We start from the raw sequence: 55,145 nt of genomic DNA on the forward strand, positions 1-55,145 counted from the left end.
ATTCAAAAACATTTAACCTACTGACGTCTCAATTAATTGTACTGTTATTGGTATCTATTTTTATTTTTGAAATTTACCAGTAGCTGCTGCATTTTCCACCCTAGGCTTATAAGTGAGTCAATAAGTTTTCCCAGTTTTTTGTAGCAAAATTAGGGGGGTCGGCTTATACACCTGTCGGCTTACACACAAGTATATACGGTATTTACATTGCTGGGTATATATGTATTGGCCCTCCTCCTAGGGGGTTTAAAAATCTGTGATACTTGTGTCCAAAACCTTTTCTGTTTATAGGAAGCATTTTTTCACTGTGCACTTTATCTATTTATCCAACTATTTTTCAGTTACATTGCTGCCAAACTATTTATGATTACATATGTGTATTTATTTATGTTGGTTAACCTCCCCCTGTGATTAGAGGTCCCTTTTTTTAATTATTTTATTACTTTTAAATAATTTATCAATAAAAATATCTTTTTAAGGCCGGAGTCACACTAGCGAGAAAAACGGACGAGTGCTATGCGATAAAAATCGCATTGCACTCGTCCCAATGTTAATCTATGGGGCAGCTCCCATTATCCGATTTTTTTTCTCGCCCGTTTTAATTTGGGCGGAGAAAATTGCAGCATGCTGCGATTGTCACCGATTCTCGGCCAAGACTCGTCAATGCAAGTCTATGGGTGCGAGAAAACATGAGATTACACATGGACCACAAGTGTGACTTGTGAGAAATACGCACCGGTGTCCTTTAACAAAAGCCAGCAATTCATTATGCGATATAGTAAAATCACACTGACATATTTAATAAAGAATAGAAAGAATAGCTAAGGACACATAGTGTGTGTATATATATATATATATATATATATATATATAGGTATATATAGGTATATATACATACATGTTGTCAATGAGACCATATGTATATTTATATTTCATAGTGTTCTACATAGCAGAACAGCCGCTAAATCAAATGCCGGCTTTGTAAAATCAATACAAAACCCGACATGAAATGACACATGGTTTACATACAGGGAACCATTTCATTTCATTTAGTTTTTTATATGTCTTTGACTAATAATTAGATTAGGGTATGTGTAAAATTTGGGACATGTAGGTGTTAAATTAAGGGGTAATTTCTCCACCAGAGAGTGAGGGCACATTTTAATAGCCTAGAGAGGGACCATTGTTTTTGCCCCACCCCAGCTAAAAATCTGCCCCCAGCCACCCCAGAAAAGGCACATCTATAAGATGCACCTTTTCTGGCACTTAGCCTCTCTATTCCCATTGCCTTTAGTGGTGGCTAATTGGTTAATAATAATGGGTAAAGGTCACCTTGCTATTGAAAGGTGACATTAAGCCAGGTTAATGGAGGAGAGCATGGTCAGTCGTCCTTTTGGTGAGGATACGGAAGTATTGACTGTTAGAAGTCTTGCACGCATGACTGAGTTTAGGTTACGCTACCTTTCCCGTCATCCTCGCGTTCTCAAAATTTTGGGTGACGGGCAAAACTGATTGGTGACACTTCTAGACCCACGCTACAAGGAGAACTTTATATCTCTTATTCCAGAGGCAGACAGGTGTACTAAAATGTTGGAGGACCAGAGGGCCCTTCTTGTAGAATTATTAAAAAAAATTCCCATATGAAAACGCTGGCAGCAGAGGTCACAGTTCATTGGCCAAGCAAGGAGTACAGGTGAGAGAAATGTCTCCAATCCAGCAGAGGCAGTGGCGCGGAGGACTCTCACAAGGAGTGCAAAGTTTGGGAAAATGCTGAGGGAGTACCTTGCTGACCGTACCAACGTCCTCTGTGCCTTATAATTATTGGTTATTCACGCTGAACACGTTGCATGAACTGTCTCCTCTCTACTGCGCACGTGCACTGTACTCACAGGGGACTCTCACAAGGAGTGCAAAGTTTGGGAAAATGCTGAAGGAGTCCTTGCTGACAGTACCAACATCCTGTCATCCCTCTGTGCCTTATAATTATTGGTTATACACATTGCATGAACTGGCTCTCTACTGCGCACATGCGCTGTACTCACGGTCAAGGAGCGCACAGCGCCTCGCTCTCTGGCGGTCACTGGGCACACGGCGCCTCACTAAATGGCAGTAGCGCTTTTAGTGGCGGGAGCCAACGGGAACAGTCCTTTGCAGCGCCAGTGCTCTAAGGACAAAGCACGCTGCTCAGCCTCCTATGCGCTGCTTGTCCACGCCTAAAATCTTGGCTGTCGTGCCTGCTTTCTCTTAAGCTGGCCCCCTGCCTCTAGGTCACCGGGTCTGTCTGCTGCAGTTTGCTGCAGCGTTGGTGCTTTGGGTGCGTAGTGCATTGCCCCCTTGCTGCTCACAGCTGGGGACTCACTCCTGCTTTGCGTTTTTTTCCGTCAGCTTCCGGCCAGGTTCCGTCTAAACACGCCCCTCTTCCTGTGTAATGCGGCCTGTCCGTTCCCCTATTCCTTGATGCAGCATTGACAGTTCAGGAAGCTGCGAAGCACAGGTACCTGCAGCCCGATCATCCTGACTCCCTACATATCTGGCCAATCAGTTCTTTAATGCAAGCATCATAGAAGGCATGTCCTTCCAATTTTTAAGAGAAAATTGTACATTACATCCAGAACAGTTTCACTGTGAAGGACTTTGTGGCTCATATCAATCCACAAGAAGACATTAGTCTCATACTTCAAAATTTTGGTGGAAAAGCATTTCACCACTGATAGGTTGTGTTTGTTCTGACTTATGTAACATCATTTGGGTGATAATTATTCATACCTGTTTGTTTTACAATATATTCATCTTTTTCTTCAAGGCTTCAGAATATAATGTTGTTAAAGTGAAAGCAAGTTGGTGAAGTGTTTTACCTCAAATGTGAAACTAATTGTCATCTTTACTATTTCTCCATACCGTGTGCGGTACCACCTCATTGATCTTATTGAGTTTCCTTGGCAAGAAAACAACAGCTCCATCAATACCATGTGCTTTTCCTATTATTTCATCATGCTGGTAAAGTAGAGGTCAGATTAGGGATCTAGATAACATCTGTGGACTGTAGTTAACATGACACTGTGCCAACACCCACTGGGGTCTAGCTACCAATTTGACTTAGTTTGTGCAGAGTGGAACAGAGTTGTCAGAAAAAAGATTTTGATTCAATAACATGTTGGATGGATTGTCTAGTGGAAACACCCATATAGTATTATTTATTTATATAGCGCCATTAATTCCCTGGTGCTGTACATGACAAGGGGTTACATACAAAGTAATAGATATCGTTTAGAGCGAACAGAATTACAATGACAGACTGGTACAGAGGGGAGAGGACCTTGTCCTTGCGGACTTACATTCTACGGGATAATGGGGAAGAGACAGAAGGTCAGGGGTGCGGCACCTCGGGTGGTGGTGTAGAAGTCACATCTACGACCACTACGATCTCCAATTGACATCTCTTGAAATGCAGCTGAAATGTCAAAATCTCTAGCTTCTGTTATAGAAAATGCAGGGTGCTCCTTTTTGACGTCATCATCCAACCAATTCAGTATTAGTAGGTGATGGCTTGTCAGAATCCAGCCCAGGAACCCCAGGCTTCAGTAATTGCGAGTCTTTGCCCCGTGCTCTTCCACATGCTCTTGCTCTTCCAGTCATGATTTAATCTAGAAGATTTTGCCTTCGCAATCCAGAGACAGAGTACAACACTGCCCAAGCGTTCACCCTCTGCTCCTCAGACTTTCTATCTGCGCAGTGACTGCCCCTAGGCAGAAGATGATGATGGTGGTGGTAGTAGTTGGAGCATATAAGACAGTCATGAAGCAGCCCTAACAACTTGAAACAAAAGTATTTTTACCGAGATACCACACTGTTCAATATGTGGCCTTTATTTTTACCCCTAAATAGTGTAGAGAACTAGAGTAACAGACAGCAAATACAGTGGAATGTAGTCCTAAATTGTAGGCTACAAATCCATCAGATGTCTAACAGCGATACCAGACTGTTCAATATGTGGCCTGTTTTTTATATTTTTTAAAAAGTCTTTAAAAAAATAACCAGACTTGGGAAGACCTAATAGTTGGACTGGCAAGTTCCATCATGTTGGTGTTATGGGGAATACGTGCCCGCCTTCTGTCTGCAAAAAACACACGGCTTCTTCCAGCCTGAAGGGGTGCTATGCCTCCCTCTCCGTGTGTTGCTGTCCTCGCTCTGCATGTCCTCCTGCAAGGTTGGGTCAGTTACTATATCATCCACCACCTCATCTTCCACTTCCGCACCCTGGTCCTCCTCCTGACTTTCTGGAAAACGTGTCTCATCGTTGTCCACCTCTTGGGACCGTGGCTGCTGAAATATTTTGGCATCGCTACATGGAATCTCATCTTGCCCCGCTTCCAGTGGACCGGCCGAGAGGCCCAAATCTATAAATGGAAAAGTGAACAGCTCTGAGTGTCCGAGTGTGGGATCAGTTTTCTCAGGGAACTCAGCATACTGGGAGGAAGGAGGATCAGGGTGAGGTCCAGATTAACGGCTATTCAGACTTGACCGTAAGATAGGGTGGTGGTGGTGGCGGCGGCCGCCATGTAACTGGAAGTATTATTCGCTATCCAACCAGCAACTTTTTCACACTGCTCTTTCTTCAATAGTGCTGTCTTGCTGCAGTCCCCTAAGACTTCAGACACTAAGGTCCAGCGAGATGTGGGTGTTTTCTGTGGCCCAATTTCAGCTTGCCCACGGCCTCGGCCTGCACCATCACCTCCACTTCCCCATCCCTTGCCATGCACCTTGACAATTGTAAATGGACTAGAATATTTTACACGTTAACTGCAAATGACTTAATTTAGAGCGAACTTGTATGTGATACGTGTGCGAGAAAACCACACTAAACTATCTGGACTGTAGTTAACCAAAAATAAATTTTTATCAAATTGGTGTCAATGAGTACCGTGACAGCAAAAACATTAGAATATGTAGGCTTAAAATGCCCAAATTTTTATCACAAAAAATGTAACAGTGCTGTATATAACTTGAGTAACAGACAGGAAAACACTGGCATACCGGCCTAAAATGGTCAAACTTGAAGCAGCACACAGATATATGAGGCTTGGCACGAAGATACCACACACTGCCAAATATGTGGCCTGTTTTTTTTTTTTTTAAAGAAAAATGCAAAATAGTGCTGTATTTAGCTAGAGTGACAGACAGCAAAAAAAATGGAATACCGCCTAAAATGCCCAAACTTAGAGCAGGTAGATAGATGAGGCCTGGCACAGAGATACCACACTGCCAAATACATGGCATGTTTTTTTTTAATGCAAAATAGTGCTGGATGTAACTGGAGTGACAGACTGCAAAAAAAAAAAAAAAGGAATTTAGGCCTATAATGCTCACATTTTTTGCACATGGATGTATGAGGCGGGTCACAGATATACCACACTGTAAAATGTTTTCTGTATGTATTTTTTTGGGGGGTTCAGCAAAATGGTGTCAAGAAATTGTGTAAGGCTACATTCACACTTGCGTTTTTTTGCTGTGCGTTTTTTGCGCACACAAACATGAAAAAACGCATCATTCGATTGTGTGCTTTTTCTGTGGGTTTTGGTGCGTTTTTTTAAAAAAACACTTTTTGCGCATACGTGCGCATTACAATGCGCACCCATAGACTATAATGGGTGTTTTGCTGTAAATAAAACGCATTGCGTGCGCATGCGTTTTTTGAGGGCAAGTAAAAAAAACCGCATGCGCATACAAACGCGTACAAGCGCATGTGTATGCGCACCCATGTAAAATATAGGGGAAAAAACGCATGCTTTTTTTGCGCTAAAAAAACGCAAAAAAACGCAAGTGTGAAATCAGCCTAATACACTCAAAAAAACTTATACTCTACCGTACCACATAAAAATGAAAGATTTCTCTGCGCACTCAGTGATTTTTGGGACCCCTTTAAAATTGCTGGATTTTCAGGCTGTGCTAGTATCTGGTTGTATTGTGCAGTGTCAAAAAGCAAATGGAGGAAAAAAAAAAGGGCTCTGGCATGCTTTGCAATAAAATAATCTCTATTAACCTGGCAAAAAAAGGTTTCCTAGCCAATTAGACCTGGAGCTAGGTATATACGGTCAATATATTCTATAGGTAGCAGCAGCAGACAGTAATGGACCCTCTTAATGTATGCAATGAGATCTATATACACACATACAGTGCCTGCAGGCCTTGCACTGATATGTATAGAGCGACGGTACACTACCCTGCCTACCTAACACTGCAACCTATATACTCCGGAATTAGTCGTTAGAAGGACTGTTGGTTTAGCTGGATTTGAGTACTTTAGGATGGTAGACCCCACAACTGACTAATAAATACCCAAATCTGACCCGATCTTGGCAGCAGCTCTCCCTACACCATCTAAATCTGGAGCTGAATGTGCCAAGCAGGGCGGCATCTGGTCTCTTATACCCCTGATGATGCTTTGCGCCTAGCCAATCACTGCACGACCACAACTAAGAAGGCTGCGGCGTTACAGTGCCTGGCAGACAATCCCTGCATGGTGATTGGGTCTCTAAAGACCGACATAAATGCTGGGTGGAGACCCGAGTAATCCCAGAAATGCTCGGTGCTCGCCGAGTACCGTGATACTCTGGCAAGTAACAAGTAGTGGCAAACACATTCGCTTATCACTAGTCTACACCTATCCCAAGTGGCCATCCTGTCTGTACAGGCTGAACCTGTCCCAGTGGACATCCTGCCCTGTGTAGGAATCTGCATTAATGTCTGAGACCCTTTTGGTCAACTGCTACTGCCGGACACCACCCTGGAGTGGAATCTGGCAGCTACCTGCTGCACAAGCCTGACCTCACCACTAGAGGCTTCAGTGAAAACCAAGTGAGCTGCTTAGTTACACCCCTCCAGGGTAGGTGCAGTCTGTGGCACAATGGGTCCACGAATCACATACGCCACCTGCGAGCGCAACACGTTGTAGTGCAACATGGCCGTGACATAGGCAGAAACGGTCCATATAAAGGAAACAGGGATTTTATTTTCAGCCAAAATGCAGCAGACAATAAAGTAACTGAAAAACAACAAAGACTTGCCCAGCTAGGCGCTAACCAATACACCATACCTCTGACTAGCGTTACCAGGGATGTGTGTGGGGCTTGACACTCCAGCAACTCAGCATTTAGCACATTTAACCGCTGTGCATATCCTTCTCCGAAATACACCATATCAGTCCGGAGGCTGTGTCTCTCTCTGAAACTTTTCCTTCAGTTTTTTTTCGGTGTCTGTAATGAGGCGACCTCTCAGCTGAGCTGCCTAAGCCTCCAGTACTACCTGGCCTGGATCGGGAGTGACAAGTCCCACTACCAAATCCTACTCATCATTCCAATAAAAACTGGCCCAGAACTACCATGAATAAACTGCTGCACCTATCATTTCTACCGGGTTTTAATATCTCACCCAGCTTAATTTTCTGGGAGAGATATACACTCCATCCAGTATCCTCTGTTGGCTGCCTACAACAGATATTACAGCAGGAGATCACAACTGATTCTTTCCTTGAAGTAAAACACTTCATTAAAAACAGGCAGTGAAATGTTTTACCTCACAGAAACCAGCAGCTGTGATCCCCTACTGTCCTGTCTTTATACTCTTGCTTCCTCCCCTGCCCAGGAACTGTGGTGTGATCCGACCATGTTCCTGACCGGTCATTCACAGCCATTGCACAGTACACAGCAAAGGAACATTTACAAGATTATCTCAGCACATTAATTAATATGTACTTTGTTCGTGGAACAACCCCTTTAATGCTGTAGTCCTGAGCTAAACTTTTTTTTCTTGATAGTTCTAAGGTATGCGGTCATGGCATGCTGGAGAAGACTGGGGAAAAGAGGCATTAGGCTACATTCCCACAATGAGAATTCCCAGAGTTTTTGATGTTGAAAAATTGCTTGCTGATTTTCTGTATACAATGCAATTCTATGGGGAAAGTCCACAAATAAACTGTGTACTCACAAAAGAAATCAACATGTTGCGATTTTAAAACACGCACTGCAAGTTAGTTATTGCTGAGTAAAATAAAAGCTCAGTGGACGTAAGATTTCTATAAATCCCATCCACTTTGCTACAACTTCATGACACTGCACATTTTGTACAGCGTAAAAATACAGCACCAAAAATGCATTGTGGGAACGTAGCCTTAGTTTCACAAGTAATCCAGTTCCTTGAACGTCTCCATAACAGCACAGAAACATTTCGTCTTATTTTTTATTGTCTAATACTTATTAACCAATTTAGTCTGACCTGATGTTTTGTTGTAACCTACTGGAGTGGTGGAATGAGGGGGCTTTAACCCACTCTGCATTGCTCTCATTTCACAGGGAAAATAATCACAATGTCAAGTATGCAGTCATTGAGACTTCCTGGAATCCAGGTTAATGGAAAAACCAATACCTATTTTTTATATTTAAAAAAAAAAAAAAAAAATATTGAGAATGCTTCTTTAACCTCTTAGGCCTCTTTCACACTTCCGTTTTTGACAATCAGTCAAGATCCGTCAATTTTGAAAAAAAACGGATCCGCCATTTTTCTTTGCGGATCCGTTTTTTTCCCCATTGACTCATTATTGGCGGATCCTGACTGATTGCCGTCCGTTGCATCCGTTTTTATGAGGATCCGCCACAATGTTAGTGTCCGTCAACATCCTCAAAGATTTCCAAACGGAGCTTGCAACGTTTTTTTTGGCCGGCGGATCCCCCAGACACTGAATTAACCCCAAATTCTGTCTGGGTGCCGGACAAAAAAAAAAAAAATCTCTCTCTCGGCCAGCGGTTCCTTTAAATTTCCTCATTTTCAGGATCCGTCTAAAAACGGATCCTGTGCCATCCGTTCACATCAGTTTAGAACTGATCCGCTTGTCTGCGTTTTTGGCGGATTTTAACTGATGCAAATAACTGAAGTGTGAAAGAGGCCTTACCGACCGCTGACGGGATAGTACGTCAGTGGTCAGTATCCCCTGCTTTGAGGTGGGCTCCGGCGGTGAACCCACCTGATAGCCGACATGTCAGCTGTTATAGACAGCTGACATTTGTCCACAATAGGCTTGGGCGGAATCGCGATCCGACCGCGCCTGTTAGTTAAATCCTGCTGTCAAACGCTGACAGCGGGCATTTAACTAGAGCTTCCTACGCCCGGCCGGAAATGAGCGTATTGCCGACCCCCGTCACGTGATCGGGGGGGGGGGGGGGGGGTCAGCGACGCGTTGCCATGACAACCAGAGGTCTCAGAGACCTCTATGGTTGTTGCCGGCAGATTGCTATGAGCGCCACCCTGTGGTTGATGCTCATAGCAATGCTGTATTTCTGCTACATATAGGCGATCTGAGCATTGCCTATATGTAGCAGAGCAGATCAAGTATGGGATGCTTCTAGACGTCCGCCTTTTCAGCCCCGGAGGATGCCATGTCCCGCGTTGAACGGGCTCTCACTCCCTCCGGCAGGGTTTCCCCTTTTGATGAATAAGCTAGGCATATTGCGTCTCTTATCCAGCGGGCGATAGTACTTTTTGTGACACTCGAGCACTTTTTCGGGCCCTGAAAGGAGACAAACAGAGCCCTACTCTGCCTTCAAGACTGAGTCCTCTTTAAGTACTCTAGTACAGCTCTTCTGACATCTAGAGTATGGAACCTTCGTTCCTCCACTGTAGCGGGACTATCAAAGTAGAATGGTAAATAAATCTCTTGGCTCCTATGAAACTTAGAAGCGACTTTTGGTAAATAAGATAGTTCTGAAACCCGACCCAGCTTAGCTTGATAAATCATCAAAAATGGATTATCTATTGATAGTGCCTGAATATCAGTGACTCGTCTTGCAGTAGTTAAGGTCACTAATAAAGCTGTCTTGAGAGTTAGAACCCTAACAGAGACAGAGTCTAAAGGCCCTTTTACATTTAGCGATGCACCAGCGATCCGACCCGGTCAGGATCGCTGGTGCATCGCTAAATGATCGCTAGTGAGCTTTCACACAGAAAGATCTCACAGCGATGCAGCAACGCAGCGCACGACTCACCTTTCACACACAGCGATCCAGACGTCCTCCCGCCCGCCTCCACGCGTCGCTCGTCTCACACAGCAGGAAGCCCAGCATGAAGCTGACGACGAGAAATGGAGCCGCCCAATCTCGCGCGATCAGCGATGGACAGCGGGGGAGCCGGTCGGAGGCAAGTATCACACATAGCGATATCGCTATAACGTCACAAAACCAGTGACGTTTTAGCGATATTGCTAGCTATATTGCTTAGTGTAAAACCCCCTTAAGGGTTCGAAGGGAGGACCTGTTAATGCGTCTAGCACAAGGTTTAAATCCCACGAAGGTAATCTAGGAATACGCACTGGATCACTGCCTTCACAGGCTTTTATGAATCTAGTGATTCATAAAAGCCTTGCTACATTATAGTTATACAGGGCGCCCAAAACAGAGACCTGTACTCTAAGGATGTTAACAGATAACCCCAACTCTCAGCCATTCTGCAAAAATTCCAGAATTGGAACATGGTCAGACAGGGGGCTGAGTGGAATAACAAAAACCTTCTCCAGGTCTTAAAATAAATTGTGGTGACGTCCTTCCTATTCCTTAGTAAAAGGTGGTAACTAGGGCTTCTGAAAACCCTCTACGCCTCAATAGCTCCCTCTCAAATTTCATGCCATTAAGTGGAGACCGTCCATCTGTGGTTGATGGAACGATCCTTGAGAGAGAAGTCCCGGACTCTGTAGCACCCAGGGGTCGGTCACGGACATTGCCCTTAGCCAAGAAAACCAAGGCCTCTTGGGCCAAAAGGGGAAATCAGAATTACTCTCGCTCCCTCCTCTGATCTTTCTTAGCACTATAGGAATCAGACACATCGGAAATGCGTAGGCCAGAGTATAATCCCACCGGACCTGAAGGAAGTCTACTACCGCTGACTGATCTGATGTCCGTAGCGACACAAACCTCCTGACCTGCCCTGTTGCTCCTTGTGGCGAAAAGGTCTATGTCCGGAAGGCCCCATAACAATATGATCCGTCTGAAAATGTCGGTCTAGGGACCATTCCCCCTGGCACAGGGAGTGTCCACTGAGATAGTCTGCCTGAACATTGCACTCCCCTCTGATGTGAAGTGCCGATAGGGAGAGGTGACTCTCGGCCAAGGAGAATATGTTGTCTGCGGTGGACATTAGCGATTGTGATCTCATCCCCCTTCATGATTCAAGTAGGCCACCACCGTAGTGTTGTCAGTGTATATCCGCACGTGGGTGTCCCGCAGAATCGGTAGAAACTCGAGAAGTGCATACTTCACTGCCCGTAATTTTTTCAGGTTTGAGGAATCCTGTGATTCCCTGATTGTCCACTTTCCCTGGGCTAGTCTGTCTCCCACGTGAGCTCCCACCCCAAGGGACTGGCATCTGTTAGCTATACGGTCGGGTTTTATCCTCCGCAGCACCTCTTTGGACAGATGTAGCGGGTTTAGCCACCATGATAAACTGCTCACAGTGGCGACTGACAAATCGCATTCTCCCATCGAGGTAGCCTCGCATCCTCCTGTCTGCCTTGAGCACCTCATTCTGTAGCACCCTGGTGTGAAATTGGGCCCACTCTACAGCCGGCATTCAAGACGTCAGAGAACCCAGTAAGGACATTGCATCTCTCAAAGACAGATCTGGATTGTCTATTATCTTCCCGACTTTGCAGACGATGCCTAGCTTTTTGTCCTCTGGAAGAAAGCAATGTTGAGCTACCGAATTCAAGAAGAGGCCGAGGAATCTTTGAAGGGTCGAGAAAACTAGTCTTGATTTCTTCAGATTGACTAACCAACCGAGACCCTGTAGGGACGATGATATATGGTTCAGCCGGGTACTGCACTGGACGGCCGACCTCCCCACTATAAGGAAATCGTCCAAGAACGGAATAACTAGGGTATCTCGTTCCCTCAAATGTGCCATCACCTCCGCAATCATCTTGGTGAACATAAGTGGTGCCATGGACAAACCTAACAGCATGGCGGCAAACTGAAAGTGTCTAACCTGATCGCCCAGCCGTACAGCCACTGAGATATTGCTGGTGGTCCTGGTATATAGGCTGGTGGTAATAGGCGTGTTTTAGGTCCAGGACCGTCATGAAAAACCTTGGAAACAGAAGTTTGGTTGCAGACTTGATGGGTTCCATTTTAAAGGTATGAGACTGCAGGAATGAATTCAGCTTCCGCAAATAAAAAAGGGTTCTGAAGGAACCATCTGATTTGGAGATCAAGAACAGAGGTTAATAAAACCCCCTTCCCTCTTGGTCCTTAGGAATCTCAATTAGGACCCGTTTCTGCATTAACTGCAGAATTTCCAATTCCAGGGCCTGTTGGCGATCGGGGGAGTCTCCTAAGGTTGTTAATAGGAAGGAGTCTGGAGGATTACTCCGGAACTCTAATTTCAGCCCGGAAGATAGTACATCGAGGATCCAGGTGCTGGACGTTATACGGACCCATTGACTATAAAATTATTTTAATCTACTGCCCACCGGGAGATCAGGGCTAGTGATACTTGTGCCTATACTTGCAGGATGAGGCCCCACCGGAGTAGGCACCTTTTCTTTTCGATTCTGCTGGCGAAAGATGACCGTCTCCTTAAGGTGTTCCTGAAAGTAGGGGTAAATAGTTTAGGGAACACTTTTTCCTGTCACTTGCCTTTGTGAGGATTTCATCCAGCACGGGACCAAACAAGTACTCACCCCGGCATGGAATAGCACACAACTTGGTCTTAGCATGCGCATCCCCCTTCCAGCTCTTTAACCAGAGGGCTCAGCGAGCAACATTTGACAGACCAGCAGACCTGGCAGCTAAACGCAACAAATCGACTGAAGCATCCACCAGATAGGCTGCCTCTCCACGGATCTGTGGAAAGGAGTCCAGTATCTTGTCCCTAGGTGTTCCAGACTGTATCTGGTCTTCCAACTGCTCCAGTCAGACCATCACAGCTAAAGAGCTGGCCACGCCCCTGTCACTGCCAGAGCGCACACACGTGGAAGCCGACCGGAAATGGCCCACACGCGGCGCAGAGCGATGAATGCCACCGTCCCGGATGAACACAGGGAGCCTCACTTCCACCTGCGCCGTGTCCACGCGACCCAGGCAGCACCACCAGTACCCTGGGATTGCGACATCCACGCCAGATGAGGAGGGGTCTGAACAGGCAGAGCACCCCCGACACTGCTTCTGGGATCCCAGCTCTGCCGTTCTGGCAGAGACCGCGCACAGAGGCTGATTGGACACAGGTAAGATTCTTGTCCGTAGGTTCCCATCAGGACAGGAACCCAACTGAGGAGACAAGAGGGACTGCCCCCTCTTTTAACCTGTAGGTTCCTGTCCTGGTGGGCGGATCCCCTCGCTCAGTAGGGTGCTGTTGTGGCGATAGCGGTGTGGCCGTTTTCGAGATGCACAATATAGAGGCAAAAAATAGGCTGCATGGTCAAATCACCATAAGAAAGCCATTACTGCGCAAATGACACAAAGTATCTTGCCTTCTATATGCAAAACAGCACAGAGACAAGCCTCAAAATTTCTGGAACAAGGTAATTTGGAGTGATGAGACCAAAATTAAATTTTTGGGCCACAACCATAAACGTTACTTATGGAGAGAGGTCAACAAGGCATACGATGAAAAAAAACACCGTTCCTACTGTAAAGCACAGAGGTGGATCGCTGATGTTTTGGGGATGTGTGAGATACAAAGGCGCAGGAAACTGTCAAAGTTGAAGGAAAGATTAATGCAGCACATTATCAGCAAATACTGGAGGCAAATTTTCAATCATCTGCCTGGAAGCTGAGCATGTGACGTACTTGGACGTTCCACCATGACAACGATCCAAAACACAAGGCCAAGATGACCTGTCATTGGCTACAGCAGAACAAAGTGAAGGTTCTGGAGTGGCCATCTCAGTCTCCTGACCTCAATATCATTGAGCCACTCTGGGGAGATCTCAAGCATACAGTTCATGCTAGACAGCCCAGGAATTTACAGGAACTGGAGGCCTTTTGCCATGAGGAGTGGGCAGCTTTACCATCTGAGAAAATAAAGAACCTCATTACACCATTGTATCTCTGCTGCTAGTCTATGGACTTGGACTAATATTTAGTGTTACATTTTCATTCATTTCTGCATTACGTGCCCATCATTTTTCCTTATTATTGTATTCAAAAAAATATTACACTAAGCTGGTAGAGTTTATTTGAAACAAATTCACCAGAATAAGTAGACAGGAAATTAAGATTTACAACACTGAGCAGTCAGGAGCACTAGTTATCAGGGAAAGCCTTAGGTGTATCATCAATAAGGGTCTTGTCCAAAGTCGGAAACTGATACCATGGACCATCTCCGTTCTGTCTCATAGAGCGGCGTGCTGCAGTCTCATACAGCCTGCAAGAAGAATCAAATCATAATTGAGTTATGGTCATTAAAAGATTACAAATAGATATGAGACTATCAGTGAACATTGAAGGCACCACAACACCATGTGAGAAACTAATCCCAGAGCATTGGGGCCCATCTACAGGTACACAGAGATGGCCGGACACCTGGCTGTGTAGGAGCTCTATGATCACAGCCAAAAGTCAGATCTCATCAGAGGAAAGCCTCCCATCCTGAACAGACAACAATTCCAAAGATGTAATCATCATCTCAAAATCCTCTTTCACTTCCCCTCAGTAAGTTGGCAAATGGCCCCTGTTTTGCACTGTAATGCATTCCCAGACTCTTAAAAGGAAATTACCATTAAGAAAAAACATACAGTATTTATCTGCAGCCATAGTGCCAATCTGTAGGTAAATACATTTTAAAAATTGGTCTAACAATGTTTGATTGTAGAGAAGCTAATGTAATATTTCCCTTGCAGCCGCTCACTTCTAGACAAGCAGCGGCACTGGGTGATGTGCAAACTCAGCACTCTAATAACTCTCCTAATGCTGTGAGCGACTTCCTGCACTTCACACATACTACGAGCAAATGTCATTAAATCAACAGGGAAAGTGCCCGACTTGCGCCCTGCCGCCAGAGCCTGCCAACTTGACTTGAAGCGAGTGGTTACAGGAAAAATGTAACCGGTTTCTCATCCAGTCGGACATAACAATGTATAGAATGTAGTTGCGTGCAGTCTACGACTACGGCTACTGTTAAATTCCGTTGAGTTTTTTTTCCTTTATCAGTTCCATTTTAGCCTTCTGACAAATGTATGTACAGGCAGAAAAAACACTGCAAGCTACAAACCTGAGCATACGTTTCTCGTTTTCAACATGAAGGACACACAAAGTTTGTTCATATGCCGCCTGATAATCTTTATATACGTGGTGGACAAGAAAACGGGTAATCGGATGCTGAAAGAGAAACATCACAAGTCTCATGAGCTGTTCTCACAGGTAAATATACATGCCACAATAGTGTGACCTAACCACAGTGAAATCAGCAATCCCAGTAATAGTGGTCAGTCCTTGTTCCTATGGGAGGTACGCAAATAGCTGAAAGAATGTCATTAAATGATAGCACTATTATGATCGTACAAGTAACCTGTAAGTGGACTATTCTGTATGGAAAAATACCAGCTTTAGGGGCTTGCTCACACTTAGGCATAAAACAGGATTGCACTTGAACCAAAGTTACTCAAAATTGCAGCAGCCTGCGAAATCGGACAGTGCGAGACTAATAAAAAATGTCATGCCATACAGCCCATCAGTTTAACATCAGACTTTTATGGATATATCACAATTCTGTAACATAGAAAACTGATAATGGTCCTGTAAAAGATTAATAGCTGCTGAGTAAAAAAATGGATTGTATACAAATGACAATTGAGAAAAAAAATTGTCCCACTCTTCTGGATGTCAATGGACTGATTATATGTAAATGTGAGTGAATCCTTAAAGAAATCACCATTACGAGTTCTCATACTAGTGTTATCTCTAAGGCTAAAAGAGCACTACGTCCATGCACATAGCATATACAGTGGGGAAAAAAAGTATTTAGTCAGTCAGCAATAGTGCAAGTTCCACCACTTAAAAAGATGAGAGGCATCTGTAATTTACATCATAGGTAGACCTCAACTATGGGAGACAAACTGAGAAAAAAAAATCCAGAAAATCACATTGTCTGTTTTTTTTTTCATTTTATTTGCATATTATGGTGGAAAATAAGTATTTGGTCAGAAACAAGCAATCAAGATTTCTGGCTCTCACAGACCTGTAACTTCTTCTTTAAGAGTCTCCTCTTTCCTCCACTCATTACCTGTAGTAATGGCACCTGTTTAAACTTGTTATCAGTATAAAAAGACACCTGTGCACACCCTCAAACAGTCTGACTCCAAACTCCACTATGGTGAAGACCAAAGAGCTGTCAAAGGACACCAGAAACAAAATTGTAGCCCTGCACCAGGCTGGGAAGACTGAATCTGCAATAGCCAACCAGCTTGGAGTGAAGAAATCAACTGTGGGAGCAATAATTAGAAAATGGAAGACATACAAGACCACTGAGAATCTCCCTCGATCTGGTGCTCCACGCAAAATCCCACCCCGTGGGGTCAGAATGATCACAAGAACGGTGAGCAAAAATCCCAGAACCACGCGGGGGGACCTAGTGAATGAACTGCAGAGAGCTGGGACCAATGTAACAAGGCCTACCATAAGTAACACACTACGCCACCATGGACTCAGATCCTGCAGTGCCAGACGTGTCCCACTGCTTAAGCCTGTACATGTCCGGGCCCGTCTGAAGTTTGCTAGAGAGCATTTGGATGATCCAGAGGAGTTTTGGGAGAATGTCCTATGGTCTGATGAAACCAAACTGGAACTGTTTGGTAGAAACACAACTTGTCGTGTTTGGAGGAAAAAGAATACTGAGTTGCATCCATCAAACACCATACCTACTGTAAAGCATGGTGGTGGAAACATCATGCTTTGGGGCTGTTTCTCTGCAAAGGGGCCAGGACGACTGATCCGGGTACATGAAAGAATGAATGGGGCCATGTATCGTGAGATTTTGAGTGCAAACCTCCTTCCATCAGCAAGGGCATTGAAGATGAAACGTGGCTGGTCTTTCAACATGACAATGATCCAAAGCACACCGCCAGGGCAACGAAGGAGTGGCTTCGTAAGAAGCATTTCAAGGTCCTGGAGTGGCCTAGCCAGTCTCCAGATCTCAACCCTATAGAAAACCTTTGGAGGGAGTTGAAAGTCCGTGTTGCCAAGCGAAAAGCCAAAAACATCACTGCTCTAGAGGAGATCCGCATGTAGGAATGGGCCAACATACCAACAACAGTGTGTGGCAACCTTGTGAAGACTTACAGAAAACGTTTGACCTCTGTCATTGCCAACAAAGGATATATCACAAAGTATTGAGGTGAAATTTTGTTTCTGACCAAATACTTATTTTCCACCATAATATGCAAATAAAATGAAAAAAAAACAGACTGTGATTTTCTGGATTTTTTTTTCTCAGTTTGTCTCCCATAGTTGAGGTCTACCTATGATGTAAATTACAGACGCCTCTCATCTTTTTAAGTGGTGGAACTTGCACTATTGCTGACTGACTAAATACTTTTTTTCCCCACTGTACATTAAAGTTCCCTTAAATCCCCATACACCAGAGGCCAAAACATTGTTCTATTGGCCTCTGTCTGGTCATTTATACATCTGCATACCATTTATCTACCAGTGTAGGAAAAAGCAGCAGACTGCGCTGTCCTGTACAGAGAGCCATCATAAAAAAGTACATTATTTGCAATGAGTCCTAATGCTGGATAGAGGACTGTGCCTGCCATTTGATGTATGGTAAGAACACGCAGTATGCATTTAGCGTTAGTGACCATTTTGGGCAATCTATTCATTTTCCAATACATACCCGGTGGTATTCCCATGGTTCAGGGACATAATCCTCTGGAGTTTCCACTAATTCTGCAGGTCCTAATAAAAATAAACATCATGACTTAATATTTTTCAGCAGCAATGATCAGTCAGTAGATATTACAGAATATAGCTTTCCAAGAAAAATTATTTATTATATCTACCGTAATTACTACACATGGCAACTCCATGGAAAAGGCTGTTTTCAGGTTCCTCATGACTGGGTTCACCCCATACTTGTACACACTTGGCATGATGATATTACATTATTATTATAGTGCCATTTATTACATGGCGCTTTACTTGTGATCATTTTCATATATGGTTTATCAGATCTCTCTAAAAGGCTACTCATCATTAAAGGGAATCTGTCACCTATTTTTTGGCATATAAGATGCAGCCACCGTCATGAGGGGCTTATCCACAGCATTCTGTAATGCTGTAGATAAGCCCCCGATGTAACCTGAAAGATAAGAAAAACGAGTTAGATTATACTTAGCGGGGGGGACGGTCTGGGTCCGATGGGTGTCACGGTCCATGTCCTCCCATCTTCTTGCGATGACGTCCTCTTCTTTGCTTTCCGTCGCGGCGACGGGAAGCAAAGAAGAGGACATCATCGCTAGAAGATGGGAGGCGCCGGACCGCGACACCCATCGGACCCGGACGGGACCTTTAAAAAGGGGTTGTCCCACAAACAAAAGTTTGATTAAGTGACTAGATGTTGGAAGATAAAGCATTTTCACAATTGGATGTGTTTTAAAAAATATTGCTGTTCAGAGAACCTATAATGCTGCCCCTGCCTTATCCTGTGTAAGGCTTGTACCCGACCAGGTAGGGAGGGAAAATAAGTGAATATTCTGTACTGATGGCCATGGCAGGGTCTACTCCTGAGTTATGTTACTCTGCCCTGTCTGTTTGCTTCATCTAAATAACAATGGTCTGCAGTATACCAGAGGACATTTTGGCCTCCCTTAGCCCCTGTCCTTGCTTTCATCTTCCTAACCAGGCCAATTTTTTAAATGCTGACCACTGTCACTTTATGAGGTCATAGCTGAGAAACGCTTTAACCCCTTCATGACCCAGCCTATTTTGACCTTAATGACCTGGCCATTTTTTGCAATTCTGACCAATGTCCCTTTATGAGGTAACTCAGGAATGCTTCAACGCATCCTAGCGATTCCGAGACTGTTTTTTCGTGACATATTGGGCTTCATGTTAGTGGTAAATTTAGGTCGATAATTTTTGCGTTTATTTGTGAAAAAAATGAAAATTTGGCGAAAATTTTGAAAATTTTGCAATTTTCAAATTTTGAATTTTTATTCTGTTAAACCAGAGAGTTATGTGACACAAAATAGTTAATAAATAACATTTCCCACATGTCTACTTTACATCAGCACAATTTTGGAAACAACATTTTTTTTTGTTAGGAAGTTATAAGGGTTAAAAGTTGACCAGCAATTTCTCATTTTTACAACAAAATTTACAAAACCATTTTTTTTAGTGACCACCTCACATTTGAAGTCACTAAGGGGTCTATATGGCAGAAAATACCCAAAAGTGTCACCATTTCTAAAAACTGCACCCCTCAAGCTACTCAAAACTACATTCAAGAAGATTATTAACCCTTCAGGTGCTTCACAGGAACTAAAGCAACATGGAATGAAAAAATGGACATTTTAATTTTTCCAACCAAAATTTTCTTTTAGCATCAGTTTTTTCATTTTCACATGGGCAACAGGATAAAATGGATCCTAAAATTTGTTGGGCAATTTCTCCTGAGTACATCAATATCTCATATGTGGTCATAAACCACTGTTTGGGCGCACCGCAGGGCCCGGAAGGGAAGGAGTGCCATGTGACTTTTTGATTGGAAAATTAGCTCCAATTGTTAGCGGACACCATGTCGCATTTGGAGAGCCCCTGTGTGCCTAAACATTGGAGCTCCCCCACAAGTGACCCCATTTTGGAAACTAGACCCCCGAAGGAACTTATCTAGATGTGTGGTGAGCACTTTGAACCCCCAAGTGCTTCACAGAAGTTTATAACGCAGAGCAGTGAAAATAAAAAATAATTTTTTTTTGCTCAAAAATGATTTTTTATCCCGCTATTTTTTATTTTCACAAGGCTAACAGGAGAAATTGAACCACAAAAGTTGTTGTGCAATTTGTCCTGAGTACACTGATACCCCATATGTGGGGGGAACCACTGTTTGGGAGCACGGGAGAGCTCAGAAGGCAAGGAGCGCCATTTTGGAATGCAGACTTTGATGGAATGTTCTGCGGGCGTCATGTTGCGTTTGCAGAGCCCCTGTGTGTCTAAACAGTAGAAACCCCCACAAGTGACCCCATTTTGGAAACTAGAACCCCCAAGGAGCTTATCTAGATGTGTAGTGAGCACTAGGGTGACCGGATCTCATATGGGGGGAAAAAATGTCAGAATCTTGTTCGTCTGGACCCCACAAAACGATTCCCCTTTCCAGATATTGAGAGAGCCAAAATTTGAGCTCGATCAAACGACGTTAACCCATGCCGCTCGTCGCTCAAAGTTTGAAAAAATCCAAATTGAGGTATTTTAAGATTTAGGTATTTTGCATAGTCTGTTAGACTATAAAGAATGTGACAACAACATTGCAGAAATAGCCCTGACCAAATTTTCGAAACATTTGTGGTATTTGAATGCAGAGTTGGTGGGATTATCGTTTTTTGATCCCACCATTACAGACAATGAAAAGTTGTTAATGGCTAATAAATTGCTCAGTAGCACAGATGAACCATCAGAGCACGCTAACCTACATGAGTTGATAATTTTACATAGTTATCTAATCTATTCTAGAGCTTTTGTTAAAGTAGTTTTTGAAACGTCAGAATATAATGCTCGGCATTTGCTTACAACTTGCAGGACATATTGCTTTTGTTCTTCATCTTTTGTCAGAAGGTCGTTAAAGTCGGTTACTTCCTACCTCTTTTAATTTTTCTTTCCTAACTTTTGGATTTACAACCCTAGCGTGCTCTGATGGTTCATCTGTGCTACTGAGCAATTTATTAGCCATTAACAACTTTTCATTGTCTGTAATGGTGGGATCAAAAAACGATAATCCCACCAACTCTGCATTCAAATACCACAAATGGTTCGAAAATTTGGTCAGGGCTATTTCTGCAATGTTGTTGTCACATTCTTTATAGTCTAACAGACTATGCAAAATACCTAAATCTTAAAATACCTCAATTTGGATTTTTTCAAACTTTGAGCGACGAGCGGCACGGGTTAACGTCGTTTGATCGAGCTCAAATTTTGGCTCTCTCAATATCTGGAAAGGGGAATCGTTTTGTGGGGTCCAGACGGACAAAATTCCGACATCGATTTTTTGCGGTCACCCTAGTGAGCACTCTGAATCCCCAAGTGCTTCACAGAAGTTTATAAATGCAGAGCCATGAAAATAAAAAATATTTCTTTTTACTCAAAAATGATTTTTTAGCCCGCTATTTTTTATTTTCCCAAGGGTAACAGGATAAATTGGACCCCAAAAGTTGTTGTCCAGTTTGACCCGAGTACACTGGTACCCCATATGTGGGAGGAAACCACTGTTTGAGCGCACGGCATGGCTCAGAAGGGAAGGAGCGTCATTTGACTTTTTGAATGGAATGGAATTAGCTCCAATCGTTAGCGGACACCATGTCGTGTTTGCAGAGCCCCTGTGTGCGTAAACTTTGGAGCTCCCCCACAAATGACCCCATTTTGGAAACTAGACCCCCTAAGGAACTTATCTAGATGCATAGTGAGCACTTTGAACCCCCAGGTGTTACACAGAAGTTTATAACGCAGAGCCGTTAAAATAAAAATATTTTTTTTCCCTCAAAAAATAAATTTTTAGCCTGCTATTTTTTATTTTCACAAAGGTAACAGGATAAATTGGACCCCAAAATTTGTTGTCCAGTTTGTCCTGAGTACGCTGGTACCCCATATGTGGGGAGGGACCACTGTTCGGGGACACGTTGGGGCTCGGAAGGGAAGTAGTGACGCTTTGAAATGAAGACTTGATGGAATGGTCTGTGAGCGTCATGCTACGTTTGCAGAGCCCCTGATGTACCTAAACAGTGCAAACCCCCCACAAATGACCCCATTTTGGAAACTATATCACCTAAGGAACTAATCTAGATGTGAGGTGAGCACTTTGAACCCCCAAGTGCTTCACAGAAGTTTATAACGCAGAGCTGTGAAAATAAAATAATATTTTTTTCCCTCAAAAAATGATTTTTAGCCCACTATTTTTTTATTTTCACAAGGGTAATAGGATAAATTGGACCCCAAAAGTTGTTGTCCAGTTTGTCCTGAGTACGCTGGTACCCCATATATGGGGGGGACCACTGTTCGGGGACACGTTGGGGCTCGGAATGGAAGTAGTGACGTTTTGAAATGCCGACTTGATGGAATGGTCTGTGGGCGTCATGTTACGTTTGCAGAGCCCCTGATGTACCTAAACAGTGGAAACCCCCCACAAGTGACCCCATTTTGGAAACTAGACCCCCCAAGGAACTTATCTAGATGTGTGGTGAGCACGTTGAACCCCCAAGTGCTTCACAGAAGTTTATAACGCAGAACCGTGAAAATAAAAAATCTTTTTTTTTTTGTCCACAAAAATAATTATTTTAGCCCCCATTTTTTTTTATTTTCCCAAGGGTAACAGGAGAAATTAGACCCCCAAAGTTGTTGTGCAATTTTTCCTGAGTACCCTGATACCCCATAAGTGGGGGTACACCACTGTTTGGGCACACGTCGGGGCTCGAAATGGAGGGAGCACCGTTTGACTTTTTGAAAGCAAAATTGGCTGGAATAAATGGTGGCTCCATGTCGCGTTTGGAGACCCCGTGATGTGCCTAAACAGTGGAAACCCCTCAATTCTATCTCCAACCCTAACCCCAACACACCCCTAACCCTAATCCCAACCCTAATCATAACCCTAACCACAACCCTAATCCCAACACACCCCTAACGAAATCCCAACTCTAACCCTAACCACAAGCCTAACCGTAATTCCAACCCTAACCCTTAGTCCAACCCTAACCCTTAGTCCAACCCTAACCCTTAGTCCAACCCTAACCCTTAGTCCAACCCTAACCCTATTTCTAACCCTAACCCTAATTCCAACCCTAGCCCTAACCCTAATGGAAAAAAGGAAAATGGAAAGTTTATCATAGTGATCAAAATAAATGACTGAATCTGCAGCGTTGCAGATTCGATGCACTGCGCATGCGCCCGCCATCTTCCAAGATGGCGGCGCCCATGACGCTGGACGGCGGGACACCGGGACGGATAGCGGGAGGTCGGAGGCACAAAGGAGGGTGAGAGTGGGTGATCGGAGGGCTGGGGGGGGCGGAGGGAAGGCGGGGGGGGGCAGATTATGACGGCGGCTGCCGATCGGTGCCATCAGACGGTGGCGGCAGCCGATCGGTGCCGTCAGTCGGTGTGGGGGGGTCGGGTCTCGGTGTCCAGACATGTCCGATGCTATTTCAGCATCGGCCATGGCTGGATTGTAATATTTCACCAATTTTCATTGGTGAAATATTACAATCGCTCTGATTGGCAGTTTCACTTTTAACAGCCAATCAGAGCGATCGTAGGCACGTGGGGGCTAAGCCACACCCCAAGGTGTTAACTCTGAAGGGTCCTTTGTGTGCGGGTCGGGTGACCCTTCAGTGACCCCGGTCATCCGACCCGCAGGGGGGCTATTTATAGCATGACGCCTCCGTAGGCGTCATAGGTCGTTTGGGCACTGCTTTTCAAGACGCCTACGTAGGCGTCATAGGTCGTGAAGGGGTTAATAGATCCCACTGATTCTGAGACATATTGTACTTCATAATAGTGGTAAAATTTCTCCCATATGACCTTTGACTTTCAAACTTCTAATTTTTATGATTAATATGCAGAGAACCAGGGGCACTAGCGTGATTAGGATACTCGCTGCAAATAAGACAATACCACACTTTTGTCCAAATAGATCAAGATTGGAGTATTTAAATATAATTTGCGCTATGTATCCTAAAATGCCAAAAAATGGCATTAGTAAAAACATGACTCTTAGGTAGTAATAAACATGAAAACATGCAAAGCTGCGTGTGCTAATATAGAGTCTGATAAATCAATGGAGCCACATTTTTACATAAGTAGTTTTTACCTTTTTGAAGGCGAGTGCGTCCAATGAATGAATAGTGTCCACTTTAAACGGTCCTTCCAAGGAAAAGGGGCACTGTCCCGGCCAGTGACAGACATCCATGCAGCGGCCAGGGTTATCCATCTGGCTAATCGGTACTCGGATGCGTCCGCTCTTCGCCAATCGTTACACTGGCTGCCCACTCATTATAGGATCCAATTCAAAGTACTTGTTCTCACCCACAAAGCTCTCCACAGTGCGGCACCCCTCTACATATCCTCCCTCATTTCTGTCTATCGGCCTAACAGACCACTGCGCTCTGCAAACGACTTTCGACTAACCTCTGCACTAATCCGCACCTTCCACTCCCGACTCCCAAGATTTCTCCCGCGCTGCGCCAATCCTCTGGAATGCTCTACCCCAAGAAATTAGGACTATCCACAATTTGCACAGTTTTAGGCACTCCCTCAAAACGCATTTGTTCAGAGCGGCCTATCACGTTCACTAATCAAAGTCATTTTGTGTGTAAGTGTGCGTGTGTAGCCCATTCACTATCTCCATCTATCCCCCACTCCCTCAAGATGGCTGGACCATCATTGTAAATACACACCTGTACTTTGTATCTCCCCCATCTCATTGTAGATTGTAAGCTCTCAAGAGCAGGGTTGTCTTATTTTGCTTTAATTATTGTATTGTTAATGTTGTTACTTATGACTTGTGTTTTGAAACTGTTAAACTGTAAAGCGCTGCGGAATATGTTGGCGCTATATAAAGATTATTTTCATCATCATCATCCCTCAATGTGTATATCGCGCTTTTGCGTGTAAGTGAAGTGTCCTCGATAGAAGCCAGCAAGGTACTACAGAACTGCAGGACCTTGCGTGACGTCACGGTCACGTGATAGATCACGTGACTGGCTACGGAGCGCGATCTAGACCAACAATACAACGTGTTTCGAAATTCTCTGATTCCCTCATCAGGGATGGTCCAGTGGGTGTCCTGAGAGCCTTTATAACTATAGTGCATAACATGTGACCATAAATTATGTATTAAAAGCAAACAACTCAATCTCACTGTTGAGGCCCATTGGTATGAAAGTGTCCAATTCAAAGATTCACCTGCTCTCCTCTCAGGACATTTGATGAATATAATTGCCTTTCCGCCAACTTTTTTTTTTTTTTTTTTTAACTATTTGGAGGCCAGTGATTACAGTGCCTTTAACTGAACCTCCATGGTGAGTCAGAAAATAGATAGTGGAGGACCAGTGAATTTCTTATTGATATTACGCAAATGTTCACTTATTCTGACATGCAATGGGTATTTAGTACGCCCTACATATAATTTGCCGCAAGGGCACTGAATGAAGGCCTTGATCCCAAATTCAATAGAGCCATTAGAGATAAATTGTTTTTTAGTGTCTAGTTTTTTTACATGGTTGACATTTCCGGCATGGAAGAAAAACGGATTGGACTTGTTGATGGTGAGAAACAGATAACGCTATGGGTTTAGAGATCATAGGGGCTATTATGTTACCCAGATTGCTCGCTTTTCTATAAATGAATCTAGGACGATCAGGTAATTTCTCCCCAATAATTGTATACTCTTTGAGGATGCCCCAATGTCTGTTTATGATTTTCCTAAGAATATGGGTATTAGCATTAAATTGATTTATGATGGGGACCTCGTCAGCTAATGTATAAATAATATTTTTAACCTTATTATGGAGTAACCGTGTGCTTGGAAGTTTTTCCACTGACTGTTTTGTTTGTATCAAGAGTTCACATTTGTAACAAAAAATTTTTGTCAAATAAATTGGCCTCCAAATTAAAATCATGTGCCTTAGAGCATTTTCTGTGTGCCATTATGAGTTGGCTCTTAGGGACATTTATAAGCCAGTTCGGGAGGTGGCAGCTGTCCAATGAAATGTAACTATTTGAGTCCGTGGGCTTATTGGATGTCTGAGTCTGAATTGTACCTTCTTCTATAAAAATATTTAAATCTAAAAAACTTTATTGACTCAGTACTTGGTGGTTGCAGTAAAATTTAAAAAGTATTCATTTTTATTTAATTCAGTAATAAGCTCTTATCCGAAGCTATTCAATCAACCCTAGTAAAAATATGATTCTTTCTTCACCACCCAATGAGAAAAAATTCTGAGAGGCACATGTGGTGTCAATATGATCACTGCACCCCAAAATGAATTATTTGGGGGTGGTTTGTAAAATAGGGTCACTTATGGAGGGGTTCTACTGTTCAGGCATCTCAGAGCCTCTGCCAATGTGACTTCCCACCCTCAAACCATTACAGCAAAATCTGAAGTCCAGTATGGCACTTCTTCCCTTCTGAGCTTTCCACTGTGCCGCAAAAGTAGTTCTCAACCACATAAAGGGTATTGGCGCAATACAAATTGCGTAACAAAATTGTGACGGGAGTATTCTCCAGAGCAAGGAGGGACAACAGGCCTGGGAATAATCCAACAGATTTATTGACCAAAAAACAGGAACAACACGAAGGTAATTTGCAGAGTCCCAAAATAAGTCCACAGGAAACTGATTCGGGGGCACCTCCCGACAATCCTTGTGCCAGATCACAAAACCATAGTCCTTTAAGAGTCCCAGAAATCCACCACGATCACACAGAGGCCGAAGCTTCCTCAGACAGCCTCATCCTTCTCTTTTTGCATCCAACTCACAACTGATCTTAAAGCAAGAATGTATTGTCAGGGCTCCTGGGATCAGTCCATCTGAAGGGGGGTAGGGGTCACACCTACTATTCAATAGTTTGGTCCATCAGAAGATTCTAGAAATGTAAGGGCTCCACTTAGTCTACAGGATGTGTATTGTAGGTTATCTTCTGCTTAGGAAAACAATAGCCAAAGTTCCACTAGCTGTTGACACAAGCCTAAATTAGATTATGGTCCAGGTACATCACAAGACATTGCAAAGTATTGGGGGAAGGAGACATGGTTAATTTACAGCAAATGAACCAGAGGAAAGTTAAATGACATATTATACAAAATACAGGACAGGGCAAGACTACAAATCATGACAATCCCTTCCCCTCCTAATTTGTGTACGTACTAGGGACCTCTACAGGTCACTGGTTAAGTACACACAGGCATGGCGTAACTTACATGTGGCTTCATGCAGCCACGAATTGGCATCGTAGCTTTCCCACATCATTGCCCAGGAGAACAGCTGCAGGCAGACCACCCATCACCCCAACCAAACATCGCCTGACCCCAAAACCAAAGTTCAGATCCACAGTGGCTGTGGGAATAGTCCTCCATTGTCCACCAGCCAGTTCAATGACAATTCCAGGTCCTCTATGGATTGCCTCAGGCCGAACCACTCGGGGATCAGCCAGCGTGAGGAAAGCCCCTGAGTCACAAAATCCAACAAGTCTTTGTCCATCCAGCACGACCTCCTGCAAGTGCTTACCTCGATGAGCTGAAGTCGTCATAGCTGCGGGTCGCACACCATAAACTCCTAGTGGTGCAACATGGGTGGGTGAGGCACTAGGCCAGTCCTCACTTAGTGGTGACACGTCTTCCTCCATGGCACTTGGCTGTACATAATTAATAATATGATTGGGTACAGGATCAATCCTCATTTGAACAGCTGGGCAGGAGGCTTGCAGATGCCCAGGCTGCCCACATCTATAGCATCTGTGCTGTGTCTCACTCCATCCAATGCGTCCTCTTGGGCGAGGAGTAAGGGAACCTGCCGGTCGGCTCCCACCTGAAGGTGCTGTAGGGGTTTGAGGACGATTCCTCCATGAGCTGGCTGGACATGAGGCCTGCAGATGCCCCGGATGCCCACAACCATAACACCTGCGCTCTGCTACTTCCTCTCCTCGTCGTATTCCAGAAAACGCAGTGGAAGCAACAGGAGGCACATTAACACAGGTATCAACACGAGGTGGTGGCTCAGAGGAACGGGGAACAATGGGGACAGAAGAACTGGGGGCCACCGGTGTTGTGGAGCTGGTAGGCCTCTCTCCATCCTCCAACAGAACTCTCCACCGAGGCTTGATGGTGAGAGCCTCATCAGCGAGAGATGCAGCTTCTTCCACTGTAGCAGGTTTCCTTTCACGCACCCATTCCCTGATCTCAGCGGGGCACTGGGCAAAAAATTGTTCTTTTAGGATAACCTGGAGACAGGTGTTCCAGGTTAAGGCCTCCTCTGCCTCCAGCCAGCGATTACATATTTGTTTGAGTCTGTGGGCATACATCTTGAAAGACACTTCCTCATTACAGGCTAAAGTACGAAACTGGGTCCTGTAAGTGTCTGGGGTCACAGCATAATGTTCTAGAACAGTCCGTTTAATCTCTGCATACTCACAGTTCCACCGAGGGTCCATAGCTCTATAGGCTGCGGCAGCTCCACCCTCTAAGAGCCCCACAAGATGTCGGACGCGCTCCCTTTCCGGGACTTCCATTAATCGACACTGATGCTCAAAGTCCAGGAAGAAGCCCTCAATGTCACCGGAAGCCTCATTAAACGGCTTGAAGTCTTTGCGGGACACTCTGGGGAGTTCCCTCATGGGGGATGCTGTGGGTACAGTCTGTCTGGAGCTTCTCGCTGCCTCCAAAGCGATCTCCCTCTCCAGCATTGCCCTCTCCTCCATCCTGCGCTGCCTCTCCTTGGCTGTGCGCATGACCTCCCTCTTATCTTCTATGGTAGCCTCTTCTCCCAGTAAGGCCATCTCCTCCTCGTACCACACAACCCACTGACTTTTTTGGGTATTTACCTCCGACTGCCGCCTTTCCTCTCTTTGCTGTGAGGATCCTTCCTCAGCATCATCTTGCAGGCGAACTGCTTCCAAAGCTTCAATCAGCTGCTCCTTGGAGAGTCCCTTGCAGCTGACTCCCAGTTCACGGGCCTTTGTTTGTAGGTTCTTTGCAGTCCAGTTCTTGTACTCTGAGGCTCTGGTTCCAGAAGTTGATGGGCCGTTGTCCTCCATTTCTTCTGCTCTGATCCCACCGCTGCCAACCAGTTTGTGACGGGAGTATTCTCCAGAGCAAGGAGGGACAACAGGCCTGGGAATAATCCAACAGATTTATTGACCAAAAAACAGGAACAACACGAAGGTAATTTGCAGAGTCCCAAAATAAGTCCACAGGAAACTGATTCGGGGGCACCTCCCGACAATCCTTGTGCCAGATCACAAAACCATAGTCCTTTAAGAGTCCCAGAAATCCACCACGATCACACAGAGGCCGAAGCTTCCTCAGACAGCCTCATCCTTCTCTTTTTGCATCCAACTCACAACTGATCTTAAAGCAAGAATGTATTGTCAGGGCTCCTGGGATCAGTCCATCTGAAGGGGGGTAGGGGTCACACCTACTATTCAATAGTTTGGTCCATCAGAAGATTCTAGAAATGTAAGGGCTCCACTTAGTCTACAGGATGTGTATTGTAGGTTATCTTCTGCTTAGGAAAACAATAGCCAAAGTTCCACTAGCTGTTGACACAAGCCTAAATTAGATTATGGTCCAGGTACATCACAAGACATTGCAAAGTATTGGGGGAAGGAGACATGGTTAATTTACAGCAAATGAACCAGAGGAAAGTTAAATGACATATTATACAAAATACAGGACAGGGCAAGACTACAAATCATGACAAAAATGAATAGTTCATTTTGGCTTATTACCCTTTTTGAAAATTGTAAACTTAGATCCAAAGTAACATTTTAGTGGAGGAAAAAAAAAATGATAATTTTACATTGACTTCCAATGTTATACAATTCTGTGAATAGCTTGAGAGTTAAAAATGCTCACTACACCACTAGTTGAATTCATCAAGAGCTGTCGTTTCCAAAACTTGTGGGGGTTTCTGTGGTTTGGTACCTCAGATGCTCTTCAAACGTGACATGGCATCTGCAATCTATTTCAGCCAAAATTGCACTCCAGAATTCATTTGGCGCTCCATCCTTTCCGGGCCCTGCCATGCATCACATATGGGATATTGTTGTACATAGGAGAAATTGCACAACAAATTGGATGGTCCATTTACTTCTGTTACCCTTGTGAAAATTCAAAATTTGGGACTGAAGCAACATTTTTGCAGGAAAAATTAAAATGTTTCTTTTTTCCTTCCACATTACTTAAATTCCTGAGAAGTAATTAAAGCGTTACAAAATGTCTTTAATGCTGTTTTGAGCACTTTGAGGGGTGCAGTTTTTAAAGTGGCGTCACTTTTGGTATTTTCTGTCACATAGGCTGCTCAAAGTCACTTCAAACGTGATGTGGTCCCTAAAAAAATAGTTTTGTAAATTTTGAAGAAAAAATTATAAATTGCTGATAAACTTTTAACCCCTCTAGCAAAAGAAATGATGTCTCTAAAATAATGCTGATGTGAAGTAGACATATAAGAAATGTCGATATGGTGTCCGCTAATGATTGGAGCTAATTTTCCATTCAAAAAGTCAAATGGCACTCCTTCCCTTCCGGGCCCTGCCGTGTGCCCAAACAGTGGTTTATGACCACATATGAGGCATCGGTGTACTCAGGAGAAATTGCCCAACAAATTTTAGGATCCATTTTATCCTGTTACCCATGTGAAAATGAAAAAATTGATGCTAAAAAAAAATAATTATTTTTTGGAAAAATAAAATGTCCATTTTTTCCATCCCCGTTGCTTTAGTTCCTGTGAAGCACCTGAAGGGTTAATAGTCTTCTTGAATGTAGTTTTGAGTAGCTTGAGGGGTGCAGTTTTTAGAATGGTGTCACTTTTGGGTATTTTCAGCCATATAGACCCGTCAAAGTGACTTCAAATGTGAGGTGGTCCCTAAAAAAAAATGGTTTTGTAAATTTTGTTGTAAAAATGAGAAATCGTTGGTCAGCTTTTAACCCTTATAACTTCCTAACCAAAAAAAAAATGTTTCCAAAATTGTGCTGATGTAAAGTAGACATGTGGGAAATGTTATTTGTTAACTATTTTGTGTCACATAACTTTCTGGTTTAACAGAATAAAAATTCAAAATTTGAAAATTGCGAAATTTTCGCCAAATTTCCGGTTTTTTTTTCACAAATAAACGCAAAAATTATCGACCTAAATTTACCACTAACATGAAGCCCAATATGTCACGAAAAAAAATCTCAATTGCTAGAATGTGTTCCTGAGTTATTACCTCATAATGGGACACTGGTCAGAACTGCAAAAAATGGCCAGGTCATTAAGGTCAAAATAGGCTGGGTCATGAAGGGGTTAAGGGTATAAAAATAAAAAAAAAAACTTGGAAATTGCAAAATTTTCTACATTTTTGTCAAAACTTCAAAATTATCAAAAATACTGTATTTTTCGCTTTATAAGCACGCCTTATTATAAGATGTATCTAGATTTTAGAGAGGAAAATAATAAAAACAAATATTGTGAGCCAAATAGTGTGCAAAAACCTTTAATAAAATGTAAAAATATTATCTGTGGATGAAGCTCTGTTATGGGGGATCTGTGAATGACATGTGATGATGGCTAGAACCCCCATCCATCCTTCAGAATATACCCATTGATACAGTATATGCTGAAGGATGATGGGGAATGTTTGCTCACCTTTCCTAAAAGGATCTCGGACTTGTGAGTACCGTAGTTGCAACATTAAATAGTGTGCAGGGACAGATATGTGATTGGTGTTCACCGTTCACCGATGCCTCTACCTTGTGCCAGTCATTACACTGGCTACCCATCCACTCCAGAATTCAGTATAAACTTATTACCCTCACCCACAAAGCCCTCCATGGCTCAGCACCACCCTACATCTCTTCCCTTGTTTCAGTATACCACCCTACCCGCGCCCTCCGTTCTGCTGATGACCTGAGGTTAGTATCCTCAATAGTCAGAACCTCCCACTCCCGTCTCCAAGACTTTACACGTGCTGCGCCAATTCTTTGGAATGCACTTCCCAGGTCAATACGATTAATCCCCAATCCCCACAATTTTAAGCGTGTCCTGAAAACGCATTTTTTCAGACTGGCCTATCGCCTCAACACATTAACCTAACCTATCCCTGTGTGGCAGAGCCAAAAGTTTTACCATAACCAGGTTCCCAGCATCATGTTCCCACATGCTTTATGCATCCATTAGCCCTCTGTGTCTGTACTGTTACACACTTAACATTATGGCTGGTCCATACAATCAGAGCAACTGTTACCACCCACCTTTCGTGTCTACCTCTTTCCTCATAGACTGTAAGCTTGCGAGCAGGGCCCTCACTCCTCTTGTTATTTGTTATAATCTACTATATGTGATTATTGTTATGCTGTAATGTCTATTGTCTGTACAAATCCCCTCTGAAATGTAAAGTGCTGCGGAATATGTCGGCGCTATAAAAATAAAATTTATTATTATTATTGGTGGAGGCAGCTCAGCAACAGTTCCCTCCACCAATCACTACCCATCCCTGCAGAGGAGGAGACGTGCTCTTCTCTCCCTCCTCAGCTGTAGGCCTCTTTCACACATCCATGTCTCCGATACGTGTGGTGACAGTTTCCACACGTACAGGAGACACTGACACACATAGACCCATTCAAATGAATGGGTCTGTGCACATGCCAGTGTGTTTCCACGGACCGTGTGTCCGTCTGCCCCACATGTAGACATGTCCGTTTTTTACAGTCAGCAAGGGCTGCAAAACGTCCCGCACACATGCACACGGAGAAGACACATGGATGTCATCCATGTGACACGCATCGGCACCAGGGAAGAAGCGCTACAGTAAGTGCTGTTCCCCGGCGTCGGGTGCTGAAGACGACACTCATCAATCTCCCCTGTTCTGCCTGCGATCGGCACAAGCGGAGGAGAATGAAGAGAGTTATGTTCAAGTCAAAACAATAACCTATTACTCCCATCAAACTACACCTGCTGCTGCTAAATAACAGTGACAGGAACAGCGGATGATGGGGGTATTCCTCACCTGCCGCCTGCGATATAACTAAATGAATGAATGAAAAACCCGGCATGGGTTCTCCCGTATTTTCTATAACCAGCCAAGCAAATTTCACAGCTGGGGGCTGCAATCCTCAGCTGTCAGCAAGGTTGGTTATCAAGAATAGAGGGGTCCCCACACCTTATTTTTATTTATTTAAATAATTTAAAAAAACAACTTGGGATCCCCCCCATTTTTGACAGCCAGCCTTGCTAAAGCTCACAGCTGGGGGGCTGGTATTCTCAGGCTGGTAAGTGGCCATGGATATCTTCCCCCCCCCCCTGGCTAAAAATAGCAGCCTGTAGATTCCCAGAAAAGGCACATCTATTAGATGCACCAATTCTGGCACTTTGCCGGCTCTTCCCACTTGCACAGTAGCAGTGTCAAGTGGGGTTGATGTCACCTTTGCATTGTGTCGGGTGACATAAAGCCCACAGTTTATTAATGGAGAGGCATCTATAAGACACCTATCCATTACTAATCTTATAGTAGTATGGTAAATAAAGACAAAATAAAGTCCTTTATTAGAAATAAGACTAAATAAAAAGGTAAAACTGTGTTTAAAAATAACAAACACAGTTATACTCAGCAAACACCTACTCCACCGAAGCCATCGTTCTCCTGTAATAAACCAAAAAAAAAAAAAAAACAGTATACCATACCTGCCTGTCGTTCTGTCCCACGCCATAATTCATGTGCCAAGATGAGACCGTCCAGGCTGAGAACCACTGGTGAATGAGCTGCTGCGAGCACAGCATCATTGACCAGCGGTGACATCATCGAGGCCGGGCCGAGAGCTCCATCTGTGCCGCATCCGCGGCTATTCTCCCACAGGCATCGCGTTGAGGCAGGCGCGGATGGAGATCTCGGCTTTCTTCCACCTGCGCCAAGTGTGAAGCCGGAAGCCAGACCGCGGAAGAACAGTGGCCGCCATATGCGGCGCCGCACCACCATCTCAGGACTACCGGACACCCGCCGCACCACCACCGCAACACCCCCAGCTCTGGGCCCGCAGCATTAACCCCTCGGTAACACCAGTCTTCGGGTTATAAGACACACCCCCAATTTTCCCCCTAATTTTGGGGATTATAAAAGTGTGTCTTATAATCCGAAAAATACGGTAAATTCAAAAAATCTCGGCCTAAATTTACCACTAGCATAAAGTCCAATACGTCACGAAAAAAACACTCCGAATCGGTGGAATCCGCTGAAGTGTTCCAGAATTATTACCTCAGAGTGACAATGGTCAGAATTGTAAAATTTGGCCTGGTCACGAAGGTGAAGACAGGCCTGTGGGTGAAGAGGGTTAATATGTAAAAACAAAATCGGCCTCCCATAGTCTATTAGTATCTTACCAATAAAAATGTTGATGAGCGCAATGGCTATTCCTGCAGGTATGGCTGTCAGCAACGTATAAAATTTCTGTTAATAAAAGACAAATTAGGTCTTAGTTCTTGTCTGCAGTCAGTTTTTATATTGCACATTTACAGAACACATAACAATACAGCAATAGAGTGCCATTTTCGTGTGGAGATTCTGAAAACATTACACTTTAGGGCTGAGCAAAAATATTGGTGCCGTTTTGTCCAGCATCCAGTCAAAAGTGGCAGCTGAATCGTGGCAGACTTCACTTCGGCTGTCACCCTGACACTTTGGGGTGGAATAAATGCCAAAGTCACTTAGTATGGCAAAATAACACAGCAAGCCATAAAAGTGCAGCCCAGACGCCAGACTTATTAATCCATATCTGATAACAGTGATGTTTTGGTTCTTACATGAGGAGCTGAAACATCGCTGTCACTGAATATGGATTAATAACATTTTTTTTCATTGAACCGTTGGAGTGCTGGAGTTTTTGGATTATATTTACTATATATCTGGTTGAAATGTGAAAAGGATTTGCACCCATTTTTACTACAAAAAATACAGCACTCGCCCAAAATAGCTGATGGTGTAAAACTGAAAATTTTGTAATAAAAGTTACATTATTATCCTTACTTAAAAGGATGTTCTATGAAACTCAGTCTTGTCAAAATGTGTTCAGTGACATACCGATAAAATCTTACTTTTCAAAAAGGGGTGTACTCATTTATGTTGAGCATTGTACACATATATACAGTGGCATGTAAATGATTGGGCACCCCTGGTCAAAATTACTGTTATTGTGAACAGTTAAGCAAGTTGAAGGTGAAATGATCTCTAAAAGGCCTAAAGTTAAAAAAGGACACATTTCCTTTGTATTGTAGGCAAAACCAATATATATGTCACGACACAGCGGTCAAGTGACCTGGGACCAGGGGCTCCCTTTCCTAGCACTAACACTAGGGGGCGCCCTAGCACGTCCTGTTCCCCAGGATACTTCAGATGGTGAAGACGACAGGGCCTTCACCCTTGCCTTATCTCTTAAGTTATCCCTTTGTGTGTCCCCTTCCTCCACCCAGGGAAGAGGGGGCACTACTCTGCACCGCAGTACACCAACCCGACAGGGCAACAAAGACAAGTGGAAACTGAAAACTCCACACACAAACAAAATATTCACTCACATATAACAGAGGAATCTATCAGGGTTTGCAAGAAGGGAAGGAACCAAAACAGGGAAGGATAAGGGATCAAGCGTACAAACCAAACAGTCACAGTTAGGTCCATATATATTTGGACAGAGACAACATTTTTCTAATTTTGGTTCTAGACATTACCACAATGAATTTTAAACAAAGCAATTCAGATGCAGTTGAAGTTCAGACTTTCAGTTTTCATTTGAGGGTATCCACATTAAAATTGGATGAAGGGTTTAGGAGTTTCAGCTCCTTAACATGTGCCACCCCGTTTTTAAAGGGAACAAAAGTAATTGGACAATTGATTCCAAGGCTATTTCATGGACAGGTGTGGGCAATCCCTTCGTTATGTTATTCTCAATTAAGCAGATAAAAGGCCTGGAGTTGATTTGAGGTGTGGTGCTTGCATTTGGAAGGTTTTGCTGTGAAGGAAACATGCGGTCAAAGGAGCTCTCCATGCAAGTGAAACAAGCCATCCTTAAGCTGCAAAAAACCCATCCGAGAAATTGCTACAACATTAGGAGTGGCAAAATCTACAGTTTGGTACATCCTGAGAAAGAAAGAAAGCACTGGTGAACTCATCAATGCAAAAAGACCTGGGCGCCCACGGAAGACAACAGTGGTGGATGATCGCAGAATAGTCTCCATGGTGAAGAGAAACCCCTTCACAACAGCCAACCAAGTGAACAACACTCTCCAGGAGGTAGGCATATCAATACCCAAATCTACCATAAAGAGAAGAATGCATGAAAGTAAATACAGAGGGTTCACTGCACGGTGCAAGCCACTCATAAGCATCAAGAATAAAAAGGCTAGACTGGAATTTGCTAAAAAAAACATCTAAAAAAGCCAGCACAATTCTGGAAGAACATTCTTTGGACAGATGAAACCAAGATCAACCTCTAACAGAATGATGGAAAGCGAATAGTATGGCGAAGGCGTGGTACAGCTCATGATCCAAAGCATACCACATCATCTGTAAAACACGGCGGAGGCAGTGTGATGGCTTGGGCATGCATGGCTGTCAGTGGCACTGGGTCACTAGTGTTTATTGATGATGTGACACAGGACAGAAGCAGCCAAATGAATTCTGAGGTATTCAGAGCCATACTGTGTGCTCAGATTCAGCCAAATGCAGCGAAACTGATTGGTCGTCGTTTCATACTACCGATGGACAATGACCCAAAACAAAGCCAAAGCAACCCAGGAGTTTATTAAAGCAAAGAAGTGGAATATTCTTGAATGGCCAAGTCAGTCACCTGATCTCAACCCAATTGAGCATGCACTTCACTTGTTAAAGACTAAACTTCAGACAGAAAGGCCCGCAAGCAAACAGCAACTGAAAACCACCGCAGTGAAGGCCTGGCAGAGCATCAAAAAGGAGGAAACACAGCGTCCTGGTGATGTCCATGAATTCAAGACTTCAGGCAGTCATTGCCAACAAAGGGTTTTCAACCAAGTACTAGAAATGAACATTTTATTTACAATTATTTAATCTGTCCAATTACTTTTGGTCCCTTTAAAAACTGGGTGGCACATGTTAAGGAGCTGAAACTCCTAAACCCTTCATCCAATTTTAATGTGGATACCCTCAAATGAAAGCTGAAAGTCTGAACTTCAACTGCATCTGAATTGTTTTGTTTAAAATTCATTGTGGTAATGTCTAGTTCCAAAATTAGAAAAATGTTGTCTCAAATATATATGGACCTAACTGTTTAACTCTTTCAGCAATCTCTCATACCAACTTCTTTCCCTCCTTTTGTCATGAAGCAAGAGCTAACTCTGACAAAGACTAGGTAAGAGAGCCCATATTTTATAGGGATAAAGAGTGGCTAACCAAGAACAGATGAACACAGGGATTTCCAACATGGCCGATTAACCCCTGTCCTGCTGAAATAAACACGTTTAATAAACCGGAGAAGTACTAGGGGAAAGTGGGCCGATGCAAAAGTCTGGGCACCTTGCATGGTTAGTACCTAGTAGCACCCCCTTTTGAAAGCATTACAGCTTGTAAACACTTTGTAGACAGCTAAGAGTCTTTCAATTCTTGTTTGAGGGACTTACATCCATTCTTCCTAGGAAAATGTTTCCAGTTCTGTGAAATTTCTGGGTCGTCTTGCATTCACTGCTATTTTCCTAGCCACAGATTTTCAATGATGTTCAGATTAAGGGATTGTGAGGGCCATTGTCAAACCTTCAGATTGCGCCTTTTAAGGTAGTCTATTGTGGATTTGTCTTTAGGATTATTATCCATTTGTAGAAGCCATCCTCTTTTCAACTTCAGCTTTTTTACAGATGTTATGCTTGCATCAATAATGTGTTGAAATTTCATTGAATCCATTCTCCCCTCTACCTGTGAAATATTCCCCATGCCATTGTCTGCAATACAACCCCATAGAATGATTGATCCATTCCCATGCTTAATGGTTGGCGAGATCTTCTTTACCTGAAAGTCTGTGCCCTTTTTTCTCCACACATACCTTTGATCACTGTTGCCAAAGAGTTCTATTTTACCTCATCGGTCCACAGGACTTGTTTCCAAAATGCATCAGGCTTGTTTAGATGTTCTTTTGCATACTTTATGAATTTTATGGTGAGGACGTAGGAGAGGATTCCTTCTGATGAATCTTCCATGAAGGCCATATTTATGCAGGCATCTCTGAAGAGTAGAAAAATGTACCACAACTCCAGAGTCTGCTAAATCTTTATGATGGTCTTTTGCTGAAAAGCAGGGGGTTCTGATTTTCCTCTCTAGCAATCCCACACAAGCAGGTTACTGAAAATTTTCTTGGTCTTCCAGACCTTCTCTTCACCACCACTGACAATAAGGTCTGCAAAATAAGGTCTGCAAGACTAAGCAAAATGTAAGTGAGAGCTGCTCGTAGGATTGCTGTAGAGGCAAACCAGAACCCAAGTTTGAATGATCATATATGAACATGACTTCCTCATATTTATGGATCTCTAGTATCTTCTGAATAGTATTGCCAGGATGATTTTTTTTTTGCTGTGGTGGTATATGATGTCTTGTATGTTTTTTCATGCACACTAGTATTTCTACATCACTTTGTAATATACACTTGTATTTGATTCTGGACATTGTCTAAGAACACTAGTATGATTTTGTATTAATTAATTTGTGATTATGGATAACTGTAATAATGGCATTTATTCATTTCCCTGTATTGTCTTGTCTTAATATTTCTTATAGCTTAATGGAATGGATTCTTCTTAAATTATTCACATTGAATCCAATTGTGTTATTCTGTTTCGGCACCGTTTCACTTTATATGCACACTTCACTTTATTCATTATGGCAAATGTAATATTGATCTAGTCGTTGTATCTTATAGTGACACAGAGCATTCTCTTTCTTTTTCTTGTTTCATCTTACGACTGGTACATATACCTATGATGCGATACGTTCGAGCATCGCCGACAGCGCCATGTGTGTGATGCTTGCGGTTCACTGACGTCATAGGGGAGTGTCCCCTGACCCACAGTGTCACATGGGCAGCCCGAATGCGATTAAATCTCCGGCGCTTGCAATATGCATGTAGGCACCGACAAAGTGGCCTAATTAGCGGACACCTGGGATAACAGTATATAAGATAAACCTGGGTACACAATATATTACAGCCCCCTGAGGAAGCCCACGCGAAACATGCGTTGGGACTGCAGGTCAGGAAACACAGTGAGATAATTATGGGTAAGATCAGGTGCTAAAATTGCGGGTAGCTAGTGCTCATATCTCCATAGTATATGTAATGTACCTTTCCTAGTTATGAAGTACTACTTATTAGTTACAATTAGAGTAAATGTACTGTTAACGCTTATCTCTATAGGAACGTACTATTGACATGATATTTGAGATATTACATTTATACATGGCCACCTATAGAGGCATTGATATATTTATACAGTATTTTGCTTTTCACCTGCGCTCCATGTCCCTCAGATATACGTGCTGATTCCTCACCCCCATTACCTGAGTCTTTTATTAATCTTCTTGTCTATTATTTATTATTATTGCCTCTGTCTTTTTGATACAATCGAATCTAATAAACCTTTCCAGCTCGTAAATGACTATCGCCAGCTCCGTGTTTCCTACGTTTAATATTGTACAGTTGGAGTGTATGCTCGCCTAATCTTAAATGGTCTATGTGGTAGATAAGCCATATGTAGACATATAGTGGGTATGAAAAGTATTCAGACCCTGTCCACCAACGTTCACATCCAACCTGACGGAACTGGAGAGGACCTGCAAGGAAGAATGGCAGAGGATCCCCAAATTCAGGTGTGAAAAACTTGTTGCATCATTCCCATCAAGACTCATAACTGTACTAGCTCAAAACGGTGCTTCTACTCAATACTGAGCAAAGAGTCTGAATACTTATAACCATGTGATATTTCAGTTTTTCTTTTTCTCTTTTCCCCCATGACGGCACACGGAGAGAGGTATCCACCTCAGGGACAGGAAACCTACAGGTGAAAAAGGCGGTACCTCTCTCCCACATCAGTTGGTTTCCTGTCCCTGATGGGGAACCTACAGCCGGGGACCGAACCAGTGCGGTGATAGGCAGTGGGGCTCCCTGCCTCGGCAGGGTCAGGGCATTTTCTTGCCGCCCCGAGGCACCATCACCGGGGCAGGCGGGCCATGGGAGTTAGTGGGGAGAGGCAGTGAAGATGGAAAGAAGGCTGCCGATCCGGGAAAAAAAAATAAATCGTGAGTCTCCTCCAGGGTAGTGGCGGCAGTCACTAAAGAGGAGCCCCCCCGCCAAGTGCGGGGCTCGGTGCCGCCAGTGAAGGGTGGCAGCGGCCACCGGGAGCCGTGGGACAGGGCTTCTGGAGGCCGGAGGACCGAACCAGTGCGGTGATAGGTAGTGGGGCTCCCTGCCTCGGCTGGGTCGGGGCATTTTCTTGCTGCCCCGAAGCACCACCACCAGGGCCAGCGGGCCTTGGGAGTTAGTTTGGCGAGGCAGTGAAGATGGAAAGAAGCCTGCCGATCCGGGAAAAAAAAAAAAAAAAATGGTGAGTCTCCAGGGTAGTGGCGGCGGTCACTAAAGAGGAGCCCCCCCCGCCAAGCGCGGGACTCGGTGCCGCCAGTGAAGGATAGCAGCGGCCACCGGGAGCCGCGGGACAGGGCCTCTGCAGGCCGGAGGGAGAGGGCGCAGGATGTCGTGGCGCGCGCGAGCACATTGAAGAAGGCGCAGTGCACTACTGGGAAAATTCACAGCGCGCATGCGCGGGCAGCCACTTCTGGCAGGGGCGCAGAGCATTACTGGGAGGAGTAACAGCGCGGCGCGGCGCGGCGCTCCAGAAGAAAAAAAAAAAGAAGAACCCATATTTAAACACTATTAAAGGGGCAGAGGGAATCACCATAGGTGATAAGCAGAAGATGACGCGGGGGCAGTCCCCAAGGCAGGGGCAGCAGCAATCGCAAGAGCGGCACCAGCGCACCTCGTCCCAACAGCGGCAATTCAGGATCGCGACGCAGCCAAAGCTCCACTATGGCGGCACAGCCAGAAGTGGATCCAGCGGTGGAAATAATCCCTACGCCCGAGACGGTATCTCTCGTTCCACAAGGAGGGTGAGTGATCTCCGTGAAAGTCCGCTCGATAATATGCGGTTATTAATTTCTTGCAGGGGCGTAAATGCACGGCCAAATCTAAACACACGGTATGTGCTATATGCACAGAGGAGCTACCCCCTACATGGGAGAAAAAGCTCTGCGTGGCGTGCATAGAACAGACAATCCAGGAAGAGTCCCCAAGGTTTGCTTCAGACCTCAAAACGCTGATAAGGACCCAGGTCGATAACACCCTTAAGGGCGTTAGAACCTCAAAGAAAAAACACAAATCCAGGCATAGGTCTCCAGAATCCAGTGTTAGCGAGTCAGGAAGTGAACTGACTCAAGTAATTCATCATCCTCCCAGTCCTCTTCATCATCCTCAGAAGGGGGACGCAGCTGCTTCCCCATTGAGGAAACAGACGCCCTGGTAAAAGTCGTGAGGACAACTATTGGGCTAGTAGACGAACGACCTAAGAAAACGGCCCAAGATTTAATGTTCAGTGGACTAGAACCAAAAAAAAAAACGGAGGGCTTTCCCGATAAATGAGAAAATCCACTCCCTAATTAAACGAGAGTGGAAAAAGCCAGACAAGAAAGACCTCGTAACACCTAAGAGGAAATACCCTTTTGACGACCCAGCTTGCTCCCTATGGAGCAGAGCACCTAAACTAGACGTAGCTGTGGCAAAAGCTTCTAAAAAATTTGCACTGCCCTTCGAGGACATGGGCACCTTAAAGGACCCAATGGATAAAAAAGCAGAAACTTTTTTAAAAAATGCTTAGGAAGCAGCAGGAGGTGGACTAAAGCCAGCCATAGCAGCCACGTGCACGGCACGCGCCCTAATGATCTGGTTGGATCACTTAGATTCCCAAATAAAAGAAGAGTCTCAAGAGAAACGATGCAAAGATCAGTTTCCGTAATGAAGGGAGCAGCAGCTTTCCTGGCGGATGCGTCAGTAGACTCGACTAGGTTGGCAGCCAGAGCAGCCTCCTTCTCAAATGCTGCGAGACGTGCCTTATGGCTAAAATGCTGTCCAGGAGACTTGCAGACTAAAACCAAATTGTGCGCAATCCCGTACGAGGGGGAATTTTTATTTGGCCATCGCTAGATGACATCTTGGACAAGGCAGGGGACAAGAAAAAGTCCTTTCCTGGGTTCCCTAGTCAGTCATACAGACGGCCTTTTCGGAACAGAAGGTTTATGTGACGAAGACCCCCAAAAGGGAACAAAGAAGGATGGGAGGATAAAAGAAATAAAAACAAAGGCTTTATGTTTAACAAACCTCCCAACAACAAAAAGTCACAATGAGGTTGCTCCCAGGGCCGGGGGAAGATTGACCTACTTTCTCCAGGCCTGGGAAAAAATATCCGCGAGCTCGTGGATATTGAGCATAATAAAGGAAGGTCTAAGGCTAAAATTCAATACCCTTCCAAACAATTCTTTTGTGATAATGCCCCAAAAGACATCACACGAGCAGCTGCCCCTTCAACAAGAAATCGCAAGTCTAAGGGAGAAAGGTATTACAAGACGTCCCCTACCAGGACAGAGGCATAGGCTTCTAACTCCCCTCTCTTTCTCTGCAAAAAGCCAGACGGAACATACAGGGTAATCATAAATCTAAGACGACTGAACAAGTTCCTGGAAATTCAGCATTTCAAAATGGAGACAATAAAATCTTGCGTAAAAATGCTTCCCCCATCATGCTTCATGGCTATATTAGACCTGAGGGACGCATATTACCATGTGCCTATTCACAGAGACCACAGGAAATACCTCAGGGTGGCGGTGACGATCCAGGGGGAGATAAAACATTATCAGTTCAGAGCCCTCCCCTTCGGGCTAGCCATTGCACCAAGAGTATTTACGAAAATAACGTCAGAAGTAATGGCCCACATAAGAGAGCAGAACATCCTGATAGTCCCATACCTTTACGATCTCTTAGTTGTAGGCGTCACCTTTCACCACTGCGAACAACAATTGGACATGGTCATGAGATCTCTAGTGAATCTAGGATGGATGCTGAATTTGCCCAAATCCAGACTTGTACCAAGTTAGATACAGGAATACTTGGGGATAATACTGGACTCAACCCAACAAAAATGTTATCTTCCGCAGACGAAGATTCAAAATATGACACTGATGGTGTCACAAATGATAGCTTCCCCAGTCACTACCCTGAGAAAAGCAATGTCCCTACTGGGATCAATGACAGCTTGCATGCCAGCGGTACAATGGGCACAAAGCCGTACTCGGGACCTACAGTGGGAAATATTAGACGTGGACATTTCCCTACACGGGAATTTAGACAGGCAATTAAACATATCACCAAACACAATACACTCCTTAACATGGTGGGTGGATCCAGTCAATCTAACCAAGGGGGTTCCTTGGGCGTTACCAGTGACAAAGATCCTAACCACAGATGCAAGTCCCTGGAGGTGGGGTGCACATTTAGGCAGCCAGGTGGCACAGGGGCCCTGGACTCAGGGAAGAGTCAGCTTCCTCAAACATGAAAGAGTTACTGGCAGTAAAACTAGCGCTCGTTCACTTTCTGGATTCACTCCGCTCCCAACACACAAGGGTCTTCTCAGACAACCAGGTAGTGGTAGCATATCTAAACCACCAAGGGGGCACCAGGTCTCAAGCACTGATGGAGGTAACAAAATCCATCTTCCACCTAGCAGAAAACAATCTAGAATCTCTAACAGCCCTCCACATAAAAGGCTCAGAAAACCGAACAGCAGACTTCTTAAGCAGAACACGCCTAAAACAAGGGGAGTGGGAACTAAGCCAGTTAGTCTTCAACCAGATTGTGAAACTCTGGGGCAGGCCAGAAATAGACTTATTTGCAAACAGTCAGAACCGGAAGTTGGAAACCTTCTGCTCGATCGATCCCCGGGGGGCCCAGTAGTCCTAGACGCCTTCACAATACCCTGGGATTATCATCTGGCTTACGCTTTCCCACTAATATCTCTCATCCCCTTAGTACTGAGGAAAATACGGGGGGGACAAAGCGACGGTAGTGGTAATAGCGCCCTTCTGGACTTAGAATATGGTTCCCCTGGCAGAGAAGAATGTACGGACATTGTGACAGACCCCTGGGTTCTACCAGAAACTCCAGATCTTCTATCCCAGTGACCAGTGTATCAACCCCATATAAAAAACTTACACATGACAGCTTGGCTTTTGAGAGGGAACTCCTAAGCAATAGGGGCTTCTCATCAAACTTGGTATCCACACTACTACAAAGCAGAAAGCCAGCAACCACTAAAGCATATGGGAAAACATGGAAAAAATTCATGTCAGTATCAGGCTCTGACCCAACGGGGAAAATCCCAATAGACAAAACTCGAATTCCTACAGAAGGGGTTGGAAAAGGGGTTAGCTACCAGGACCTCAAAAGTACAGGTGGCGGCCTTGGGAGCTTTGTATAACCATGACCTAGCCAAAAATAGGTGGGTTATGAGATTTATTAGAGCCTCAAGTAGATCCAGGCCGATCCCCCTACGCACCCCCCGGGATCTAAACCTAGTGCTAAACACACTAACCAAATCTCCCTTCGAACCCCTAGTGGAGGCTCCCTTAAAAATATTGTCCCTTAAGACCTCCCTCCTCGTAGCCTTAACTTCTGCCCGCCGCATTAGTGATATGCAAGCTTTGTCTGCCCACTCACCCTTCACGTAAGTACTGGATGATAGGGTAATTCTTAGAACCGACCCAGCATATCTCCCCAAGGTATCGTCACAGTTTCATAGGACCCAGGAGATCTCCCTGCCCTCCTTCTGTCCCAATCCCAAGAACAAAACAGAAGAGGTACTACACACTTTAGATGTAAAAAGGTGCCTGGTCCAATACTTGACAACCACAAGGGGGTTTAGGAAGGATAGGGCTCTGTTTGTCTGCTTTCAGGGTCAAAAAGCATCGAAGGCCACGCTGGCGAGATGGATAAGAGAGGCCATCACCCTATCCTACTCCTCTTGCGGGGCGGCCATCCGAGAGGACGTAAGGGCCCATTCAACCAGGGCAGTGGCGTCATCCTGGACGGAGAAAGCCGGCGCTTCAATAGACCAGATATGTAGAGCTGCCACTTGGTCTTCCCCCTCTACATTTTTCAGACATTACCCTCTAGACTTGACCTCCTCTTCAGATCTCACCTTTGGGAAAAGGGTTCTGGAGGCGGTGGTCCCTCCCTAGATGTACAATCTTTATAATTCTCTCCGTGGTGCCGTCATGGGGGAAAGAGAAAATTGTAGTTACTTACCGATAACGGTATTTCTCGGATCCCATGACGGCACCCGTACATCCCCTCCCTTTCACACACAGGTGTGCACATTAGAGTGAGTTAGTTAGCGTCAGTACTTAGCCACGCGGTGCCTCTATTAAGCTTAATTTGATTAATTTTGGATTTTTATATAACCAATTGAGTTGCAGCTGAAAGTTCTGTGTAATGCTCTGTAAACCAACTGATGTGGGAGAGAGGTACCGCCTTTTTCACTTGTAGATTTCCTGTCCCTGAGGGCGGATTCCTCTCTCTCCGTGGTGCAGTCATGGGATCAGAGAAATACCGTTATCGGTAAGTAACTACGATTTTTAATAAATTTGCAAAAATTTCTACATTTTTTTTTCATTCAAGATGGGGTGCAAGTGTACATTAATGAGAAAAAATGAACTTTTTTGAATTTATCAAATGGCTGCAATGAAACAAAGAGTGAAAAATTTAAAGGGGTCTGAATACTTGATTATGCCATCTGCTCAGATTTTCTATAGGTACTAGCCAGGAAGGGTGCACAAACTTTTGCATTAGCCCAGTTTCATTTTTTAATTTTTGAAGTGTGAAGGATCAAAATGTGTTTTTTGCCTAAAACACAAAAGAACGGTGTTATCTTTAAACTTTCGGTCTTGTAAAGATCTTTTAATTCAACTTGCTTAACTGTTATAAAAGTAATTTTGACCATGTTTGCACAAACTTTATAAATTATCAAAATGCAAACTCAACGAATAGAAGAAAAATCTAAATAAAAATCAATATTTGATGTAGTCTTTTACCGACAAAACAGCATCATTTCTTCTAGGTACACCTGCACATAGTTTCTGAAGGAACACAGCATATAGGCTGTTCAAAATATCTAGAGAGAACTAACCACATCTGGGGAAAACTTGCGTAAATTCTCCGGTCTCCTCATGTAATACCAGACATATTTGATGATGTTGTGATCAGGTATGTGTGCAGCCGTATCACTTCCAGGACTCCGTGTTCTTCTTTACGATGAAGATAATTTGTGATGACATGGGTTGTATGTCTATGGTCATTGTCTTGCTGCTGAATAAATTTAGAGCCAGACGCCTCCCTGATGATAATGCAGGATGATACGTATCTGCCTGTATTTCCTAGCATTGAATGACACCATTAATCCTTACCCAATTCCACAATGCCATCTGGCGAAATGCAGCTCAAAACTTGCAAACACACTGCCTGTAGACATAGATTATTGTACTGCTCTCCAGCTCTTAGGAGAACAAGCAGTCTTTGCTTACAGAAAAATAATTTCACATTTGGTCTCATCAGTCTAGAGCACCTACTGCCATATTTCTGTACCCTATTTCATATGTTTTAGAGCATAGTTGAGTCACTTTTCCTTGTTTCCACGTCAAAGCTCTGGCTTTTTTGCCGCAATTCTTCCATGAAGATCACTTCTTGACAAACTACTCCGAACATTAGATGGGTAAGCTGGGTCCCACTGGTTACTTTCAGTTCTGAGCTGATGGCACTGCTGGACATTTTCCTACTTCAGAATTAATAAGAATTGTGTGAACTGCTGCAGTTGGTTTCTTTGGGCAACCATAGCCCATATGGTCGTCACCGTTGCCCCTTTCTTGGTGCTTCTTCATAAGAGCTTCATGACACCAAGAAAGCGGAGGAATAAACACCATAATGCCAAAATATCAGCAAATATTAAAGAAGTCTTTTATGTAATAGTATCAAATTTAAAATTTAAAATTTTCACATAGATAAATAGTACAGCATTTAACACAAAACAGATAGTTGTTAATACATGAGCCCGGGAGAAGCCTGATGGAAAAACAATCCTGCATATAGTACAGCATTTAACACAAAACAGATAGTTGTTAATACATGAGCCGGGAGAAGCCGGATGGAAAAACAATCCTGCATACAGACATGGACAAAAATGGGCTAGGGAGCAAAAAATGCTAACTCCCTAATTAAAGTCATATCCCTACGTCTATAGTGTAATGCCATAGGTAAATTAAACCTAGTTACCATATATTACTATTCCCTGTGGTAGATCTCTATACACATGTAGACATAACATGTGGGTGGACCCAGGTATATGGGACAAAAACATGTGGCATAAAGACAGTAGTTAGGGGTTAATCTTACCCATGCCCTTTGTCTGACATGCAGGAACGCGCCCCTACGCGCGTTTCACGGTCGCTTCCTCGGGGGGGCCTTAAAGAGCTTCAACAGCAAATCTTCACACCTTTGCCTGGGAGAGACCTTGCTGATGCAGTGTAACTACCTGGTGTCTGTTGCTGTGCTCACAGTTTATGACCAGTGACATGCAACGGTCTACCACAAGCTCACCTTTGTATGACAGTTTTAAATCTCCTATACAGCCGTTTATGTTTTAGTTAATGATTGTTTCAACCATTATCACCTGTTTGGTATAACTGGTTACTCATACACCAGACTTTAATTGTACAAAATACCTGACTTTTTGTGAGAGTACCTAGAAGTATTGATGCTTTTATGCTGTTTTGAAGCCAAAGGGTGGTCACACCAAATATTGATTTTAATTATATTTCTTCTCTTTTGTTCATTGATAAAAAAAAAAGTATTAACGCTTTTGTTTCTATAAAATATCTTACTTTGTAGCATTTTTTCCAGTGTACTGGACAAACACAATTGTTTTTTTAACACATACACAATGCGAAGGATATCTACATGAGAATGGCAGTTGGAGCAGACTTACACATAACCGGAGAAATCTTTTGTCATAGTACGTAGATGGTGTTACTACAAACAACTTCTTTCCATGACTTCCAAATCGTACAGGTACTACAAGAAAAAATAAATTTTTTAGTATATGATGTGGTTAGTTTAAATTTAATAATCAACTAAACCTTACAGAAGGGAAAGACAAAACCTTGGAACTTTAGGAAAGCTAAATTCACTTGATTAAGGGGAGAGATTAGCCTTGTAGACTCGGCTCATGTCCTGCTAATTGGAGGTACAAAACATAAATGGGGAGTGTTTAACGAAAGACTACTAAAATCCAGTAGAAAGTTTACACCTTCTGGTAATAAAATGTCCAGGAATAATAAAAAAACATGGATAAATAGGGCAGTACCAAGTATAAGACAAAAACAAAGGGCATTTAAAACCTTGAAAGACGAGAAGTCAGATATGGCAATGCAGGACTGTAAAGATCTCAACAGGAAATGTAAAAAAGAAATCAAAGTACAAAGTTACCAAAGAAATGAATCGCCAGCGACACTAAATTAAATCAAAACAGTTTTATAAATAACAGTATATTAATGCCCAAAAAGAGAACATTTGATAGCAACAGTACCTTAAAAATGATTATAGCAATGTAATTAAAGAGTTCAAAGAGAAAGCTGAGATATAACACACAATTTTCATCCGTATTCACTAATGAGCTGCCTGTGCCAGGCATCGTTTAGTGAGGCAGAAATGAAAATTCACCACCCAATATAACTAACTTAACACAAGAACGGCTGTGTCTGGCCAAATTAAATATTGACAAAGTTCCCGGGCCTGATAGCATTCATCCACGGATACTGAGGAAGCTGAGCTCAGTATTTGACAGGACGCTGTATCTTATCTTCTTGGATTCTCTTGTAACAGGGGTGGTGACACAACATTGGAGAATAAAATGAAAACCTGGCACTCAACTTAATGCTTGGTGAGGCAGTTTATTGTAGTACCAGAAAACGTTTCGGTCAATATAGACCTTCATCAGTTACGTGCTAGTAAAAAAAAGGAGGGCGCTTTTTATGTTATTCACTGATAACGCCAGTGGACAAGTGGTGTTTACCCACGTCCAGGAGGACCAGGCTGCGCTGATATTTTCAACTATTAAGATTATCCTGCGTTACAGCAGCATTCTGGCCATTTGATTACCGGCGTTATCAGTGAACATAAAAAGCGCCCTCCTTCAAGCTACTTTCAAACATACTAGCACGTAACTGATGAAGGTCTATATTGACCAAAACGTTTTCTGGTACAATAAACTGCCTCACCAAGCATTAAGTTGAGTGCCAGGTTTTCATTTTATCATATATGGTTTGGGAACCTAACTTGGCACCACTACAGTAGTGCACACGGTGCTTTCTACTACAACATTGGAGAATGACTGACGTGGTACCAACATTTAAGAAAGGTAGCTACCATGGAGTAAGTACATTTTTGAGGGCATCATAAGAGATGACCTGAAATGACTAATGCACCTAGGTTGGAGTAATCCTATTGCTGCATATACATTGAGTGGAAATATAATGGGGATTACAGAACAGGAGATGGACTTGGGCATTCTGGTTACAAGTAAGATGAGCAGCAGCACTCAATGTCAGGCAGCAGCTGCAAAAGCAAACAAGAGTTTAGGGTGTAGAAGAATAAGAATAATAAGAATACAAAAAAATACCATGATCCCAGTGTATTACCATCTCTCTATAAATGACATCAAAGGACATATCTTGAATGTGGGATACAGTTTTGGGCTCCATATTTTAAAAAGGATATTCAGGAGTTGGGGTTAAATTGATTCTAACTCCTGAATATCCTTTTTTATTTTTCAGTCAATTTGACAGAGTGAGGGCTTGTTTTTTTGTGGGACGAGTTGTACTTTTGAACATCACCACTGATTTTACCATATAATGTACTTGAAAACGGGGAAAAAAAATTCCAAGTGTTTTTCTTTTTAAACATGTTCACTAAATGCTAAACTGACCTCCTGTCATTATGATTCTCCAGGTCATTACAAGTTTGCAGATGCCAAACATGTGTAGGTTCTTTATTATTTAAGTGGTGAAAAAAAAATCTAGTTTGTGCTTAAAAAACAAAAAAAAACAAAATGGAGACATATAGCGTCACTATCTATCAGGATCTGGGGCTGGGTGAAGAGTTATTTTCTGCACGCCGAGCTGACGTTTTTACTGATGCCATTTTGGGCTAGATACGATCTTTTGATCGCCTGTTATTGCATTCTATTGCAATGTTGCAGTGATCAAAAAAAAAAAAAAAAGTTTCTTGCATTTTGATTCTTTTTCTCATTACAGTTTCCCGATTGGATTATTTTTAAAATTTTGATCGAGCAGGCATTTCTGAACACAGCGCTATCAAATATGTGCATTTTTGAATTGTTTTATTTTGAATGGGGCAAAAGGGGGTGCGATTTGAAATGTTGTATTTTTTTTTAAAAGTTTTTTCTACTTTCTACTCGCTTCAATTCCTTAGGAGACTTGAAGCTGCAATCATACTATCCTACTATGTGTGGCAAAAATAATCATCTCCTATAGGAAATCTGCAATGACAAGCATGGGGGTCTTCAGCAGACTCCAGGCTGTCATCCCATCAGCACCCCGAGATCATGTGACGGGTGCCGATGGGTAGGGTTTGTGATGCGCTTCAGGCACAAATGTGTTAAATGCCGCTGTTAGAACCTGACAGCAGCATTTAACATGTTAGCCACGGATGGATCGCGATTTCACCAGCAGCTGGTAGGGGCACATGACAGTTGATCAGAAAAGAGGAGGGCTCCGAGCTGGAGCCTGCATCAAATGCTGGAACACGACTTATGATGTACCTATAAGTCATATGTCGTGAAGGGATTAAAGGTGGGAAACTAGATTACTACAAGCAATGGAAGGTCTTATAATGAGAGGTTGGAAAAGTTGGACTTGTTTAGCTTAGAAAAATCACCCCAGAGGTGATCTCATTTACATTTATAAATACATGTGTGATCAACAAGAAGGTCTGGAACATGACTTACTCCTTCCACAGACTGGACTAAGGACCAGGGGGCATTCACTACATGTGGAAGAAAGACGATTCTAGTGTCTAAATAGGAAGGGGTTCTTTACAGTTAAGAGCAGTCAGACTGAGGAATGCCCTGGCAATTCTAATGGCAGACACTAGAACAGTATTTAAGAAAAAAAAAGGCAAATGACATTGTGTGTTATAGCTAATTTAGCGATAGCGAATGGATAACTAGAGGTGAAAGCCTGACTTTGCTGGACCTATGGGCCCAACACATGAAGGCCGGCGTTATTCACACAGCCCGCGATGAGATGTGCTGGAGTCAGATGAGCCAGATTCATGAATAGGCCGCCGACTGAATAGCGTCAACTTTTATGCGCCGCACCACAAGCCTTACTCCAGTCCCTGCTGGTGTAAAATTTGTGGCGTAGCGGACGGCGCAGTTCATCATAAATTTGAGGAGTGGAGATCGCTGTGACCAGCGACCCGCCACCCAGCCTACGTCACTGCTGTGGTCGGTGGCCCACTATACAGTGCGTGTGCCACAGATGTGGTCAGTGACCCGCCACCCAGCGCACGTCACTGCTGTGGTCGGTGGCCCACTCTCCAGTGCGTGTGCCACAGATGTGGTCAGTAACCCGCCACCCAGCGTATGTCACTGCTGTAGTCGGTGGCCCACTATCCAGTGCGTGTGCCACAGATGTGGTCAGTGACCCGCCACCCAGCATACATCACTGCTGTGGACGGTGGCCCACTGTCCAGTGCATGTGCCACAGATGTGGTCAGTGACCCGTACGTCACTGCTGTGGTCGGTGGCCCACTGTCCAGTGCGTGTGCCACAGATGTGGTCAGCAACCCGCCACCCAGCGTATGTCACTGCTGTAGTCGGTGGCCCACTATCCAGTGCGTGTGCCACAGATGTGGTCAGTAACCCGCCACCCAGCGTATGTCACTGCTGTAGTCGGTGGCCCACTATCCAGTGCGTGTGCCACAGATGTGGTCAGTGACCCGCCACCCAGCATACATCACTGCTGTGGACGGTGGCCCACTGTCCAGTGCATGTGCCACAGATGTGGTCAGTGACCCGTACGTCACTGCTGTGGTCGGTGGCCCACTGTCCAGTGCGTGTGCCACAGATGTGGTCAGCAACCCGCCACCCAGCGTATGTCACTGCTGTAGTCGGTGGCCCACTATCCAGTGCGTGTGCCACAGATGTGGTCAGTGACCCGCCACCCAGCGTACGTCACTGCTGTGGTCAGTGGCCCACTGTCCAGTGCGTGTGCCACAGATGTGGTCAGTGACCCGCCACCCAGCGTACGTCACTGCTGTGGTCAGTGGCCCACTGTCCAGTGCGTGTGCCACAGATGTGGTCAGTGACCCGCCACCCAGCGTATGTCACTGCTGTGGTCGATGGCCCACTGTCCAGTGCATGTGCCACAGATGTGGTCAGTGACCCACCACCCAGCGTACGTCACTGCTGTGGTTGGCGGCCCACTGTCCAGTGCATGTGCCACAGATGTGGTCAGTGACCCGCCACCCAGCGTACGTCACTGCTGTGGTCGTTGGCCCACTGTCCAGTGTGTGTGCTATAGATGTGGTCAGTGACCCACCACCCAGCGTATGTCACTGCTGTGGTCGGTGGCCCACTCTCCAGTGTGTGTGCTATAGATGTGGTCAGTGACCCACCACCCAGCGTATGTCACTGCTGTGGTCGGTGGCCCACTCTCCAGTGTGTGTGCTATAGATGTGGTCAGTGACCCGCCACCCAGCGTACGTCACTGCTGTGGTCGGTGGCCCACTCTCCAATGTGTGTGCTATAGATGTGGTCAGTGACCCGCCACCCAGCGTACGTCACTGCTGTGGTCAGTGGCCCACTGTCCAGTGCGTGTGCCACAGATGTGGTCAGTGACCCGCCACCCAGCGTACGTCACTGCTGTGGTCGGTGGCCCACTGTCCAGTGTGTGTGCTATAGATGTGGTCAGTGACCCACCACCCAGCGTACATCACTGCTGGGGTCGGTGGCCCACTGTCCAGTGCGTGTGCCATAGACGTGGTCAGTGACCGCCACCCAGCGTACATCACTGCTGTGGTCGGTGGCCCACTGTCCAGTGTGTGTGCTATAGATGTGGTCAGTGACCCGCCACCCAGCGTACATCACTGCTGTGGTCGGTGGCCCACTGTCCAGTGTGTGTGCTATAGATGTGGTCAGTGACCCGCCACCCAGCGTACATCACTGCTGTGGTCGGTGGCCCACTGACCAGTGCATGTGCCACAGATGTGGTCAGTGACCGCCACCCAGCGCATGTCACTGCTGTGGTCGGCGGCCCACTGTCCAGTGCATGTGCCACAGATGTGGTCAGTGACCGCCACCCAGCGCATGTCACAACCGTGGCCTGTGACCCACTGACCAGTGCGTGTGCCACAGCGGTGTCCAGCGACCTGTCATCTTCCATCCTAAGGAGTCATTATCCACCCCTGATGTAAGGTGTCTCACTCCCGCCATTGGTGCCAGTATTCCCGCATTAGCCCCCCCTGCACTACACAGGGTTCCCCCTCCAAGACCTGACGTCCTGCACACACATCCCCTCAATGTCAGCTACCAAGGTCACCGGGCCTGGCTCCCGCTTGCCCTGACACACAGAGCTCCTCACCCGCAGCCGCCGGCAGTGCTGTCCTCGCCAGGCCGCTCCTCCCCAGCACTCCGCGCGGTGCCGGCTGCACACGGCAGACAAGCGAAGTCGCCACCGAGCGCAGGAGGCTCATGGCCGCCATGTTTACTGAGGGCAGGCGCGTAGTGATGTGTCGTTCGTGAACGATCCGATACAAAGAGCCGGCTATCTGCTGTGACCGAAATGAGCCGGCTCTGCAGGTGAATGAGCCGTTTTGTTTTTTCCTGGCGCCTGGAAGCAGTGAATCCTGACTGTGACTCATCTGGGGGGAGGAGCGGTCAGGAGAGGAGGAGCTGTGGATAAATGCACGTGAGTTAACCCTTCAGTCCCAAATATATCCTGCCAGTTCCTCCATGGCATATATAGTGTGTGACTATGTGTAAGAGGAGGGACGCAGCACGTTGTCATCATCATCATCCTCTGCAATGACCTGTGCGTTACCTTTAGCCCCAAATAAAGCTCCACTTTCCTGGCCCCTCATCCCTGGCGTATACATACAGTATATGGGCTGTGTAGGAGGAGAGGCTCCGCACATTGTCTGGTATATCATCATCTCATAGTGTTAGGCCGGGTTCACATTGCGTTTATGGCCCTGCGTCCAACGGGATCGTTAGCGGCACTAACGCTGTAACGGATGAGGTAACGCCCCCATTGGCCGCAATGCTACTAAGGAGTACTAACGCATCCAAAATCGGCCTGATGCGTTACTTCATGACGCCCCCTGGAACGCTGTCTGCAGCATTTGTGGGGGCGTCATGATGTAACAGGACAAGGATTCAGGACAACACTACAGGGAGGAGGACAGACGGCGGCAGTTGTTGCTGCTAATGGCTTACAATCACTTGTAAGGGACGCACGTGATTCTTGTGCGAGTCTCACGCACGAAAACCTGGCACTGCCACCAGCACTCGGACCGGAGCGTGTGGTTACATGTACTTCTATGCAGCCGCACGCTCCAGTCCCATGGTATAATACAGCACAGCATGGTATATAGCCCCCCCAGCATGGTATAATACAGCCCAGCATGGTATATAGCACCCCAGCATGGTATAATACAGCCCAGCATGGTATATAGCCCCCCCCCAGCATGGTACAATACAGCCCAGTATGGTATATAGCCCCCCAGCATGGTATAATACAGCCCAGCATGGTATATAGCCCCCCCAGCATGGTATAATACAGCCCAGCATGGTATATAGCCCCTCCAGCATGGTATAATACAGCCCAGCATGGTATATCGCCCCCCCAGCATGGTATAATACAGCCCAGCATGGTATATAGCCCCCCAGCATGGTATAATACAGCCCAGCATGGTATATAGCCCCCCCAGCATGGTATGATACAGCCCAGCATGGTATATAGCCCCTCCAGCATGGTATAATACA

The 55,145-nt window shown here is 44.6% G+C and overlaps 1 protein-coding gene across 1 annotated transcript; it reads right to left on the minus strand.

Moving 5' to 3' along the window:
* Positions 1-14,191: 14,191 nt before the first annotated feature.
* On the minus strand, positions 14,192-53,944 carry NDUFB5 (NADH:ubiquinone oxidoreductase subunit B5). The gene is made up of 6 exons (XM_073578784.1): positions 53,743-53,944; positions 48,066-48,151; positions 34,305-34,371; positions 17,872-17,933; positions 15,250-15,356; positions 14,192-14,403 (listed from the first exon to the last, which is right to left on the minus strand). The coding sequence occupies exons 1-6, from the start codon at positions 53,861-53,863 to the stop codon at positions 14,283-14,285; spliced, it is 564 nt and encodes a 187-aa protein (XP_073434885.1). The 5' UTR covers positions 53,864-53,944; the 3' UTR covers positions 14,192-14,282.
* Between the last annotated feature and the right edge of the window lie 1,201 nt (positions 53,945-55,145).

This window comes from Dendrobates tinctorius, unplaced genomic scaffold (assembly GCF_039654945.1).
Source record: "Dendrobates tinctorius isolate UK_male_01 unplaced genomic scaffold, ASM3965494v1 ptg000060l, whole genome shotgun sequence".
NCBI classification, from domain to species: Eukaryota; Metazoa; Chordata; class Amphibia; order Anura; family Dendrobatidae; genus Dendrobates; species Dendrobates tinctorius.

Excerpts from the sequence above, each read along its gene's own strand:
- NDUFB5 (XM_073578784.1), bottom strand. The coding sequence starts at position 53,863 with ATGGCGGCCATGAGCCTCCTGCGCTCGGTGGCGACTTCGCTTGTCTGC. Across the intron at positions 48,152-53,742 it reads AGCACTGCCGGCGGCTGCGG|TACCTGTACGATTTGGAAGT; the intron begins GTGAGGAGCTCT and ends TTTTTCTTGTAG. Across the intron at positions 17,934-34,304 it reads GCTCATCAACATTTTTATTG|GACCTGCAGAATTAGTGGAA; the intron begins GTAAGATACTAA and ends TATTTTTATTAG.